At 34.8% G+C, this 72,089-nt stretch overlaps 4 protein-coding genes and 1 pseudogene across 6 annotated transcripts; 1 reads left to right on the top strand and 4 right to left on the bottom strand.

The window, feature by feature from the left end:
* The first annotated feature begins 16,451 nt into the window (after nt 1–16,451).
* LOC115985670 lies at nt 16,452–19,160 on the top strand (annotated as a pseudogene). Its single transcript, XR_004090596.1, has 2 exons — nt 16,452–17,392; nt 18,535–19,160. The product of XR_004090596.1 is annotated as a cytochrome P450 76A2-like (transcript).
* A 4,746-nt stretch (nt 19,161–23,906) lies between these two features.
* Nucleotides 23,907–26,353, bottom strand: LOC115983215 (heterogeneous nuclear ribonucleoprotein A2 homolog 1-like). Its single transcript, XM_031105857.1, has 6 exons — nt 26,196–26,353; nt 26,026–26,066; nt 25,666–25,829; nt 25,349–25,454; nt 25,070–25,239; nt 23,907–24,764 (listed from the first exon to the last, which is right to left on the bottom strand). Exons 1-6 carry the CDS (start codon nt 26,246–26,248, stop codon nt 24,264–24,266), a joined length of 1,035 nt encoding a protein of 344 aa, XP_030961717.1. The 5' UTR covers nt 26,249–26,353; the 3' UTR covers nt 23,907–24,263.
* A 4,894-nt stretch (nt 26,354–31,247) lies between these two features.
* On the bottom strand, nt 31,248–53,467 carry LOC115987403 (TMV resistance protein N-like). Of its 2 annotated transcripts, XM_031110936.1 has the most exons (13): nt 52,791–53,467; nt 51,053–51,191; nt 50,569–50,841; nt 49,646–50,476; nt 48,756–49,533; nt 48,543–48,573; nt 45,436–46,393; nt 45,003–45,250; nt 43,421–43,557; nt 41,720–41,885; nt 40,755–41,119; nt 38,303–38,373; nt 31,248–31,381 (listed from the first exon to the last, which is right to left on the bottom strand). In XM_031110936.1, exons 1-5 carry the CDS (start codon nt 53,288–53,290, stop codon nt 48,895–48,897), a joined length of 2,382 nt encoding a protein of 793 aa, XP_030966796.1. In that variant the 5' UTR covers nt 53,291–53,467; the 3' UTR covers nt 31,248–31,381; nt 38,303–38,373; nt 40,755–41,119; nt 41,720–41,885; nt 43,421–43,557; nt 45,003–45,250; nt 45,436–46,393; nt 48,543–48,573; nt 48,756–48,894. The 2 variants fall into 2 exon arrangements, with proteins under 2 accessions (XP_030966796.1, XP_030966794.1); XM_031110934.1 differs by lacking the exon at nt 38,303–38,373 and having other exon boundaries at nt 45,436–45,652.
* A 482-nt stretch (nt 53,468–53,949) lies between these two features.
* On the bottom strand, nt 53,950–54,441 carry LOC115985668. Its single transcript, XM_031108586.1, has one exon. The coding sequence runs from the start codon at nt 54,439–54,441 to the stop codon at nt 53,950–53,952; it is 492 nt and encodes a 163-aa protein (XP_030964446.1).
* A 3,545-nt stretch (nt 54,442–57,986) lies between these two features.
* On the bottom strand, nt 57,987–59,393 carry LOC115985667. The gene has a single exon (XM_031108585.1). The coding sequence runs from the start codon at nt 59,391–59,393 to the stop codon at nt 57,987–57,989; it is 1,407 nt and encodes a 468-aa protein (XP_030964445.1).
* Nucleotides 59,394–72,089: the final 12,696 nt, after the last annotated feature.

Genomic DNA, 72,089 nt, shown 5'->3' with positions numbered 1-72,089 from the left:
CTGGTTTTGGAAAATGTATGAATTATTTTTCAAAAAGCATTATAGTTTATATCCCAAATTATACTTTATACTTAAACTTTTCGAATGTTGGTTTTGCAATTTAAACTATAATCATTGTTACGCATTACACATTAATGTTAAGTTTGTTGTTAACTTGGACAGAAATCCAAAGTTTATCATTCAAAGTGTAATCGGGGGTATATTTTAGGGTGTTAAAGTGTAATTTCTCCTTTATTTTTGAGATTAAGGAGATGGGCAATTTGGTATTTTAGCGTGATGTCATACTTTTCCGTCCAAGTTAACAACAAGCTTGACGTCAGGATACAAAGTATAACAAGAGTTAGTTTAGGGTGCAAAACCTACATTTGAAAAGTTTAGAGTGTAAAGTGTAATTATGGGTATAGTTCAAGGTGGTAAAGTGTAATTTCCCTTAAAATGATCTCATTTTCCTATGTTTGGTAGAGACCTTAAAATGAGTTAGAAAAACACCTATTAACTTTCCTAGTTTAGCTTGGTGTGAGATTGAGTTGTTTTCCAAGAGGTAACTTGAGTCTCAAAGGCCCAAATTCTGTAGAGAAAAACTTTAAGTTGAGATTTTTTTTTTTCAAGTTTTTAGTAGAACTTGAGTTTCAAAGTGGAGTTCTTTAAATTGGAATTCGACTATCAAATACTTGAGTTCTAAATAAGGCTACTAAGGAAAATAGTTTAATTTGAGGCTACTTAACAAAATTATTGGTAAAAATCAAATAAATAGCAAAAAAAGTTCTTCAAATACACTTATACATCTTAGAGCATTCTCATCAGGTTTGTCAAATGCCAAATATTTGGCATTTGACACACCAAACACTAAAAAACCACTTTCATTAGGCGTTTTAAATGCCATAATATTTGGCATTGATGAACAGTGCAATCTCAAATTTGAGATCGCACTGTTCACGAATTGTAAAACGTAATTATTTTTTTATTCAGGTGGGGCCTGCTTTCTTTTCTTCTTATTTTTTCTATCTTTCTCATTTCCTTGTCTTTCTTCCTTGTCTCTCATTCTTGCTCTGAGCCTCTAACCATTTCTCTGCTCTCTCTCTCCCCTTCTACTCAACGTCTCTACCTCCTTCTCCGACGAAACCCAGGCTAAAGCATTAAGCCAGGCCAATCTTTATCATTTTTTTGTTTTTGTTTTTGTTTTTGTTTTTGTTTTTTGTGATTTGATGGTGGATTCGGCAATGGTTGTGTGGGTTGTGGATTTGGCATTTTGGGTCAGTGTTCAGCGGCGTTGTGTGGGTTATGGGTCGAGGTTTTGGGTCATTGATTGATTGGTTGGATTAGGGTTTCAAACCACTCTCTATTTTATTTTATTTTTATTTTTATTTTTTTAAAAAAAATTTGTGGGAGGATTCCAATGGTAGTAGCTGTGAGTTTGTGGCATTGGTGGCTATGGGTCTGTGCTGGTGGTGGTTATGGGTTTGTGGTGTTGATGGCAATGGGTTTGTGCCAATGGTGGTTGTGGGTTTGTTGTGGGTATGAGTTTGGTAATAGGTTTATGCTGGTGGTGGCTGTTGGTTTCTTAATAGGTTTGTGCCGGTGGTGGTATGGTTGTGGTAGTAGTATGGGTTTGCTGATGGTTGTATGGTTGCGGCTGTGGTTGTTGTTGGTGGCCACAACCCATTGGATGTGTACTTGTATTATGAATTGTGGAATTAGTATATTATTTTAATATATAGAATTGAAGAATAAAACACGTGATATATGGGATATTGTAAAATGATGTACTAAAATAATAAAGTAGGTTTTTTGGTATGTCAAAATGGAATTTTTATAAAACAGTTAATGGGAATGCTCTTAACATCCATTAACTCCATCTTCAGAGCAAATTCAACTTTTGTATCTGTTTTTTTGGAGAATCTGATCAAAGTAAAAAATTGACATAGAAATTTCTTTTAAAATAAATGACTTTTGGAATTTTGCGGATAAAATTTTCAACAAGCTCACTTTTCAAATTTGGCAACAACTTCGCACTCCATTATTTTGATACCCAATATAAAAATTGTTAGAGGATCAAGTTCCGCATGTCAAATGAAATTCAATCGTGTTTATCTCCAAGTTGCTTGTACGGTAAGCTGGATTGGCCAGGCTTTGACAATTGTTGATACCTAAAATTTCACACGTTTTGGGTCAAGAAGTAAACCCCCAGACCCAATTAATTCTGGTCTTAAGGAGTAGAGAATTTAAGCCAAATGTACATAATGGACACACATGGCCAAAGTGGCATACTTACCGTATTCTACTAGTTCTAACTTCTAAGCCTTGAAACCTTTGAAATGATGAAAAATACTCTAAAACCTTAAAAATGAAAAAAAAAAAAAAAAAAAAAAAAAAAAAAAAAAGAAGCAAATACCTCAAAACCTCTAAAATTACCAAAAATATTCTCAAAACCACTAGAATAACCAAAGTACCCCAATATCTATAAAATGACTAAAAATACCTCAAAACCACTAGAATGACCAGAATACATTTGAAACATCTAAAATGGAAAAAATAACTCTAAAACCTCTAAAATGATGAAAATAATCCTAAAACCACTATAATAACCAAAATACTCCTGAAAATCACTAGAATGTCCAAAATACTCCCGAAACCATTAAAATGACCAAAATACCTCAAAAATTTCAAACAACCAAAAATACACCTAAACCTCTTGAATGACCAAAATAACCCTGAAACCTCCAAAATGCCCAAAAATATCTTGAAACATGTAAAATGACCAAAAATACCTCAAAACCATCTGAATGACTAAACTACCTCGAAACTTTTAAACTGGCCTAAAATACTCGAAACCTTTGAAATAAACAAATGTTTCAGGTTATTTTATGTCATTTAATGTTTTCATTGGAATTTTGGTCATTTTTGGGGTTCTAGGATTTTTTTGGCCATTTTAAATATTTTAGGATATATTGGTGATTTTAGAGATTTCAAGGAAATTTTAGTTATTTTAGAGGTTTCAAGGTAGTTTTGGTCATTTTACAAGTTTTTGGGTATTTTGGTTAGTTTTAGGGGTTTTGTGGGCATTTTCGGTCATTTTGAGGTTTCAGGGATATTTTTTTCATTTTGAGGTTATAGGGACATTATGGTCATTTTTTATATTTTGTGGGTATTTGGGTCATTTTAGAGGTTTTAAGTTTTTTGCTCATTCTAGAAGATTTGAGGGCATTTTGGTCATTTTAGCAATTTTAGGGTGTATCATTAAGATGTTTTGGGGTATTTTGGTCATTTTTAAGGTTTCGGAGTTTTTTTGGCTCATTCTAGTGGTTTTAAGGGTATTTTGGTCATTTTAGAGATTTTGGATCTATCTTGGTCATTTTAGAGATTTTTGGGGCTATTTTGGTCATTTTAGAGATTTTAAGGATATTTTGGTTGTTTAGAGATTTCGAGGGTATTTTGGTCATTTTAGTGATTTCATGGGTATTTTGGTTATTCTAGTGATTTTTGAGGTATTTCGGTCATTTAAAGATTTCAGTACTATGTTGTCATTTTAAGTTTGCGAGGGTATTTTAGTCATTTTCATTAGATTTAGGGTATTTTTGATAATTTTAGAGGTTACATGAGTATTTTGGTTATTTTTTAGATTTCAAATGGTTCTTTTTTTCTTTTGAGGTTTTATGGGTAATTTGGTCATTTTGGGTCTTCCAATGGTTTTTTTTTTTGGTTCAAGGGTTATTTTGGCATTTTTTGTTGTTGAGGCTATTTTCAATCAATTTGTTATTATAATAATTATAATTATTTCTAAGAATTTTTATGAATAAATTATATGAATGTTACATTCTTGAATTATGATTGGAATGTGATTTAATAAACCAAATTCCTTAATGTGACATTATGGTAGTGTGATTACAAGAATCTAAGATTATAATAATTTAATTTAATCTACCTTTTTTAGTCAAAAAAATATTACAAAAATGTAACGTTACACTTTGATGTAACATGAAGTGAACCAAATGCCCCAAAATGGGATGTCTACAAGTGTGTTTGATGCATTCGATTAGGCAAACTTAATTGCATAATCCCTTCCAAGCTTGTCTATACCCTAACTCCAAACGTTAGACATGGATAAGTTGAACCTCTATGTAAGGGCCAATATTGGTTTTTGAACTTATGACCAAATGACAACTCCTCTCTCCACCCTAAACTCTAAGAGCATCTCCAACAAATGTTGTATCTCTATTTTTTGGAGATAAAATGCTACTGTTTACACTCCAACCAGTTCTCTAAATACAAAACTTTTCCAAATTTAGTTTGAAGTTGCTACAGTGCTTCTCTTAATTTAGAGAACACTGTAGCAACTTTATTTTCTTATTTTATCTTTAAAAATTGAACAGTGGTTTTAGTTTACTATTCTTTCTCTCTCATCCAAACCATCAGCTTCTTCCTCAAAATTGCCTAGCTTCTTCCTCAACGCCACACCCCACCACGGCCACACCATTAGATTCTTCCTCAAAATCTTCAGAAAACCACTTCTGGCAAGCTCTACTGGCCTCTTCAAACCCGAAACCCATCAGCACTTCCTTCCTCTCTCTCTCAAATCGGCAAGGAGACAACCCCATCAGATTGGCGTGGTTGTTGCGGCGTGGTTTTTGTGGAGAAGTGGTTGCTGCGGCGGCGAGATCGGCGAGGTCATGGGTGGTGATGGGTTTCTAATCGGTTTTTGATGATGAGTTTTGGCTGTGGGTTGTTTTGGTCATTTTTTTGGTTGAATTAATTTGGGTATGGGTGGTGTTTGTGTTGTTGATGGTGGAGATTGTGTGGTAGTGGCTGATGGGTTGTGGCTTTTGGAAGTTGAGTTATGGCGGTGGCTTTTTTTTTTCTTTTTTTTGGTGGTGGTGGGTTAGATGAGTGTGGGTGTGGGTGTGGGAGTGGTTGGGTTTTGTGATTGATGTGGTGGTAGTGGTGGGGGGTTGCCATGTTGGTTGTGGGGGGTAGGGTGATTGATGGTGGTGGTGGTTGATGTGGGTTTGCGGTGCAGTGGTAGTGGCATGGTGGTGGCAGCGGCAGTAGCATTGTTGTGATTGTGTGGGAGTGAATAAAGAAAGATTAAAGAAAGAATAAAAAAAGAATTAAGAAATAATATTTAAATGAGATAGAGAATCTGTTAGAAAGTAGATTTGAAAAAGTGGGTAGCTAAAATGGTGGTGGCAGCGGCAGTAGCATTGTTGTGATTGTGTGGGAGTGAATAAAGAAAGATTAAAGAAAGAATAAAAAAAGAATTAAGAAATAATATTTAAATGAGATAGAGAATCTGTTAGAAAGTGGATTTGAAAAAGTGGGTAGCTAAAAGGTAAAAGTCACTGTTCATCCTCCAAACAGTACAAAAATTTGGAGAAGCAGCTGGAGATGCCCTAATAAGTTGATGATAGTCTTCAAGGTCCAAGTTTAGGATGGACCCACACCAAAACTGTTGCTTTGAAATGGTGTTTGGCTTAGTCCATATATTTTAATAGAACTCAAGTCTCATTTGTTGGCTTACTACTTTTCCCCTTTTCTTCTGATCTTTATTCTTTTAAATTTCAAATAAATATATGGAGTCCCAAGCTTATGAGCTAATTTCGAAATAATCAAACTTTAAAACATCCTGATTAAAAATTTTTAAGAGTGATATTAGATATATTATAAATTTTACTATATATATACACACTGATGTGTCATTAAAAGTAAGGGAAATGCTAAAATGCTACAAGTTTTACTACAAAGAGTAGTATTACGGGTACTACAAGTTTTATTACATTTAACTTATCAACTGACATGTCACTAATCATAAAGAGACAACTCAACAATCATTAATGAGGTGATTGAAGCTCACCAATCACATCTATTGCCACACTAGTTTTCAAGCATTACGTACTAAAACTTGTAGTACCATTAACAATTTTTTTTTTTTTTCTAAGAAAAAACTTACAAACTAATGTGACAATAAATGTGATTGTAAGTTAATGTAAAAAAATTAGTAATATCTCCTGCACTAGTTAAGAGTAATTCAACTCTCATTTATTATTTTATTAAAGTGTGTTCACAATCATTTTCACATTAATATGTGAGTTTTTATAATAAAATTCATAATTGTTTTGACTTCTTTCTAGGAAGGACAAAGTTTAGTTACAAATCTAGTTGTAGTATAAGGTTATAATATTACTCAATAAAATAAACATTACTATATATTTTGAAAATCTAACTATTGAATTATATGTTCTTTATGCTTTTAATATACATGTCAAATTTTGTGTCAATCAAATATTATTTACTATATGATCTATAAGTTTATGTTTTATGCATAATTTTAAATTACAAAAATTTGTAATTTAAACAATTTATTAATGACATAGCTATTGATTTTTAATTTTCTAAAAATTTTGCAAGTATGAACGATATAAAAAGAAGTTGTAATCCAATTGTGAATTTGTCAAAATTAACTTTCAATAAAAAAAAAATTTGAATAAGGTTTTATATTTGGATGTACAATTTTAATTAAATGAATATATATTAGATATGAATCTTTCATTTATTTGCGATAAGATTGAATACCTTGGCTTTACATTTTAAAAAAAAAGTCTGAACTGTGACTGCAAGAGCCAACATATCTATTATCACCAAGTTTTTTTATTTTTTAATTAATTAATTAATTTTTTATAAATGGGTTATCAGCAAGTTTTATCTCTTTATTAAGGAGCCGTATTTAACGAGACAAGTTTGATGTCTTCCGTAATGAACGCATCATTACTTTCAGTATGAATATTGCACGAATAGTTACGTTTAATTGGGAATTGTTTGTGTGGAGAAGTCCATTTGTAAAACGACTTCTTTAGTGAGAGCAGCTTTACAATTCGGTCTTAGCATCAACTTCTTAAAAGTTGAAGAAGAGTGTAACCTTGCTGAACTTGTTGATCTTTTAAACTTTGATAGAATTTGCTTACTTGAGGTTGCTTGGATCCTTGAAGACATTAATTGGATTAGAGATAGTTTTGACTTTATTTTTAATTTTTCCTTTATGATGTAATTGTGCGGTTCTAGATTTAGTTAGTGTTGCAAAAGAGAGAGAAAGAGAAAATTATTCTTTGGTTAGAAGAATGCCCTTCTTTTCTCTTCCTCATTGTACAAAATGATTCTATATAAATTAATAAAGTCTACTATCATTTCTACTCAAAAAAAAATTGGGAATTGTTTGTATGACATGAGTAGTTTTTTTTTTTTTTCTTCTTCTTTTAGTTTTACGGACATACGCATACGTACTATTATTAAAATCATTTGAAAAAAAATTCTGAGCTTATAAAAGTGTTACATAATGACGAATAATGTACATGGTGTAAGTATACACTGTTATTTTAAATATCAAGATAGCCATACTAAGATACACATACAGTGGTGAAGTAATGACATTTGAAGCTGCTTCAAGGTAAGCCCTGATCGGTTATTTTATGCCCATGACTTGTATTAGAGAGTACTCCAATGAGATTCCCCATCAAAAGAAAATACTTCTACACATGGTGGTACTGTAGTACATATCATATAAGGTCTTGTAAGCCGAACAGGAAGCACAAAATCTCAAGTACGAAAATCAAACAAAATAAATAGTTTCACAAATGTATTTTGGCGGAAACAACATTTTGGTCCCTATATTTTTGAGATCACAGTCAATTTGGTCTCTACATTTTGGTAATAGTTAATTTGGTCCTTGTTATTTTCAACTTGTAGTCAAATTAGTTCCTACCATTAACTCATTGGTCACTGTTATTTGACTGTAAGTTGAAAATAACAATAACCAAATTGACTGTTACCAAAATATAAGACTAAATTGACTATGACCTCAAAATGTAGGAACTAAAATGGTATTTTCGCTATATATTTTTGTATTGATGAATTTGTTGGTACAATTCTTTGTATTTAAATTCTAATACAATAGAATAATCATCTAATTTGATCTCCCTAGAAAAGTCTTCAATTCAAGAATTGTCTTGATTTGAACACAAGTTGTTCTTCACTTTGATTAGAAAGTGAATTGAAAAATCCATGAAAATGAATTGTGATGTGTACTTGTTAGAAATTTTTCGTTTTTCAGTATTCTTTGTGTGTTTTTCGAATGTTCTTGATCTTTGAAGATTTGTGGTGAAAGTTCTTCGGGACTTTAGAGCTTAAATCCAATGGAACTTCGATGGATCAAAGTCTTTGAAGTTTCTAGAGGTTTTAAAGCTTGATTCTAGTAAAGATTTGAGACTTCGAAGAATAATTTAAACGAATGTTTTTCAAATGTTCTGTCTTCGAAGATTTGTAGTGGAAGTTCTTTGGAGTTTTAGAGGCTTGAATTTGTAGAGTTTCACTATTTTATAGTCTCTTGGAGTTTCTAGAGGTTTTTGAGCTTGGTTTAATGAACTTTGAGATCTAGAAGAATTATTTAAATGTGTATGATATTCGAAGGTTGAAGTTATTGAAATTCTTGGTGGCTCCAGAGCTTGATTTCGGCAAAATTTTGAGATTTCTGAATGTGCTTGAACTCCTCCATAAGACTGAGAAGAGTCTCTATTTATAGGAGATTTGAAGACACGTGATTGATTCTCATTGGTAACACGGGACATGATTTGAATGAAGAAACTTTATATCTTGTTTTCCAAGGGACATATGGCGTTATTTCATTTGCCAAAGTGTTTTACTACTTATGTCATTTTAAATCAAATATCAACATGTGTTAACGTGTGATTGACCCCTAAGTATTCTTTGTAATTTTTATTTAGAAACACTTCAAATATTTCTCTTGGTCTCTAAATAATAATAGTGAGACCAACCACTTAATAGCATGTGGCACTTCGTGATTTGTTGCAAAAAATTTCCACTTCTACGGATCGATGAGTTTCATAAACATAGACACTACTTTTTGTAAATTCAAGACCGAAGGATTTGTATTTCACCCGACAACGACAACCCTAAGGCCTATATGGTGCTGAACCAGAACGACTGTAATGGGAAATGAATCTAATTTCCCCTACTGACAATGTTATATGTTATTAATTCTTAATTTAATGTACAGACGTAGGATTCAAATGGCAAAAGTTAGGATTTGAACCATGTCACTATTTTATTGGATAAAACTATAGGTGCAGTACATGATTTTAAACTATATTTACATCAATGTCATTACCTCATTACCTGCTCGTTGTCCACATATAAAAGCGAATAACCTCTTCCAAATGCTTATGCTTTCAAAAAAAACTTAAATTGTCTCGGAGGGCCAGAGCATCTCACGTAGAGAGCAGGCTCACATGTGGGACCCACTATGAGATCTGCATCTTATGTGTGAGTTTGGAATACTACTCTAAGAGCATCTCCAACAGGAGAGATAAACACAAAATCATCTCTACTATAGAGAGTAAACACACAAAATAGGTCTCCGATGGACTCTATACCCGGAATTTTTTTTGGCTTATAAACAGTAGCTCATCAAGTCTGATGGGCTATTATTCATTCTTCAAATGTTTTTTTTTTTTTTAATTATAATAATCAGGTATTGAATAAAAAAATCTTGGAAGATGTGTAGTTGTTAAAAAAAGAATAAATAATGAATGAAGAAATAATATTTAAATGAGATAGAGAATGAGATAAATAATTTGTTGGAAAGTGTATTTGAAAAAGTGGAAAACTAAAAGGTAAAAGTCACCACTGTTCATTCTCCAAATAATACAAAATATTATCTAATCTGCTGGAGATGCTCTAAGACTATGTAAAGATTTCCTCTTTGTTTTATATAAAGGAAAAAATTAACAATTAAGAAATATTTTTAAAAACTTTTTATGAAAAAAAAATAGTTGACTTTTTTATTATTATTTATATTTCCTATATAGTTATATTAAAACTTTTTAAAAATAATTAATTAACAAATGTTTTAAGGGCATCCCATTAACAAAACCCTTACACAAACTAACCAAGAGTTTGTATAAGAACGAAAACAAAAAATCACAACCTAACAAGAATTGTATATATTCACACTCTAGAGGCAGTGCTTTAATTTTTATTTTTATTTAACTAATAATGTGAGCCATACGATCCTTTTAAATCGCTACCCAAGTCCATACTACAAAAATATAAGGAGCAGCTATGCAGCCACTTTAGGGCCAGGGGCCCTAAAAAATTTCTAAATAGATATTGATTAAATAAGTGGGTAGTCCAATTTTTTTTTTAAATATTATATAAATATATATAATATTTATGGCCTACAAAATTTAAAATGCCAATTAATATTGTAATATATCTATAAATAAAATTATTGTGTTAAATTTAATTTTTAGAAGAAGGTCTTAGATTTCTTATATTCATTTGTATAGAGTCAAAATTCTACTAATTATAAGTTATATATAATAATTACTTAAAATAATTGAGTGTTCATAAAATTTGTAATGAATACATAGTTATCTTAACAATTATGTTGATGTTAAAAGTTGAAGGAAAAAAAGGGCTTTTTTTTTTTTTCTTTTTTTCTTCCCCTCAAAAAAAGATAGCATACTTAATCTGTATCTTAGAGTTATGTTTGTTGTACTATTTTACTAATTTTACTATAGTAGTAGGAGGAATATATATATATACACACACCTATTAGGTAGGTCGGATGCTGGCATGCTTCCATCCATGACACCTTACTCTTATTTTAATAGCAACACTTCAAATTTTCCAGCTGAAAGGGATCTCGCATATCAGTTCCTGATGGTGAAGGAGGCTTTTGACTGTCTTGACTAGTGCTGTCTTCTTCTTGATCAGTTACTGAGTCTTGCTTGGCTGTGTAACAAAGGGTACTAACCTGGGAATGGGTTTTTACACCTTGGAATTCTGGTCTTAGGTCTCTTCTAGATCTGGGAAAGGGAGCTAGGTTTCTAGATGAACTACAATGGGATGAAGGTCTATCTTTAAGAAAGATAGTTGGCTGCTTAAAAGGTTGGCGTAGATCTAATGAGGATCTAGACCTGGGATCTTGGTATAGATCTATCGAGGATCTGGGCCTGGGTTCAACATATTCTAAGGGTGTCCTAAACCTAGACTGGTCAAAACTGAGTCTAACCATTCCATCAGCTAACTGCTGGACGAGATCTAGATCTGGGTTCCTATCTCGGTTTTGGATCTGTAGATGATAATTCTCATTCTCTAAAGTCCATCTTTCTAGGAAGGTTATTTCCGACCATTTCAGGGTTCTAGGTACCTGAACTGTAGATCTAACGTCTGAGGTTTGGATGAGAGTGGTTTCTCCAAACTTTCTTTTGTCTATGGATTGGATAGACATGTTTGTTCTAATGCACTTATAATATATTCTATATATAAGGGCTAGCTATCTGGTTCCATTCAACATAAGAGTTCCATGTGTCTTAATGTTGAAGGTGAAGACCTTCAAGATGTGAGGGTCATCAAGGGCTACATTAAAATTGGGGAAACAGTTGAAATGAACTGGTCCACCGCTTAAGCTGGATTCCATGGTTCCTAAGAGGCTGTCATTAAACCTAAGATGACATAAATATTTATATATTTTATGTCATAGGAGATATAAATATTTGTTCGGTGGACGATGAAAAAAAAAAGTCAGGTGAAATGAATAGTAGTATGATAGTATTAACTATGAAGGGTCCGTTTGAGAACAATTTGTTTAGTTTAAATTGAAAACTTTGTACTGAAAGTACCGTAGAAAAAAGTTAAATAGTACAATAGGATCTATGAAAGAAATTTCCAAAAAGTGTAATAGGACCCATGAATAGTAGTAAAAATAAACTAAAAACTCTAATAAACTACAACTTTCATTACTTCCCAAAGGCACTCTAAGTATACAACCAATTATCATTTATGAAATGTGGAATAGAAAATATAGTTATCATTTATAAAGGCAATTATTTTCTCTCCATAATCACATTTGGTTAAAAAATAAATATTGAATATGGAAAGTCTCAAAATTTTCATAATTCTATTTTTTTTTTTTCAAAATTTTCATAATTGGATGACTTCAAGGTATCTTCAGTTACCAAAACATTGAATTGGATGACTTACAAATACATTTTTAAATTACCAAAACATTCAAGGTATCTTCCTCTTCCCCAACCTTTTCCCAACCTTTCCCCTCCCTCAATACTTCTGAATCATAAATACAATTTTCTATTTCCCTACATATTTTCATATTTATATATATGTTCTCTTTGTTTTTCTCTTAAAATTAACAAGCTTTGTATTTGTGATGGAATTTCTTTTTTATCACTACATGTTTGTTTTTGATATCTACTATCAAGGGTACCTCTCTCTCTCTCTCTCTCTCTCTCTCTCTCTCTCTCTCTCTCACTTTGATTTCTCTATAATCTTAATCTTTGATTTGTTTTAATACATGTGTTTCATAGATTGCTTTATATATATATATATATATATGATAACTAACATTGATCGATCATTTTACTATTAAAGATTGATTATTATTTTCTAATGTTCTTAAATTTTGGTGTTTTTATTGTTGTACTTTAGATTAATCTTTTTGGGCATGGTGCAAGTGTTCTATCACCTCAATCTACATGCTACAAGGAGCAAGAGCCGTAATTTTCTTGATTTTTATGCTTAGTGATTAACCCACAACTAAGCATAATGGCCCAAAGTTCACATGAGAGAAATAAGAAAAGATTTTGACATTGAAAAACTTTTATTTCTTTCTCTTTAAATTTATTTGTTTTTACTTAGCTAAATGGGGGATGGTGGATATATAATTATAAAATATTACCTCTTTTTTTAGAAAAATACAGAATAGTACCTTTATTTTGATTAATAGTTGAAATATTCTTTTTAGTTTTTATTTAACTTGATTCATACATAGTGGATAACTCTCACTATATTTTTTTTAAGAAATTCATATTAAAAAAAAGGAAATAGTTATTTAAAGATTAATAATTACAAATTTACAAATAAAATAAAAATTATGCAAAGCACACGTTAACAACTAGTACTAAAAAAATAAAATAAAATTAAACAATCTAATGTTTTGGCAGTAATAATTCCTATGTTTTCATATTACCACTTTTCTAAATCGGTCTATTAATAAATGCTTTATGGGCATCCTATTAACAGAAACCTTATATAAAAAAGAATAGCTATGGGTTTCTCCAAAAAAAAAAAAAAAAGCTATGGAAGGTAAACAAGAGTTTGTATAGGAAGGAAAACAAAAAATCGCAATCTAACCAAGAATTTTATATTTACACTCTAGAGGCAGTGCTTTAATTTTTATTTATTTTTAACTGATAATGTGAGCCACATGATCCTTTTAAATCACTACTCAAGTCCATACTACATAAAATATAAGGACTAGATATGGAGCCACTTTAGGGCCAGGGGCCTTAAAAGATTTCTAAATAGATATTGATTAAATAAATGGGTAGTCCAATTTTTTTTTAAAATAATATAAATATATATATAATATTTATGGCCTAAAAAATTACAAATGCCAACTAATTTTATAATATAATATTTATAAATAAAATTATTTTGTTAAATTTAATTTTTAGAAGGTCTTAGGTTTCTTATATTCATTTGTATAGAGTCACAATTCTACTAATTATAAGTAATATATATATATATATATATACACTAATTACTTAAAATAATTGAGTATTCATAGAATTTGTAATGAATGTAAAGTTATCCTAACAATTGTGTTGATGTTAAAAGTTGAAGGAAAAAAAAGGCTTTTTTTCTTTTTCTTTTTTTTTTTCTTCCTCCTAAAAAAAAGATAGCTGATTAAATATGAGTTGAATTGAATAATTTTGTCCATCTTGACTCAAGTTTATTGAACTTAAAGAGAAATATTTTTATGTAATACATATTAGATGATAACATACTTATCTGTAATATATATAGAAGGTCTAATTAACTCTACACTCTGGACTTTGTGTTCCAGTCACAACAAGCAGGACTCCAAATTTTTTATATATAATGAAGAATTGCAATTAAAATAAGAATAAGGTGGCATGGATGGAATCATATCAGCAGCTGACCTACCCAATACTTCAAAAAATTCCATCATATTGCATACAAATTAATGCAATTCAATCGCCATTGTTTTAGAGCAAAATTTTTGTTACATAATAAAATCCCAATTCCTAAATTTATTATTAATTTAATTGTTACAATTTCATTCCTGAAAAAATTATTTTAATAAATTAGTAAACTTTATTCACAAAGAAAAAGGAATTTAAAATCAATTCAAAGAGAACCAAAAATATGAAGCAGCATGCAAGCTACAAACACCAAAACAAAGGCAAAAACTCTGGTGTGTAACAAACAACACTAAAACCAACACTACAAACAGCAAGGATAGGCTCAGGGAAAGTCCTAGCCTTAAAAAAATCTACAAACTGTAAACCAAACTAAGACATCCGGCAACTAACAACGACAATTATATTACTACATATTGATATACCTAATCTTCTTATTTATGACATAATGTTTAAAGCCCCAATTACTGCACAAAACTTTATTCAAGAACAAATTTATGAAGCTGCCCTAATTCCCCACTTGAGCCTTGACCTACCATTTAATGATCTTGATAATGCCCTTATCAGCCTTGATCACCAAAAAAATCCTAACATTTCTGTTCCCATATGCAATACATAGTAATCCTCCAAAAAACTTACAAGGCAAGGGTTTTAAGATCGAGAGAGTTCATATCACGGTTAAGATTTTATTTCCTAAATCTAACCGTGTACAAACTGATATATCATATAAAATTTTAAATGAAACGAAAATATGTACATCTTTTTATAAATTTGTAATATTTTAATCTGAATCGATCATGGATTCCTTTCAATTAAAGAGGGTCATTTTCTCAATATTACATAGCATACCTTCATTAGAACAGTACTGTTGTTTCCCTATGCCAGGGTATAATCAATATTAAAAAAAGAAACACTCTATGAGGGTTTGGTGTTAATAAATAGTTCATGAGATTTGAAATAAACAAACAGTTTATGAATTGATGGGAGCTTTAGGAAGGACCAAGAGGGAGAGAAATGCATCAAAATTTTTAAAAATTAATCTGTTTAACACTTTAGAATTAATATATATTTTATGTCATAGAAGACATAAATATTGTTTGGTGAACGATGACAAAAAAAAGAAGTCAGGAGAAATGAATAGTAATATGACAGTATTAACTATTAAGTGTACAAGCAATTATCATTTATAAATTTTGGAATAGAAAATATAGTTATCATTTATAAAGGTAATTATTTTCTCTCTGTAAACATTTTCGGTTAAAAAATAAATAATGAATATGGAAAGTCTCAAATTTTCCATAATTCTATATGATAGCCCAAAAGTTCTCTATTCAATTTCAAGCTTGTTATTATGCTACCACATTTAATTGGATGAGTTACAAATACATTTTTCAACTGCCAAAACGTTCAAGGTATCTTCCTCTTCCCCAATCTTTCCCTTCCCTCAATACTTCTGAATCATAAATACATATTTCTCTTTCCCTACATATTTTAATATTTATATATGTTCTCTTTGTATCTATCTTAAAATTAACAAGCTTAGTATTTGTGATGGAAATATTTTTTATAACTAAATGTTTGTTTTTGATATCTACTATCAAAGGTACCTCGATCTCTCTATGTCATTTCGATTTCTCTATAATCTTAATCTTTGATTTGTTTTAATACATGTGTTTCATAGATTGCTTTTTCTGTATATGATTACTATGGTTGAATGATCATTTTGCTATTAAAGATTGATTATTATTTTCCAATGTTCTTAAATTTTGGTATTTTCATTATAGAACTTTAGATTAATCTTTTTGGGCGTGGTGCATGTGTGCAATCAACTCAATCTACATGCAATGGGGAGCAAGAGCCGTAATTTTCTTGATCTTTATGCTTAATGATTGACCCACCACTAAGTATAATGGCCTAAAGTTCAGATGAGAGAAATAAGAAAAGATTTTGACATTGAATTTTTTTTTTCTCTTTATATATATTTTTTAATTTGTTAAATGGGAGATGGTGGATATATAATTATAGAATATTACCTTTTTTTTTTTTAGTAAAAGATAGAATATTACCTTTATGTTGATTAACCATTGAAATCTTTTTTATTGTTTTTATTTAACTTGATTCATACATAAAAATTTAATATAAACTTCTATTAAGCAATACATTTCTTGAAATAGACACCATAAGATTTTATAATCGTTATCAATAAAACTCATCATAGTTTTTAAGAAATTCACATTAAAAATGTAATATTTATTTAAAGACTAATAATTACAAATTTATAAATAAAATAAAAAAATTTGTGAAGTATGGGTTAACAATTAGTATTAAACAATAATAATAACAATTAAACAGTCTAATGTTTTGGTAGTAACTAGTAATAATTAGTCTATATATTGATGAGCTTTAGAAGAGACCAACAAGGACTTGGGAAAAATCTTATTCTTGAAGTTATGGAGTTTTCTTCAAATTTCTTCCTTCTTTCCTTGATATTCTTCTTCTCATCAGCTCTACTCCTCTTTCTCCACCGTCGAATTAAGCCCAGCCTTAACTGCCGCCTTCCTCCAGGACCGCTAGGATGGCCAATACTTGGCAACATGCTCGATCTTGGAACAATGCCACACCGTACCCTATTTGGTCTAAGACCCAAATATGGTGATGTTATATGGTTAAGACTGGGCTCAATGAACTCTATGGCAATCCTCTCAGCCAAAGCAGCCACAGAGTTCTTCAAGAACCATGACCTCTCTTTTGCTGAACGCACCATCACTGAAACCATGCGTGTCCATGACTACCACAAGGGCTCTTTAGCCTTAGCCCCTTATGGTTCCTATTGGCGTGTTCTTAGGCGCTTGGTCACAGTCGACATGTTAGTGCACAAGCGCATCAACGACACCGCAATTATACGTAGAAAATGTTTGGACAACATGTTGTTATGGATTGAGGAAGAGGCATGTAAACTGGAAGCTAAATGTGGTCTTCATGTGGCAAGGTTTGTGTTCCTCATGACCTTCAATTTACTTGGAAACCTTATGTTATCACAAGACTTGCTTGATCCTCAGTCGAAGGACGGGTCGGAGTTTTTCACGGCGATGATGGGACTAATGGAGTGGTCCGGGTATGCTAACATGTCAGACTATTTTCCATGGCTAAGGTGGTTGGACTTGCAGGGCCTTAGGAAGAACATGGAGAGGGATCTTGGGAAAGCTTTGGAGATTGCATCCAAGTTTGTGAAGAAGCGCTTGATGGATAGGCAACAAGGGGAAGAGAAGAAGGATTTCTTGGATTTGTTGCTAGAATTTGAAGGCAATGGAATTGAGGAGCCTGCCAAAATTTCTGATAGGGACCTAAATATTTTCATTTTGGTAAAACTTTTACTAACTCTTCGTAATTATCTCATATATTTGATATGCTTCTCTTTTTCAATGTGTCAAACTCACATGACGAATTTGATGTGCCTCTCTCTCTCTCTCAATATGTCAAACTCACATGACGAATGAGAGAGATAAGATATATACTGAATGTGTGACATGCCTTCTCGTATTCGGTAAGATAAGCATATGTTGAATCTAATTGCTTGCATTAGAATACATTATAAAAAAAAAAAAATATAGTACTATTATATATATATATATAAGAGCAATTTTTTAAGTTATATTTTTTCTAATATAGTAATAAGGATTTGTTGATTTATCTTCACCTGAGGATACTGACAAGATTTGAGAATTTAATATTGGAATAATTTATATATTAATAATATAGTACATTTTTCCATAACCGATTGAGGAATTTTATAAGTTAATGCCTTTCATTTATCTTTACCTTGGGATACTGTCAAGATTTAAGAATTTGATACATTTAATAAATAAATAAATCAAGCAATTGCAAAGTGTAATAAAAGTTTAGCAATATTTATTTGTTGAGCTCTATCTCCAAGGGTAGGTCATTGGAACCATCGTTGCAAGAAAAAATAGCTTAGAATTTACTTATTAGAGCATCCACAATGGCTTATGCAATCCGATCATATTTTATCATCCCAAAATATTACTTTATCAATTATACAATACCATTTTATAATTCACTAGCATTCTAATTTTTATTTTACAATACTATGCATTAAAATAATATAAAAATATTTTTCACTTCTCTCTCTAATCTCTGTTTCTCTCTCTCAACCACTTACCAGCATTCCTAATTTTTTGTCTTGTTCCTATTTCCTTTTCTAGTCAACCCCAATAGAATTCAGATTAAAGTTTCCTTTAGCTAAATTGATTTGTTGATCTGAATTATTACTATTTTCTTTTGTACTTCTTTAAGATTTTGGTCGCACGCTTTTGGATGGAAAAAACAATTAGTGGCGTAATGTCTTAGTTTAATGGAGGCCCTGGATTTTGTAAAATCATAGGCAGTGGGTTTATACTATAGAGGGTTTCTTTAGCCACCAAAGGCTAACGTTCTTTAGCAAATTTTATTTCACTAATCAACAATAATTGCAAATATGATGCAGGAACTATTTATGGCTGGTTCAGAAACAACAAGCAGCACTACTGAGTGGGCACTAACTGAGCTCCTACGCAATCCTAATTCCATGATTAAGGCTAAAGCTGAGCTTATGCAAGTAGTAGGAGCAAACCACAAGGTTGAGGAAAGTGACATTGACAACCTTCCATACCTACAAGCTATAATAAAGGAAACACTCCGATTACATCCTCCAATTCCATTCCTAGTTCCTCGAAAAGCAATTAGAGATACCAACTTTATGGGGTTTGAGTCTTTGACATACCCAAAAATACACAAGTTCTTGTAAATGCTTGGGCTATTGGAAGAGACTCAGATGTGTGGGATGACCCTTTGTCTTTCAAGCCCGAGAGGTTTATAGGCACAAAAATAGATTACAAGGGTCAACATTATGAGCTAATCCCATTTGGAGCTGGGAGGAGAATGTGTGCAGGTGTGCCTTTGGCTCATAGAGTCCTTCACCTTATTTTGGGCTCATTGCTTCACAAATTTGATTGGGAGCTTGATGGCAATGTGACTCGAGAGACGATGGACATGAAGGACCGGTTGGGCATAACAATGAGAAAGAGTGAACCATTACTGGTAGTGCCTAAAAAATGTATTGTTATAGACTAAAAATGAGAGAGAACCACTTTATTTAGGAGTCAAGTTCTTGCAATTCATTATTTGAATTCTCTCACTCCTGTCACCAACAATCCCCCCCCTCCCCCAAAAATAAATGCACATGTTTGGGGAAATTGAAGCACTACTTAGTTCAAGGTTTATCCGTTTAGTGCAACCATGTCTTTCTTTATCTGGTGTAAAAAAAAAAAAAAAAAAAAAAACTTCGCAGTGAGACATTGTGTCTATGTGGTGATTAAATGAAAATTCTCAACTATGGCTCATTTACTTCAAAATTGAAATTTATTATCACCGCACACCCTTAGTGCGATGGTCACTCCACAAGTATAAGTGCTTGTGAGATGTGGGGGCAAGGGTCGGGGTTCAAGTCTCCAAGAGGGAACTTCACACACATATACACTTAGATTAGACTAGAGTAGAATTCTATCATGTATAAAAAAATATATATATATATATATATTATTGAACACAAAATTGTTTTATGAAGGAATCTAATTGGATTAAAAAAAAAGACAATTGATATATTGGTATAATGATTAAAACTAATTATCATAGAGCAAACATTATAAGTTCAAATCTTATGGTATTTATAAAAAAAAAAAAAAAAAAAAAAAAAAAAAAAAAAAAAAAAAAGAAGAAGAAGAAGAAGAAGAAGAAGAAAAAGAGAATCATGTCCAACAAATATTTAGAAACTATTCTTTATGGATAAAACCAAAATTTTATATTTGGATTAAAGTATGAACAATTTTTTTTTTTCATTTAAGAATAAGAAATATTCCAAAATTTCATACTAGTTTAATTCATGAAAAATAAAACTTGTGTTAATAAGATATAAAGAAATGAATGTTATCGAAAATTGCTAATTTAAATATAATTAACACCTTAAGTCTTGAGGGCTATATGTAAAGCATCAGGACAACACTTAACCCAAAGTTTAACCCTATAAATTTAAGCCTAATTAGTTATTTTTAATTACTCTTGAATAACCACATTACCTACTCATGAATGTTCCATCAAATATCAAATATAATATATTCTTCCTCCAAAATCTCCATCTTCCTTTAAAATGAACAAATTATGTCTAGAATTATGACTGCCATAAATTATGTCTAAGAACAAATTATAGAGAACTGGTTTTCCATATTTGATGAAACTTTCAGCGATTGAAACTTCATCTTGTTCAGAAATGGTTGATAAGTGTTCTTGTCCAACACCTTTGACTCCGATGTACAACTCTAGCCCTGGATACCAATACTCTGCATTCTATGATCTGAGATTCTACATTCCTTAACTATTCAATTTTACCAATATTGTCGTCTATTCAAATGGATATACCTGCGAATTATCACAATCAAATCAACTAAGACGTAAGAACATTATTCAAAATTGTTATGCATTAGTCACATAATTACATCATGTTAGTCAACAAACCTAGATTGTGGAGCGAGAAGCAGCATCGACCAAGTTATAGTTTGCCATTTTTCCGTCATCCCATGTTCCAAATTCCATGTCGCAATTTAGATAAACTGAGTTTCACTTTAATAGTAGTGAAATTTTTTTCTTTTCTTATAAAACAGCCAAAGTTTAAAATGGGGGAAAAAATCAGACACATGACACAGTGCAACTAATTGAGCATAAAATAAAATGCTAAAGTGTGGAAAATGATTTTATCCATTAAAAATCATAGTTTCAAAAATAATAATCCTGGAAGTTTTAAAAAATAACAAATTAAATCCTATAAGTTCAAAAGTGATAAATTTAACCTCAAGTCCTGAAAATGAACAAATTAAACTTCATAGTTTTAAAAGAGAATTTTTTTAATCAATCTAGCAAATTAAATATTAAGATTTCAATAATTTATAACCTTAAACCCTATACCTTTCTGGTTTAATTTATGTGGCATATATACTGTGACAATATGTACCAATGGATTGTGCTAGTAACATGGAGTTGGTTCAAGTAAAATAGGATCCAAAAGATCTCCTATTGAGCCAGGATAGTGAATGACACCAAGACCAACAAATTATTTCTTTAAAGATGCAATCATATACCGAGTAAGATTGGTCGACATAGATGTCAAAACTATCGTATTCTAATCTTCTTGAGTGGTATAAGATCCTTCTGTCTCAAACAGTTGACCAGTCGTATGAAATGGTTCTGAATTCGTAAGTTCAATGATGTTTTCTAGCCAGCCTTTGAAATCCTAAGCTTATATGTAGTCCTGCACTTTCAGTTTAGGAATGTTTAGAGATATTCAAAAAATACTGGAAAAACTTTCATTGAACTAAAACTTAATTATTCCGTTTAATTCAACACCCTTGAATACTAGCTTTAAATTATCAATTTAAAAAGAAATATAGTCCACTCTTTTATAATCCTACGAATTTATAATTTTTTTAAAGATTAATTTTCTCAAATATCTCAACAAGTTTTGATAAAACATTGAATCATAATGATTTTGGAATCATAATATTTTGAGTTATTAGTTAAAATTTCAAACTTCATTTTGATTATATGTATCAAATCATTTTAAGGGAATGATCCATAACTTCGATCAAGATATATTGTATACAATTTTTTTTTTTTTTTTTTTTTTTTTTTTTTTTTTTGTGAATGAAATATAGGTGATAGAGCATTTATTATGCTTTTTGTGAATGAAAAATTAGTTCCATGCAATGATGGTAGGAGTTGAAGAAAAATGGTTCATTTTTCATGCAATGATGGTAGAGGAATAGTTGATGATGCGCATGTAACAAAGGTAATACAATGCATTTTTATGTTATCACGAGTCTTTAGGAGACAAAGGGCGAGGAGAAAATATTGTAATATCATGTTTAGAAGTCCCTACTAAAAGTGGGAAAATATTGTAATATCATGTTTTAGAGAGGAAATTCCATTTTTCTTGTTTGTTCCCCAATCAAAAAGAAAAATACCTCTCTCTCTCTCAACATATGTGAAATATTTTGAATCCTACAAGATTACATCAATGCCATCCTTATGAGACTTCATTCATTATTTATCATGATTCAAGGATCTCTTGAAATTACGAGGCCAATGAATATGTTAAGTTAAAATCTTTTTTCCTTCACCAACATGCCTTGGGACTATTATTTTAAGTTAGCTTGTTTTGATGTGGAATTGACCCGAGTTATCAACAAAGAAAATAAGGAATATATAACCAATCACGTCAGGGAATGGGTTGATATAATTTCCATCACTATGCAATAGAAAAGAAAACGAAATTAAAAAGAATATCAACTTGACATAGCCTATACTAATTCAAAAGCTACCTTTTTTTTTCTTCTTTTGAACAAGACTCAAAATAGATTATATATCACGAAAATGATATTAAAACAAACATTCTGCACAAATGCTTTCTTCATAGATTTTGAAATTACAATACAAAACAAAACAAAACAAATTTTCATACATCTAACTCCAGGGCCTTATCTTCTTCTTCTTTTCTTTTTTTTTTTCTTTTGATAAGTATCATAAAAATTTTATTAAAAACACACAGCCCAGTACATAGGATATGTACAAAAAGGCAAAAACATCAAGAAACCAAATTACAGTGATCTAGCAACGCAGGAAGGGAAATACAAGAAAAAGATGGTAAAACAAGACACCATTCGAGAAGAGTAAAAAGGATGAAAGACTTAAGCTCAATAATGACTTCAAATCCAATTGCTCACTTACAATCATGACTTCACAGGCATTGAACAAGAGATATAAACATTAACTCTAGTAATCGTGCAACACAAGTACCAACTCAAATCCACTTCTTTCAAGTCACTTCTTCACATTAAACAAATTATCCCACTCCAATTCATAGTTTTCTTGACATATATCAAACCATTGTTCAACATTCAGTCTTTCAAAGTTCCACAATTTTACCCACCCAAGATATTAACATAGCATTTTATAATAGGTACAACGTACACAAGAACATTTTTGTTGACATCATGCAGTTTATGTCATTAAATCCCTCTGTTCAGAGGGTAACAAGCCAAAGAAAGGTATTATTGTTAGGCACCCTAGTGAACTTGATAAAAGATCTTTGAAAGAAAGTGACTTATTGAAATCAAAGGTAACAAAGAAGAAAATACCTGAGTCTAAAGTGCTCAGCTAGGCATCAAAGCCTACATTCAACTAACACATTTTCTTAGCAGAGGGGCCCATTGGCACCAACCTTCAAGAAGCTGAGTGATTTTAGAGACTTAAAACCCCTCGAAGTTTGTCATTTTCACTGTAGCCCCTTGAAATATTCAGGCTAAAAGAACACCCAAAAGTTTCAAAGAGTAGCACTTCACCTCTCTTTGTCAATTAACCACTACGAAAATTAACAGTTAATAGTTACAAGTCACACAACTATTCAATGTTTTTTGGACATATAGTGTCCCTAATATCTACTAATGGACAAGTTTGCCCTCCCAGATGTACTGTAGAAACTAGAAAGATGATTCTATACACTTCCTAAAAGAGTTTTAGGCCCTCCAATAGAAGTTTGATCCCACCAACCCCACCTGGAGGCTTTCCATAATTATCCATGATTCTTGTTAGATGGGTAGAATTTTTTTTTTTTTTTTTTTGGGGGGGGGGGGGGGGGGGGGGGGGGGGGAGGTTAACAGTGTTACTAAAAGAATAGAACTAAATATAAACTGTAAAGGGTAACTACATCTTAGTAATTACAGTGCCAAACTTAATAAATAGTAAGTTAAGAATAGTGAGCAGTCTCTCACATAAGCATTTAGTATATTACCTATATTGAATGGAAAACTCCAAATTGATTCTAACCAAATAATATCTCATAACAAGATGAAAGTCTAACTTAACAAATAGACAACCATAAATATAAAGTATTAAAAGAGATGCCTAACTAAAATCACAGTGCCAATCAGTGACAAAAGGCTCTATATATATGCTGATCTAACTTTTGTTGTCTAAGCCGAAGCCTGAACACAAACAAACTAACAGTTGATCTGCTCTTCTAGAGAGTGGGTCTTGCAGTAAGTGCCTTGTGTCTATAGAATCACAAAATGCATACACTGACAATAAGGCAACCTGCCAGCAACTTCTATTGGAAAGCTTAAGCACAATCTACCGTGCATAGGGATGGTAACGACTACTGCCACCATAACCTGCCCTACTACCATACAATCCTCCTGGCCCTCCATAACTAGCACCAGGGGAGCCTGAACCACCATAACTTCCATAGCCCCCACTTCCACGTCCATATCCACTTAATCCACTCCCACCATATCCCCCACCAAGGCCTCCCATATAGGAATCATAGCGACTAGAATAGCCAAATGATGACTCTCCCTGATAACCACCGAAACCAGCACCACCAAAATCTCCATAACCACCACCAAAATCATTACCACCACCATACCCTCCATAATTGCCAAGCCTACCACCAAAACCGCCAAGTGATCTATAAGAAGTAGGGCCATAACCACCACTTCCAAAGCTACTATAAGAGTCGCCAAATCCACCAAAATCTTCATTGTATGAACGTGCCCTAGAGTCTCTACCAAATGCAGGAGGAACATGTGCTGGGTTTGAGGCTTTCTTTGGTTCAGCCTTCTTGATCTCAACCTACAACAAAGAAGTGAGTTAACCTATCTTTTGCCAACATTAAATGAATTTTGAGAGCCTGGCTTGAGAAAAGAAGAAAGCTGTACTGAACTGCATTTAAATTGAAAACCCAAAAAAAAAAAAAAAACCATAAAACCCCACAGGATCTCTAAAAAATGCATTATATCAGAAATTGGTAAACAACAATCATAGTAATTTCCACTAAGAAAACTTTTTGAATTACAACATTTTGTGGCTGCTTTATAGATAGCCGAAATATGACCGTATGCATCCCTTAACACGTAGAACCATTGCACAAAACTCACCTGTGTACCTTCCATATCAATCATATTGCCGTTTGACAGAATATTATCAACAACTTTTTCACTGTCAAATATAATAAATCCAAATCCACGAGAGCGTTTAGTCACATGATCGCATATAATCTCATGTTCCACCACCTTTCCATACTTTGAGAAGAAACTCTTGAACTCATCTAATGTCAAAAAAATATGAAATAAAAGGAATGAGAGAAGAACAAACCCATCAGTCTAGTTACAACAACAAAAAATTTTAATCAAATGCTAAAAGTTCAATCATCAGACCTTCACTGACTGTAGTTGGAATCCCACCAACAAAAATTTTCTTTGTTTTGATATCATTAGCTTGTGCAGAACCAGAACCTTTAGGAATGGTTCTTTTGATCTCAACCTGGTCCAAAATTCAAATTCATTACATATATCACAATCAAACACCTCAACAATTATCCACCCAAAAAACAAAATTATCACTGCAATAGAGAAACTACAATGCAGCAAACTTTTAAGAGGATCTCAAACACACACATACATATAAAATTTAATTATTTGTTATAGACAAGAAAACAAGTGGAATCGAGCTATTTAAGAGAACATAGAATAACCTGCTTGCCATTGATGACATGGGTCTCTTGGATCATCTGGTCAACAACAGAAGGATCCTCATAGGTTATGAAACCGAAACCCCTTGGTCGATGTGTGTGCCGGTCTTTCATGATAACAGAATCTGTTATCTTTCCATACTTCTCAAAGTAACTCACAAAGGTTTCTGAACTCAATCAAATACCAACAAGAGCTACATCATATATATAATATATCAAGTATTCAAATAATACCCATCAACAGAAACAAACACGCAAAAAACAGTAACTTTTCACACACAACAACAATAGCAAACCCCCCATTACAGATTCAAAAACACCCATCAAGAGAATCATAGGAAAGAATAGAATGCTCTCTCTTACCGTAGGTGGTGTCCTTGGCTAAGCCTCCAATGAAGATTTTACTGCACCAAAATAAAACAAAAAAGAGAAAGAAAAAAAAAATCAAAACCCAGAAAAACCCATTAACCATTGGCCTAGCTCATAGACATTTATAGCACAAAGAGAGAGAGAGAGAGAGAGAGAGAACGAACCCAGGACTGGCACCATCGCCGTAGTGTGGGTTGTCGTTCCTCCTGGAACCCATGGGGGTGGTGGTGTTAAGGTTCGAGATTGGATGTGCGTGTGCGTGTGCGTGTGCGTGTGCGTGAGAGAGAGAGAGAGAGAGAGAGAGAGAGAAGTATGAGATCGAGATTTGAGAAATCGGAAAGAGGGTCTTAAACCATGGTCTTGAATGAACTGGGCCTAATTTAGAAGAATCTCTAGTTCAGTTAGAAAAAGCAGAAAAGGGGGGCCCAACTACCACTAGGCCTTTTTCATCATTCCATATGTGAAGGAATAGTTACATTTTCATGTGGGCTTGGGTCACATACCCATCAAGGCCCACAATATTACAACCAAAGATTGTGATTTGACCAATCTCAATCAACCCATGTCAACACAAAGTTAAGGATTGGGTTCAGTGTTTAGTTGCATTAAATTTATCCAGATGATGATATGTATTCATTTCTATACTTGATGATCATACAACCATAAATCTTCATCAATTGCTTATATAAGATAGACCAATTCTTTGAATGAGTTGGTTATTAAATGAAAAAAGGGCTAGGTTTAATAAGATGAAACCCATAGACAATGGTGACTCAACCCTTAGTCATTTAGCATCAAGCCCATTGCTCAATCTAATAAAAGAATGGAGGTTAGTGGTACATTGTGGAAAAAAAAAAATGCTTACAGTCCATTTGGTTGAGTCAAAAACTAAGAGAGGGAAAAAATGGGAGAGAGGAGTGTTTAGATGAGAAGGGAAAAAGGGGGAGAAAATGGTGAGGCTTAGCAATTTTCTCTTTTGGCCCACCAAATTTCAACCCCCAGAAAATAGGAGAGAAAATTGAGGGCACATGGTAAATGCTAAATACCATTCTGCCCTACATTCCTTACCCCACTGTTTTCCACATTTTTTTTTTCTTTTTTTCCCCACTTTTAAGTTAACATTTGGCATGCATTTTTTTATACATAAACTCCAATTTTTTTCCTAGTAATATATATATATATATATATATATATATATATATTCAATAGAGGCATGACAATATTTTCTATCCTCTCATTTTTCTTTTCAACCAAATAAAAAAGTTTAACATCCCTTCACTTTTCCACCCCAAATCAAACATCACAGGATAAAACTAAAATCCCTTCTATCCCTTCACTTTTCTATCATTTCTCTATTTTCAATACTCTCACTTTTCCATCTCCCCAATCAAACGGACCCTTAAAGACACTAACTCACAAAAAGAAAATATTAACACAGATTATCTTTGTCCCATTATACTTAAAATATAGCAGAATGAGGAAAAAGTTGGAATTGGAGAGAGAGAGCTGTTTGCACTACCACATCCACGAGCTCCTTTTGGATCTGTTGTTTCTTAAATCAAAAGTTTGGACTCAAGGATAAGTGTAGTTATGTGAGGTAAGTGGTCTGATTAATGCACGGCTTAAAACCATACTTTATATAGGTTTAGGACAAGCCTAATGTCCATCCTTGAACAAGGATTCAAGCTTTTGGTTGTTGTATATTTCAAAAAATGGCAACCTTGAGTTCTGTTCTTATTTGAATATTAGAACCATTTTTTTTTTTTTTGTAACTATTTTGGCTAATATGTTGACCAAACCAGCTTTGTTGTGCTCTCTTAAGAAAAAATGACCCCTAAAAAGGGGGATTTGGTCAATTAGCATTAAGCGAGGTCATATTACTTTTTCATAGTGGAGGAAATTAGTTCAAGATTTTGAGCAAATATATAAGAGATCAGTCAAGGTGTGTTTTTCTGTTTTTATGGCCAGCACAAGGGCTTGCTCATGGACACATAGATTATGCAAGGACTTCCAGCTTACTTGGCAATCTCTATCTGTTTATCAAAAAAAAAAAAAAAAAAATCTCAGTCTTTTGGGTCCATGACTACTACTAGTTCTCTCAAGACATTCACATCTTAAATTGCAACACTCAACTAGGAATCTTCACAAGTTTCTAAAACAATACCATGTTTATGTCTTTCCACAATTGGTAAAAAGTCAACATGTAAATACATAAGTAATTAGTACTATAGAACTCAAGGGGAATTTGTATTTGCCCGTCTAACCAAAATAATAATGTAAAGTCTAAACTCAAGGGGAATTTGTATTTGGATGTCAAGGGGATGTTTGTCAATTTATTGATTGATTAGTTTGATTTTGACTAGAAAATTTTCTCTCACATAAGGTAATACTGGGAAAAATAAATTGCTAGTATAGGTCGTTGATTAAGTGTCATTTATCTCATAAGTAGGCACCAATCATGAGCAACCATGTTGTTACCTTTGACTTCTCTTTCTTGGTTGCTATAATACTATTCTATGAAATTCATAAGTCATCTAGAAGATGCAAGATGTCTCCATATATAGTTCACAATCAAAAACTTTCTAGAAGAGGATAGCAGGTGTTCATTAATTAGACTGAAATTGTGCATTTGATTGTTTTGTATATGTTGCTGCATCACTGTTGACAATCAAGCAGTCTAAGAAATTGCAATCATGCAGGATCATGATGCAATAGCACTTTATGCAAATAAGATCAAAATGCTTTTTTGCATGAAATTGCATGCAAATACAGAGAGATGGGCAGTAGTCTTTCTCAAGAGAGTATTATATTATTAGTTTAAATCCTCTAATCATAGTAAAGTTTTTCAATACTATAGAAAAAGAAAACATAATAAGAAATAAGAACAAATGTGCATTGAATCTAGTTGAGATGGGTAGCACATGTATAATATGTAAGAAACATGGCTGGTGATGTTTATGATCTTTGTTTGAGGAATCATGACTGCCAACCCAATGCCTGCATCCAAACAGAACAAGAAGAGATAATTATAGATTTATCCATATTAGCTAGAATCCAATAATAAATTCAAATACTAACTCAATGATTAATCATGATAAATTATCAGTTGTCCCAAGAAGAATGTAAACATACCTCATTAGTCATCTGGAAAATTTATTAACCATTTCATGACATCACTTCTCCCCATAGTAGACTTATTTTTGCATATCATATTGATTGGAAAAACAGTAAGCTCTTCAAACTAGCCTTCAATTTAACATGCATGTTTTCTCACATGAGAGAGTAAAGTAAAAAAATGACATGAGGTTCTAATTATGCAGATTGAAGCCTTCAGGATACCAGTCAAAATAAGGTTACAAAGGAATTATTTTACAATGTTGCACACCAAAATAATAATAATATATGATATATCAGTAATGATAATTAGATGTGCCACAAATCAGGAACCATATTGATAATGACAAAAGCTATTATCAAAAGAAATTAGTGATCTAATATTGTATGACCTAGGAATTTTCCATTTAGACAAGGACCACAAAAAGTCGAAGGAAAGAAAACCACTTGTATCTAGACATAATTTAAAGTCCTGTATAAGGATTTCTTCCTATACCAACATGAGCATTTTTTGGTCACATTATTGATGACTTGCATAATTGAGTGTAATTTATCACTTTTCAACTTTAAACTTTAGTCTAATTTTATTTATTTTGTTGATTTTAGACCTGATTTTTGTTATTTAAATTTTATTCCAGATTTGAAGAAAATAAAGATTTATTCAAATAAAAGAAATGTGAAGCATCTAAAGAGAATATTTTTGGCCTTGGAAGTTGGCAAGAAAAAGAGAACGAGGCGCTGAAAAAGAAAGAAGAAAAGTAGGCGCTGAACAAAAAGAAAAGGTGCGCTGAAAACAGAACCAACAAAAAAATAAAAGGCTGAAACAGTGGTGTGGGCTGAAGAGAGAATTGTTTTGGGCTGAAAAAAAGGGCACACGTGAACTGAAAAGAAAAGAAAGGTAGGAAGGAAAGAAACAAAAGGGGAGGCTGAAAAGAAACAAAAAGGGGGCGCTGAAAAGAGAAGCAGAAAAAAAAAAAAAAAGAATAGACGCTAAAATAAGAAGAAAAGAAGGAGAAAAGAAGAAGAAAAGAAGAAGGGGTGCTGAATTGAACAGAGGCTGAACGAGATCTATTGAGCATTCTTTTTCTTTCCAATCTTCTCAGAAAAAATTATGGTGAACTCGTTTGTGTTGAATTTAATTTTTAGCATGAACTAAATTTTCTTTATTCTAGGAAAACGATATAATCTAATTCCGAACTATGCTTGCTTTTCTATGGTAATTTGAATTAATTCTCTTTATGTTTTTCTGATTTATTCTGAGCTTATTGCTTCTAATTAACTGGCCATTAATTAGATGATTTTAATCTTGTAATTTGCTATCGAAAGAGGGAATTATAGGATAGATCTTGAATATTTCAGCATAAGTAAATATAGAGATCGAAAGACTTGTATGAACCTATGTAGTATTAAAATCGTTGGTCTAAATGCTTTTTTGCTTTATTAAATTGCATACTCTTGTGTAAATTGATGAACAAGAATATTTCCAATTGACTGTCGAAAGAGGCTTTTGGAAGAGTTTGGAGATTGTTAACAAACAGAGAGAATTAAATTCAATTAGCTAGATGAGTAAAGCATAGTGAGGGATTAGGTGAAATCGATTTCCTAGAAATTTCTTTCTCATTAAGTTGATTTTCAAGCAACATCTTTCTTTTCCTCTGCGTATCTTTTATTTAAATTGATTTTATTTTGAATTCCAATTACAAAAACCTTAGTGACTTCTCTAGATAAAATCGAGATTAGCATAATTTTGGTATTTGTCAAAAATAAGTTACCAATCCCTGAGGACGATACTCTGTTCATCACTTTACTATAAAACTACGATACTGTGCACTTGCAATTTTGCACCGATCAATTATGTCCAGTATCAGGATTTCAACAAGTAGCAGTGCTAGTTGGCCTAAAGTATAACAAAAGTTACTGTCGATGTTTTTAACTGACACCTTACTCCAACAACATGGTAACTCCCATTCAACAATGTAATGCATACTTAAAATTGAATAAAAACTGCTCTACACTCACTATTTAAATTTGTTTAAGCTATTCTAAAGTAAGAAAAATTGACTAATAAAATAATTGCTGAAAATTTGAACTTGTTACTTACCTAAAAGTTGTAGATGATGATTCTGAATCATCCCTCAGACTGAGTGAAGCCAATGGTTCTGATAGTGATTGCACAGGATCAGCTTCAGTACAACTATTTGAGCCTATTGGCCATCTCATTGGAACCACCAAAGACCTATAGCAAATAAAACTTTGAGTTAGGTTTCCACAACACACATTCTTCCCAAATTTGAGAAATCCAACATAAAAGTTTAAATTTTCTTCTTTCCCACTGTAGGAGGCAAAAATTTGTCAATCCAATTACAAAATGCCACATCAAAAATTTAGTGACAAATTCCAAATTAATATGTCATTAAATTAATTAAGTCAAATGATGACATGTGTCATCCAAATTGACATCACATTGGCATATTAAAATTTGCCAAATATCATTCGGCCCATAAGATAAAGATAAATTTTCTATTCAAAATTTATGGATAATTATCTTTATAAATAAAAAAAATAAAGAAAAATTTTCTATTCAAAATTGATAGATAATTATCTTTATTAAAATAAATTAAATAAAGATAATTATTTATTTTTATTGATTATTATCTTTATCAAAATATGATATTTGTCAAAATAGATAAATAGAGATAATTATTTCTAAGAAGAATTTGGACCAATCAAAAGTCTGCTACATACTTTCATATCAATTCATAATGGAGCTTATTCTCTGAAATCACTATAAATAGAGGACATCCCCTCTCATTTTCGACACCAAGTATTCAAGAGGCCTAAGTTTTGGAGAAATTCCGTCTTAAGAAACTTTGAAGAACTTTGAAGAATCTTTGAAGAACTTGAAGAACATTCGAAGGGCTTGAAGAACTTGAAGGACAATACATCTCTAATAAGCTCGAAGCTAGAGATTTATTGTGAAGACCGATCAATCCATCTTCCAATCAAAATCAAGAAGATTCTTGTTCGAGTCAAATTTAATGAAGATAGAATCAGAGGGTATTTTTTTGTAAAAGAATCGAAATAGAGATTGTACTCATTATACATCAATACAAATTTATATTTGCAAAACTATTTCTTTTCAATTGTTTGATTTTCTACAATTGAGAAAAATTTGTGTTTACAAATTTTTGGCACGCCCGGTGGGACAATCTCTACTTCTCATCTCTTCTTCATCAATTTGTCATATCTTTTAAAGTCTTATGGCTCCAAAGAAGATTCAAATCAACAACCCTCTTTTTGGAACAAGTGAAGTTGATCCTACACTTGATTCAAACTCTGATATTCCTTATACTGGACCTATGACAAGGGGAAGGATAAAAGCCCTTGCAGAAGTCTATACTCAAACAACACCCATACCCCAATCTTCGTCTATTTTCAACAATTCTGAAACCGAGAAGTCACAAACAGCCTCATCTACTCAGGGGGCAAGCAAAGATGTAGCTAGCCTCGTCAAAGAAATGTTGTCTCAACCAGCTTTGTCACCAGAACCAACACAAGAAGCTCCGATTGTTAACGAAGAGGATGAATCACTTGATGGCTCTAAATTCTCTTTTCCAGATGATATTCTTGCTTCCAAGCTTAGGGATTCTTCTCTCTCTGTTAGCCCATTTGTCATGCCAGTCATGATGACTAACACAACATCTCTGGAGGAACAAGTCTCGACTATAGCCCAGACTTTAGAAGAATTAATGAAGTCTATGAAAAAAAGGGAAGCAATGAGAGACGCACAAATAACTCTCCTAATGGATAAGATGGGGAATACATCTGGACCGAATCGTGAAGATGAAAGCTCTAGGTCAAAACAAACCCATAATGACAAACCTGAGAGTTCAACAAAGGATCTCAATTTCTCTACAAAGGGGTCTATCTCTCCTAACCAGCTTAAGGAGTTAATCAAGAAAGCTATCAAAGACCAAGTTGGGGGTGGAAGTCAAGCATCCATTGCCTACTCTAAACCATACACTCAAAGGATAGATCTCTTGAGGATGCCTCAAAACTATCAGCCACCAAAGTTCCAACAATTTGAGGGTAAAGGCAATCCAAGGTAACATGTTGCTCATTTCGTGGAAACCTGTAACAATGCTGGTACTTATGGGGATCTCATGGTCAAGCAATTTGTTCGATCATTGAAAGGAAATGCGTCTGATTGGTATACTGATCTAGCACCTGGCTTTATTGATAGTTGGAATCAAATGGAAAGAGAATTCCTAAACCGTTTTTATAGTACTCGACGTACTGTTAGCATGATAGAGCTCACCAATTCAAAGTAGTGGAAAGAAGAGCCGATCATTGATTACATTCAACGATGGAGAAACCTTAGTCTTAATTGCAAGGATCAATTATCTGAGTCATCTGCAATTGAGATGTGTATTCAAGGAATGAATTGGGCTATAAGTTACATCCTTCAAGGAATAAAGCCCAAAATATTTGAAGAATTAGCAACACGTGCGCATGACATGGAGCTTAGTAGTGCTTCCAATGGTTACCAAGGCCCGCCTGTTCAAGAACCTTGCAATGGGAGAGAAAGACAAGATACTCGCAAAAAGGGCAAATTCCCTCCTAAACTGGAAAACAAGCAGTCTTTGATTGTAACTACTACTCCTCTTAAAGTTCCAATTAAACCCAAGATAAAAGAACAGACATATGCTCTCACACAAGAAAGAAGAAGAAGACCAACATTACAAGAAATGCAAGAAAAGCAATATCTATTCCCTGATTCCGATATCTCCAACATGTTGGATCATCTACTTGAGTTGAAGTTAATTAAGCTACTATAGATGAAACGTCCTGAAGAGGCTGACCAAACAAATGATCCCAAGTATTGCAAGTATCATCGCCTCATAGGCCACCCTATAGAACAATGCTTTGTGTTGAAAGATAAAATCATGGAGCTAACCTATCAAGGAAAGATCACGTTTGATGATGAAGTTGCAACTGCCAATCTAGCCATGGTAGCCTCAACAACCACTTCTACTTATTTCTCCATTCAATTTGGCTCATTTGAACCTATTGAGGTGAAAATAGCTTTCTCCCCAGTGCCAATTCCTGAGGATTATATCTTTTCATCTCTTACATGTTATCAAGTAAGTGGTGAAGAAGACTCTTCAGATAGTGAGGAAGAAACAGAGCAAGTTATTGTGTATAGAGCATATTGGTCTTCAATCATTTTCACTGATGATGATCATTTGTTGGGATCCAAGATTCATAATCGTCCCTTATTTGTGACTGGCTACATTCGAGAACAAGAAGTCAATCGTATCCTTATTGATGGTGGATCTGCAGTCAATATCCTCCCACTCAAAATATTGAAAGAACTTGGAATCTCCTTGGATGAACTACTTCCCAGTAAATTGATGATTCAAGGCTTTAATCAAGGTGGACAAAGAGCTATTGGAAAGATTAGACTTCATATGCTCATTGGTGAAATGGAATCAAGTGTGCTCTTTCATGTCATTGATGCCAAGACCACTTACAAAGTGCTTATTGGAAAACCATGGTTGCATGAGTATGGAATTTGTGCCATCTACGTATCACCAATGCTTTAAATATTTTCAAGATGGACAAGTTAAGAAGATAGTAGCTGATCACAAGCCCTTTACTGTAGCTGAATCACATTTTGCTGATGCAAAATTTTACTTGGAAGATGATACGCAAGAAGAAGCACAAGTCATTATTTCACCATCTAGCAAAGACGTAAACCTCCACTACAAAACTTCAAGGATTGACTCTCCAATTGAGGAGAAGGAAGCCAAGCCAATTGAGGAGAAGGAAACCAAGCAAACAAAGACTTCCACAGAAGAGAAGAAACATCAAGTTTCTAAAGCGACTAAGGTAGCTCCTGTGTTACATTATGTCCCAGTCACCAAAAGAAAAGAAGGCCAATCACCCTTTTTCAAGAGATGGAGAGTCAGTATTGGAAGATCTGCAGAGATTAACTCTCCCAGTTGCTAAAATCACAAAATCAAGAATCTCAAGCCAACCATTGAAAGGGTTCACAAGACCGTCCTAAGGGCCGATTGTTGAACATGGGACTTTGCCCACCAAACGAACCAAAAAGGGTTTTGACCCTAATGCATATAGACTCATGGCTAAAGCTGGTTATAACCATGAGAAGCCGAGTGGTTTGGGTAAGCTCATCCCTGAAGCCTCTGGAAAAGAAGAACATAAGGTGTCAAAGGCTAAAAGTTTCAGTTTAACAAGTTCTAAAGCTGGAATTGGATACACCCCACCAACTCATGATCATATTCCCATCCGAAAAGCTAGTGTTTCTATAATTTCGGCAAATTATAAGGAAGAAGAACAATCTTCGAATCTATCAAAGAAATCATCTATTTTTGATCGCATTGGGCGACCCACTTCACATATCTCAGTCTTTGATAGGTTGGGGACTCAAGATGATAACTCTGTTGTTGACACTCAAGGCTCTATTTTCACAAGACTTAGTCACTTAACTCCTTCTCAAGTTGGCACTCGAGGTTCAGTTCTCACAAGGCTCAGTCATTCAATCCCGTTTTGACTCTCAAAAAATTTAAAGGCAAAACGAAAGCAGAATAAGAGGACAAATTCCCTTCCTAGAGGTGCTAACGACACACTTATTGTTGATTATGATTCAAATGAGATTCGAAGCTCCATTCCATCTCGTATGAAACGTAGAACCATTTGGGAAGTGAATACTGGAGAAGCCTTGACTGTAAAAAGGCATACAATGGTGACCATAAACCAAGAAGTTGAAGATGATGTTAAGGATGCTCCACTCATATTTGAAGAAGGCATACAAGTCACAGTTGATGAATTGAAGGAAATTAACACTAATACAACCGAAGATGTTTTGAGAATTGGCCTTATCAATGGCAAGTTCTTGAAGCATTACTATGATTGAAGTTTGAAACACTCCTTGGCAAGAGCCTAAACTGCCTACCTCAACACTCAAAGGGTATATGATGTTTTCCCATTACTCTTGAAAGTGTTCTAAAATAAAAAAAAAAAAATGCCGTTAGGTTGAAAACCTTTTTATAAGGCGGCCTAGGCAAAAGTTAAGGCACAAAAAAAAAAAAAAAAAAAAAAAAAAGGCCCGCTAGGTTGAAAACCTTTTTGTAAGGCGGCCTAGGCAAAAGTTAGGGTATTAAAAGCTCGCTAGGTTGAAAACCTTTAAAAAGGCGGCCTAGGAAAAAGTTAGAGCACAAAAAAAAAATCCCCTCCTAAACTACGTGTTGACTTGATCCCCCTTTTGGGTACGTAGGCAGCTTGGTATCATTTACTGAGTTCAGTCACATCCTTAAAAAAAAATCTCCTGAACTACGTGTTGACTTGATCCCTCTTTTGGGTACGTAGGCAGCTTGGTATCATTTACTGAGTTCAGTCACATCCTCAAAAAAAAATCTCCTTTTGAACTACGTGTTGACTTGATCCCCTTTTGGGTACGTAGGCAATTTGGTATCATTTACTGAATTCAGTCACATCCTAAAAAAAAAAAAAAAAAAAAAAAAAACTCCTCCTGAACTACTTGATAAAAAACCTTCTTGAACCATGTGATGAATCGATCTCTCTCAAGTGCAACATGGGCAAAACTTGGTATGTCACACTAAGTGCAATCATAGTTTTGGGTGAACATCACTATGAGATAGTCGCTACAAGAAGACAATGCTACCGTATGAAGGCTAACATCATTGTAAGACATTGCAACCAAAAGGAATACAGAGTCACCATGAAAGCAAACATCATTGTAAGAATGTCTCTTGGCATCTCTAAAATGTGCTTTCTCTCTCATCTTTAAAGTCTAAGTAGTTCTACCTTTCACGTATAAAGTCTTGGTGGTATGTATCTCCTAACATCTTCAAAGACTTGGTGGTATTTCCTTGCATTTTTGAAGTCTGGATTGCAACCCTTCAAAGTCATGTCGTCTTGCATTGTCAAAGTTAGCATTGCATCGCCTCTCTTTTGAAATTCATTGCTTTCCTTCTAAGTTGTGTTGCCTTATATCTCTAAAGTTTGCATAGCACTGCCTCTCATCTTCAAAGACTTGGTGGTATCTCCTTGCATCTTCAAAGACTTGGTGGCACCTCTTTGTATCTCTAAAGTTTGGACTGAGTTGCCTTTCTATTGAGTTGGATCACCTCAAATCCTCGAAGTTTTGATGTCATCTTCTCACATATTTAAACTTTGAATGGTGTCATCCCATATCTCTAAAGTCTGGTACTCATCATTTTATACCTTTAAAAAGTATCATAGCAAGAAGCCAATGCACATCCATTGCAAAGATGCCAAAGCACGTCCTTAGATTGTTGCATCAACAGTTGCTCCATTGCAAAGATACCAATGCACATCCTTGCATGGACAAACCCTATCTTCAAGATCATTTTCATCTTCAAGATTGTCTTTGTCTTCAAGGCAATCTTCATCTTCAAGGCCTTGTATCGACAATCTTCACATTCAAGGTGAGCCTTTGTCCTCAAGACTGTCTTCATTTTCAAGATAGTCTTTATCTTCGAGGCAATCTTCATCTTCAAGGAAGTCTTCGTATCATAGATAGACTTTGTTGTCAAGATTGTCTTTGTCTTCAAGAAAGTCTTTGTATCACAGATAGACTTCATTGTCAAGGAAGTCTTTGTATCACAGATAGACTTCATTGTCAAGATTGTCTTTGTCTTCAAGGAAGTCTTCGTATCATAGATAGACTTTGTCGTCAAGATTGTCTTCGTCTTCAAGGAAGTCTTCGTATCACAGATAGACTTCATTGTCAAGGAAGTCTCATATCACAGATACACTTCGTTGTCAAGATTGTCTTCGTCTTCATCTTCAAGGAAGTCTTCGTATCACAGATAGACTTCGTTGACAAGATTGTCTTCGTCTTCAAGGAAGTCTTCGTATCACAGATAGACTTCGTTGTCAAGATTGTCTTCATCTTCAAGATTGTCTTCGAGATTGTTGTCTTGGTAGCTACTTGGCTTGAGGAATAAAATAAACTCTTGCAAGTTCTTCGTAGTGCCACTAAGTCATCATATTACCTATTCTAAATGGAGGTGGAACAATACAAAACAAAAATAGACATGCAGGAAGAGAAATTCACAAGTAAGAAAAGTTTTGTACAAGAATGTACCTCCAAAGATTAATTTGCGTATGATCGAACTCCTGCAAAACTTGAAGCCAAATTCTTCAACGACGGACCAGCTTATGCATGCAAAAGAAATTGTCAAAGGAAGAGTTATTTTCATACCCAAAAAAGAAATATATATATATATATATATATATATATGAAAAAGGGGCAAGGTCATCCAATCATATAAGCCGACTTATTTGGCATACTGCTGGTGAGCAAGCTATACCAAGAGAAGGGTCAGTTCATATCTTACTCACAAAAAAACATGATCATGATCAATAATACGATTGCATCTTTGAGGCAACCATGCATGGACGTAAGTCAAGAGTAGGATAAAATTCGCATAGCATGCAAGAAGAACTTTGTTTATAGAAAACAAAATAAATTTAAAGAAGGTTGTTATACCCAAGGGAGAGATGCTGGTAATCAATACTAGTGGTGTTAATTATTGTGAAGTTGAGATCAAATCTGCACCAGCAAATATAAGTCAATATATTTGAAAGCATACAAAGAAAAGAGACGGTTTACAAAGATATAAACATGAAGCTGAGGCTACCCTTTTATAGTGCTAGTCACAGAGAGTTTAATTGCAACTAAAACTCATCTAGTCAAGACTAGATTGGCCAAGAAAAGAAGTCAAAATAAAGAAGGATTCTTGGAAGGAATAAGACATTGCGAGTTCCTTCGTTCTAATTTGAATTAAACTCATAAGGACTTTAAATAGGATAGAGTTTCAATTCTTATAGGACGTTGGCTGTTGATATCAGGTGTACTGTGGCCAATATTACTTTAAGTAGGATACGAATTCTCCTTATTACTTTAAGTAGGATACCACTTTGACTAGGAAACAAACTTCCTTCTTAAAAGTGGAAGCCCTTATGGCCGCCGACTTGAAGCAAATATGGAATCCTAAATTGTCAAGATTAGGCTCGGAAGAATTGCAATCCCATCTTAAGAGCAATTGTGATAGCCATTAGCCAAATTGTAATAGGAACTTTCCTATCACGTGGCCTATTTTAACTACACTTTGATTAGGAGTAAATCTCTTCTCATAGTGGGGGTATTTGTTTAATTCCTACTAGGAGTCTAACTAAGACCACTTTGACTAGAAAACAAATTTATCTAGTCAAAGACTTGTGTACATGTCCAAGTCTCGAGGGGGCATTTGTAGGAGGCAAAAATTTGTCAATCCAATTACAAAATGCCACATCAAAATTTAGTGACAAATTCCAAATTAATATGTCATTAAATTAATTAAGTCAAATGATGACATGTGTCATCCAAATTGACATCACATTGGCATATTAAAATTTGCCAAATGTCATTCGGCCCACAAGATAAAGATAAATTTTCTATTCAAAATTTATGGATAATTATCTTTATAAATAAATAAAATAATTTTCTATTCAAAATTGATAGATAATTATCTTTATTAAAATAAATTAAATAGAGATAATTATTTATCTTTATTGATTATTATCTTTATCAAAATATGATATTTGTCAAAATAGATAAATAGAGATAATTATCTCTAAGAAGAATTTGGACCAATCAAAAGCTTGCTACATACTTTCAAGCATATCAATTCATAGTGGAGCTTATCCTCTGAAATCACTATAAATAGAGGACATCCCCTCTCATTTTTGACACCAAGTTTTCAAGAGGCCTAAGCTCTGGAGAAATTCCGTCTCAAGAGACTTTGAAGAACTTTGAAGAATCTTTGAAGAACTTGAAGAACATTCGAAGGGCTTGAAGAGCTTGAAGGACAATAAATCTCTAATAAGCTCGAAGCTAGAGATTTATTGTGAAGACCGATCAATCCATCTTCCAATCAAAATCAAGAAGATTCTTGTTCAAGTCAAATTTAATGAAGATAGAATCAGAGGGTATTCTTTTGTAAAAGAATCGAAATAGAGATTGTACTCATTATACATCAATACAAATTTATATTTGCAAACCTATTTCTTTTCAATTGTTTGATTTTCTACAATTGAGAAAATTTTGTGTTTACACCCACACCCTTCAGGCCTAAAGCACATATTCCGGAACAATGCCCTTGTTTAAGTAGTAATTATAAAAATATATTGAGATCTTCTTTCTCCCTTTCTAGTTATATTTATGTGTCTACAATATATATATACTTATATTAATAGATGAAGAATCTTGAACTGCCTTCTAAAACTCTATTTGACAGATTTCTTTGGTTAAGGCCAACTTGATTATACCATATTGCCTCCAACCAGGAAATCTAACTAGAATAGGTGGTTAGCTGAATTTGTGGCTATACCCAATGTCAAAGGTTCAAAGATTGTAGAGTAGAAAAAAAAAAAAAAAAAAAAAAAAAACAAAGTTCACCAATCACCATTTTGACTTCAGAAATCACATCTTCCACAATCATGGGAAAAAATTATTAAAAGCTAATTGACAAGTATGAATACAGACAAATGCATACCTGTTGAGACTTTTGTGTTTGCAGCGATTCATCTTATCCACTGTGTAATTCTCAAATAAGACACCAAGACGATTTGCTAGTCTTGGCATTTCAGATAATGGCAAAATGTTCCAGACCTTCAAAATCTGAATGTACTATGAATCCTCCTCAAGTATGTCAACCGTCCAAACAAGATTTAGCAACCCATTGACCTTGTACTGCTCTAATAACTAGGAAGAAGTTCCATGATGGTAAAAGAGTTTTTTCATTTCGAGAGGTTGACACCAACCATTTGCAAGTTTTTCCAATAAAGTAAGCACTTCTTTACAAGTCTCAGCATTTTCAACTTTCGACATGGATTTCAAAAAGTCATTGCTGAAAGAGACCTATATTAATAAATAATAAATAAATGAATTAGTGAGGGTCAATTGATTATTTTTTTTAACCTAATGAATTGAGGGATATGGAATTCAAACTCCAAAAGCCTCAGCCTCTTATATTGAATATTATCTATGCTTTGGTTCCTAGCATAAAATTGTAATTAAGAAGTAAATGGAAATTGATTTAAATGAACTCACTTGGATATGTAAAATCAATTTTAATATGTTGTTACCCTGATAATATCTGTTCAAGGGGAAGAACAAAACTGAGACACAATGATTAAATCTATTCCCCTTCATTTTTTGAGCAGTTTTATTATATTATGAACAAACCATACTAACTTTTTGGACAAAATAGAAACTGATGTCAATGAATTCTTCATATTGTCAAAAAGAAAACTACCAGATATGAAATATTAGAATTTTTCAGCTCATACTTTTTGATTAAAGAAGCATAGAAACTGGAAACAATAGTTGATGTATCATTAAAAATAGTAAAAGGAAAAAAATAATTTAATCAGCATATCTTCCATCTGGCCTTTTTAGCAAATTTTAAGGATACATAAAATCTATTAATAATTCATAAAGACAGATAAAACTTTAAACCTTGCTTTTAACCATCGCAGGGAGTTGCTGCTCATCCCCAATGAGAGTAGTGAGGCAGTGGCCGGGAAGTTGTAAAGGAATGGTGGATTCACATTCCTCAAGTTGAGCAGCTTCATCTATAACCAGTACTTCCCATTGAGACTTTACTTCATGCAATTTAGCAGAGCTTGATAAAATGCAGAAATATAGACATGAGTTTTGTAGGCAGAATTTTTTAAAAAATAATAAATAAATAAAACTACAGTGAAATTTTGATATTACAACTGAAATTTTTGACACAGAATTTAGCATAAAGGAGTGCCAAGGGAATTCTCTATGTCATATGCATGGTTGGAACGAATCATATCTTAGTTTTCTGGTACCTATATCACATGGATTACCTACTACTAGTCAATATGATTTTTGTTGCTGTTTTTCCCCGAGAATTATGATCTTCCACTGGGTGGTTTCTTCTAAGATGTTAACAGTGACTCCCAAATGTTTCAAGTAAAAATTATGAAAAACTTGTTATATTTGCTATCAGAAATTTGAGTATTTACTTGTTTCAAAGTTAAATTTCATTTCCTCTTTGATAAAGGATGACATTTGTTCGATTTCAATGTTCAGAGAGTGAGAGAATGCCCTTGTTGCTGCTGCATAAATGGGAACATCTATTCACCCTGCATGGGATTATTTAATTTGCTTTCCCATTATTTGATGGAATTGGTTATACATTTTTCTCATTTATGATAGTTCAGGATTATGTAAGGGAGTTGTAGCTATTTCAGAATATGTCCCTTGTGCATCATTATGACAATGGTGAATTATGAATTATCTATAGGAGTTAGAACTATCTCAGGAGATGTCCCTTTTGCACCAATATTACAAACAGTCTCCGGCCAAAGCAATGTGGCTTGTTCTTAAAGAATAAAAGAGTTGGATTTTAATGAACTTAAATAAAATCTAACTTTAATTCATTTGTCGGGTTAAGCATTGAAAGTAATTTTATTTACATATTTACATGGGGCCTTTGATAGTTTTGTTCTCTAGTTGTAAAATTCAAGTAATTCAGGTTGAACCTGAAGAAAAAATGGCAGAGGACAGTGGTACTACCTAGTGAAATACTTTCTAATGCTTACAATATTTATAATATAGAATTCCACATAAGGAAGAGATCATTGCACACAATTTTGGCCAGTATTATATCAGCCTCATAACTTGTTAGGATTATGCAGAAGATAATCTTGAAAGCTGTTCCAGAATTTGCATTTCTTGTGTCCCATTTCTTAGAGTTTTTCATTACTTCGGAAAAATGATGACAATAAGAAATAAGAACAAATGTGCAGAGACTGTAGTTAAGATGTGCACATGTATAACTTGTAAGAAGCATATCGGGCTGGTGATGGTCATAACCTTCCTCTGAGGCATCACTGCCACAAAAAGCCAGCATCCAAATAGAACAAGAAGTGAGAATTAAAGATGTCTCCAAGAAAACTAGAATCTAAGATATTAAAAGTTAAAGATCGAAGGCTCTCAACATTTTTAAATTCCAATATTGACGGAATGATTGATTAGTAAATATCTGTTTAAAGTTAAAGATAGAAGGCTCTTAACATTTTCAAACTTCTTTTTTAATTCCAATAGTGACAGAATGATTGATTAGTAAATATATGTTAAAAATAAAGAATCGATATTCTATTCCCATGAAGAATGTAAACCTACCTCATTACTCATTAGGCAACTTTCTCAGCCATTTCCTAACAACACCTCTCCCCATAGTGGAGTTATTTCTGAATATCATTGATAGGAGAAACCGTTAGTCCTTCAAACTATCCTTCAATTAAACATGCATGTCTTGTCTGCATAGGAAGAAAAGTATCAAAAAAATGACACATAAAGTTCTGATTATGCACATTGAAACCTCAAAATGAGGTTATAAAGGGAAAAAATTATAATGTTGCACACCAAAGTAGGTAGTAGTAGTAGTAGTAGTAATAATACTAATAATAATAATAATCACTGATGATATTTAGATTTGTCACAAATTTGGAATTATATTGATAATGACAAAGCTATTATGAAAAGTATTTAGTGAATCTAATACAGTACAACCTAGGGAATTTCCACTTGGCCAAGTTACATAAAACAAGTTAAAGGAAAGAAAACCCCTAGTATTTAAACATATGTAAGTCCTCTATAGGGATATCTTCAAACACTAGCATATATACAGTATTGGGAGATTATGGGACAAAAAATAAATCTACAAGCAATTGTTGGTCACAATATTTTTAGTATCAAGATTTTGGCAAGTAGCAGAGCTAGTTCACCTAAAGCAAAACAGAACTTTCTGACTCTGCTTCTAATTGACACCTTACTCCAACAGCATGGTAACTCCCATTTGATAATCTAATGAATACTCTTTGTTTAAATTTGTTTAAGCTATTCTTAAGAAAAAATGACTAATAAATAATAGTTGAAAATTTGAAATTGTTACCTACCTATAAGTTGTAGATGATGATTCTAAATCATCCCTCAGACTGAGTGAAGCCAATGGTTTTGATAGTGACATCAAAGGATCAGCTTTAGGACAACTATGCAAGTAAATTGACCATCTCATTGTAACAACTAAACTCCTATAGCAAATAAAGTGTTGAGTAAGGGTTCCACGATGAACATATTAATATTTAGCTACTTCTTTTTTTCCTAGTTTGACTAAGTCCACAAAAAAGTTTTCATTTTCTTCTTTCCCACACCCTGCAGGCCCAAGGCACATATTTTGTAACAATACCTTTGCTTAGATAGTAATTATAAAAATCTCTCTCTCTCTCTCTCTCATTATATTTGTATGTGCCTATACATATATAAATAGATGATGACTCTTGAACTGCCTTTTAAAAGTATAATTGATAGATTCCTTTAGTTTGGCAAACTTGATTATACCATGTTGCCTCCAACCAGAAAATCTAACTAGAATGGCATATAAGTGAATGCTTCCACTTTTTACAAGTCTTCTATGTCGCCTTGGTGGTGAGTTGGATGTGTTGCTTTCCCAAAGGTCAAAAATCCAATGGATTATAGATAAGGGGGAAGAAGTTCACCATTTATATTTAGAAACAACATTTAATATAAAATAAAATAAAGTTGACTAAAAGCTAATTGACAAATCATGAATTCAGATAAATTCATACGCATTGAGAGATTTGTATTTGCATTGATTCATCTTATCCACTGTATAATTCTCAAATAAGACATCAAAATGATTTGTTACTCTTGGTATTTCAGATAATGGCAAAATATTCCAGACCTTCAAAATTTGAATGTAACATGAATTTTCCTTGAGGATGTCTATAGTCCAAACAAGATTCAGCAACCCATTGACCTTGTACTGTTCTAATAATTGGGAAGAAGTTCCCCAATAAAAAAAGAGGTTTTCCTTCCTATGTTATTGATGCCAACCATTTGCTAGATTTTCCAATAAAGTAAGCACTTTTTTACAAGTCTTAGTATTTTTCACTCTTGACATGGATTTCAAAAATCATTGCTGAAAGAGACCTACAAAAAACAAAAACAAAAATGAAGTCTGTGTCAATTGATTAATGTTTGAACCTAATCATAACACTAACATTAATAATCTAGGAATATGGATTCAAATCCTAATATTAAAGAAGCAGATAATAACAAAGACAGTGGTTGATGTATCATTAGAAATATGAGGAGAAAACTTTGAATCAGCATACCTTCCATTTGGCCTCTCTGAACAGAAAGGAATCCATGTAAAGTAAAATGTGTATTTGGTTATGCTCAACCAAGGCAACCGTAATAGCCTGAGCCAAGCTCTTGTCCACATCAGCATTGTAGAAACACACCCTTTTTTTGGCATCAATGACTAATTCCTTCCAAATAGTGCAACTTTTAGTTAAAGTTACTTCATTTCCCAGTATCCAAAGGCAATGCCTGCACAGTAAACCATGCCTATGAATTGCAAAAACTATCAAAGCCCCAAAATATGTTTGAGCTGCCCATAGTCAAGTCTATAATGTGTTACCTTGCATGGGTTAGTGCCACATTTGCTCTTGAAAATATTCAAGAAAACCAACTACTCCATTCATATTACATCTGACAGTTGAAATAAGAAATTACCAAAAATTTTACCATAGAACTAGATTGCAGCACATTCTAAATGATGTTTAAGTTCCCACCTTCCAACTTAGAGTTCAAGGCCCTCCATATACGAATATTTGTGGTCATGTTTATCAAGGGAACTGCATAAATATTCTGTCTCTTCTTGTTCTTGCCATGTTCTAACAAGATAGGTTTTGAGGATAGTATTGTCAAAAATCTTTCATATCTTACGCTTAGAACAAAAGCAACAAGATCGGACTTGTTTGGTCTTTCTAAATCATCAATGCATTTTGGTCTTACACTTGTTATGGCAATGATGTCTCTAACTTCAGGTTCATATATCACACCATGATTCTCAAATTTTTTCACGCTTTCAAGTGTAACATGGTAAAAGAGGCCTTTGGGTGGTTTACATTTCACAGTTTGCCTGACAGAAAATATTGCACGCGTTGGTGCTTGGGATACTGTTGACATGCTTGACATCAAGTCAGCATGAGTTCCTTCAACAAGTGGATCACAGAATGAGGTCAAGTACTCTATGGTTGAGGAGAATGTCTCTGGGATCTTTCTCACCTAAGTGAATAATTTTAATCAGAGGAAAGATAAGCACATGTAGAAGTGTGATAAACATTACATGATATGAAAATAATTGCAGCCCTATATCTCTTTATGAAAATTTACATACAAAATAAATAGGTAACCACATCCAATAGTTTCAATCAATTTTGTATCATATTAGTTAAACCAAATCATAATAATTCAACTATTTGGTATGGCTAACAGCTAGATGTTATACTATTTAGTCATAGCACGCTCTCCTTCCCTATCATGATTTGACAAGATATATGGAACTAAATACAAACTTTGAATAAAAATGACCTATCTCACTCTTAGACTTTAGTCCTTCAGCTCCTCAACACCCCCCCTCCCCCCACATACACACACAAAACAAAAAAGAGAAATAAAAAGCTTTCAACAGTTACTTTTCATCTATTAAATCAATTCTTAATATATCATGATTAAACATGATCTGAATACAATATCAAATGTGTCCTAAACCCACATTGTTTATCTACATGATTGTGAAACTTCCCATTTCTCTAGCATGGGATTTGGGGATGGGGGTTGGTATTGGAGTATTTATGTTAGAATACCACACATTTTATGAATCTTGAACAAAATTTTTATTGCTAAGACAATCAATCTTTCATTTTTTCCCAACTTAATTAGAGTATTGGGATGGGTAATAGCAGTTTTCTTATAATCAATATTTGTTTCTCTAAGTTGTGAAGAGTGTTTATGGCCATGTATTTTGTGGCTTGAGAAGTTAAGTGACATATAGTGCCAACCTGAATCACAGCTAAAATTCTTAACAAAAACCTAGCTATAGGTAAATTGGAACTTTTGCATTGGATTACAGAAGGTGTACATCTTTTTCACATCAAATATGTTGTTTATGCAGAAAGTTGAATTGAGGCAAGTTCTTAAAATGTCTATGGATATTATTTACTTGAGGACAAGCATGGCAAGAGACAGTTCGTTGAGTACTTGAAAGGTTTGTCATTTCCTCCAACTTGAAGGAGACACGGTGTCTCATCCTGTATTGCTCCACTTAAGTGCTATTTGTAATGCAGGTTAAGCCGAGTCTAGGTCTAAGTGACTTCATCATCATGCAGAGAAGGAGCTTCAAGTTTCCCTCAGTGTAGAGGGCCCATCATAGGATTTTTTTTTGAAGGTTTCACAAGAGATTTGCTAGACTGCCCTTGTCTTCAGTTCATAGTATGCCATGAAGTTTAAGATGCTTATAGCTCATAACCTTCTGCAGAATTCAGAAGTGGGTTGACCAATTAAATGCTGATTTTCATTTTCCAACTATCCTTTCTACTTGCATAAGACTCAACTTGAAATTGGAGCTTTCCAGTTAATGCTTGTCTTATATTCTAATGGCAATATCGTGACTCGGAACTACCTTGAAAATTTAGTTTGACCCTTAGAGAATTGGCTATAAAATACGGACAGAGATCCTAAAGGATAGAAAGATCATTTTAACGCAAAAACTTAAGGAAGAACAGAGTTATAACAGCTGCTACAGTTGCTATGCCAACAATAATGAAATCATGGCTCTGCGATCCTCACTATATCAAATATTCCTAATTAACAGAGAAAGAACAAAAAATAATAAAGACCAGTGCTTTTAGATTATATCTTTGAAAATCATCTCTTCAACCAATCAAATACGAACTATATTCTTCCAGAGATCCAACCAAAGACAATAAAATGCACAGCCATTTCAATTTTTGGTTGGCATGTCTTAAATGATTAACTAACCTAGCAAATTATTATAGACCATTTAAGTGTGCTGCTGTAACGCAAGTCATTTATGATTTATCTCAAACAATCTTGTACACAGCCAAACAAATTTGATGTAGCTTCTAAAATTCAAAATGATACACATTTTCTACAAAAGTCAAGATTCTATGCGATTGGTGTACATAATTTTTTTTTTTTTTAAAAAAAAAAATTAAGAAACCAATTAAGTCTAAACGAATAAATAAAACTAGGAAACAATTGCAAGATTTTTCCTCACCCTGATAAGACCATACGGTAAGCTGAGCAGAAATTATGCATATCAATTTGACAAATCAGATACAATAAAACAAAATCATACAAAAGAAAACAAGACTGAGATCACATCCAAGGCAGAAGGAAATCCGGGGCCTACCAGTGACTTCAACTGCAACCATCCCAGTCAACTGCATTAACCAAAAAAAAGATCAATTAGCAGAAATAAAATAATAATTTTTAAGTTCTGAAACTTATTTAGTTCCTAATTGTTTTTATAGAAACACAATAAATACTTATAAGTTGATATGATATCCATTGTCGTTGGGTAAAAGATGCAAATGAAACAGTGCTACCAAAAAGGGAAACGTACCTTGTCATCAAATGCAAGAAGAAAATAGACAGAAACGACGATGAATAGAGAGTGAAGTTAACAGAGTCTTGGGCCATTGAAGTTGAAAAAAAACAAAACCCAACCAAGGCTAAGTCGTATTCATTTGTTGTAATCAACATCACCACCAATCATCATCATGTCCAGCAGTAAGAAGGGGCAAGTTAGGTATAGCAGATTCTTGAGAAGGACAAGTGCATTCTACGTGGGACCCCCACCTTTCTATACGATTCCTACTGTCACAGTTTCTATATGTAAGGTCAAAAAAATATGGGGAATGGATTATATATGTAACCTTAACATGATTCTGGTCAGTTGGATTTGACTTATTCAAATGCTCCTGCAGAGACCGTTGAGGTGGAGAAAATAAATGTAGATTACAATTATTTCCATAGTGTCTAATATACTCATATTCACATTTTTGATAACTATTGATGGAAATGTAAACACAGACATCAAAGACCTGTCGTCCAAGAACAATACCGACAGCCAATTTTGGAAATTTGCGACCAACCCAGAAAAATATGGAATTTTCAACACTTTGATGATTAAACCATTTTGGCATCTCAGTTTCCCAAAAAGTAATAGTACGATTGGACAACTGATTTTCATATTCAACGCCCTCAGTTTCAAATGAGAAATGATTGGAGAACTGCCAATCCATTGATATGTCCCCATCTTCAGATTCAGATGGGAAGTAATTGGTGCTTCTTGCACTACCACATACTCTATTTGGTAAAATCCCAATCGATTCTATTACCTGCATGCAATTAGAAAATTCAACATATATTTCATTTAGCAAATCTTGTAATGTGTTTAGAGAAAGTAACAAAAATTGTTTCTTTTTATATATCTTAAAAAAAGAGAGAGACCTGATTCAATAGCCCGCTTGCTGATTGAGAATTCAACAACATGCAATTCTCTGCAGGAACAATTTTTACCAATGGGGAAAGTCCTAGAATTTCACGAAGAAGCTTGCAATTCGTAATAGAAAGGCGTCTTAATTTGGGAAATCTGCAAATGCTTTCAGGGATGGTAACAATATTTGTTTCAAATAGTTCTAATATTTCCAATGCGGGGAAGTAATCAGGCTTCGTCAAAAGATCTAATTCAATTATGGCTTCATAGCCCTCGGAAGAGCTATCAAAAGAATTGCACGTTGGTCTCAATTTGGTAGTAGAAGTCCACAATTCCCAAAGCCGTCGCAATTTATAAATGCTATTTGGAAGATCCCGAAGGTTTTTGCAATTATGAAGGATTAATGTTCTAAGCTTGGTGAGATGCTCGATTGATGAAGGCACCTCTCTAATACCACTCCCACTTAAATATAAACCCTCTAAACATTCCATTTCTTGATGAAAATCAGGGAGCTTCTCAAGCCTTGAACAGCCAGTAAGATAAAAAGAATTAAGAGATTTCAACCTGAGTTGGCTCGGAAGAAATTGAAGTTTTATGCAACCACTGAGATACCATATTCTAAGCTTTTCAAGATATCCAAAGCATTCATCAATCTCAACTAAATTTTCACAATAACGGAGGTTCAAATCCTCTAAATTTGGGGCCCATAATTTAGGTAATTTAACTAAATTTTTACAATAAGAGAGGTTCAAGTTCCCTAAATTTGGGACCCATAATTTAGGTAAAATCCTAATAAGTTCACAATCTTCAAAATTGACGTCTTTCAAATTTTCTAACCGGCACTCCTGTAAGGGGGGAAAAATCAAAAGTTAACTAAAACAAAATTTGAAATAAAAATTTAACAAAAATCCCAATTGAAAAATACACATAATCATACCTGCTTGATTAGCTTTGACAATCTGATGCGACTATGTGGCATCTCAATAGCAACAAGTTGTTCAGGAAAATATTCTAATGGCCAGTGAAAAGGATAATAGGGCCACTTAAGAAGTATTAAATTGTTGGGAAGAAATTCAAGTGGTTTACAAATATGTACATTCTCAACTATTAGAAATTTGAGATTTTCCATCCTTCTGAAAGCTTTAGTGTGTAGTTGCACCTTTGCTAGTTGAGGCGAATGCAACATTATGCCTCGAATGTGTTCTGAACCCTAATTGGAGAAGCATCAAGTCAACCATGGAAAATGATAGAATTTTCAAATTGTATAATGATTTTGAAATTTTAAGCAAAAAAAAAAAATACTGATGAACTAATATTTTATAAAATGTTAAAAAAATTTAAAGAAAAAATACAATACTTGTAGCTAGTGAAAAAGAAAAAAAAATTAAAAAGCAAAACAATTGAAGAAAAAGAACTTATACCTTATTTGTAGTTAGTACTTTAAGTGAATCCTCATAACGACATAACCTACTACGTTTTCTAAGAATGTTTGGTGCTTGTTGTCGAACAACTTCCTTGCCCATTTGTTGTATCAAGTCATGCATTGACAATTTACCAAATCTGTCAACAGTTATGAGACACTTATTAACAAGTCTCGGAATACCAAAGTCAAGACACAATCCACAAGCATTTAATATCTTTACAACATAATCTTCATTCCATCCTTTGAAGAAGCATGCAATATCGAGAAAAATATCTTTCTCTGTGTCATGCAATCTATCATAACTTACTCTAAGTATTTTTTGAATGTCTTTATTGGGGATTTTGTTATACATATCTAATGCACTTTCCCATTCACCTTTAGCTTTTACACACAAATCACGAGCTATTATTTCTAGAGCTAGTGGAAGGCCTTTGGCAAAATCTATGAATTTAGTTGCAAGTTTAGAATAATCTTCATCATGAGGTTTGTTTCCCGAAAAGGCATGGTCTTTGAAGAGTTGAAGAGCTTCATGTTTGTTTAATTGCTCGACCTTGAATTCCTTGACCTTGTAAGTTGTACAAAGCTTTTCTTTAAGGGCAGCTAACAAGCATCTATCTCTTAATGTTAAAATGACTCTACTTCCGGGAGCAAACCAATTACATTTTTGAAGCAAATTATCTATTCTTGTCGAATCATCGACATCATCAAGAATTAAAAAAACCTTTTTATAGCGAAGTCTCTTCTCTATTAAACTTATTCCTCTAAATTTGTTGTCCACTCTCCAATTTTCACCCACTAAGATGTCATTAAGAAGTTGCTCTTGTAGTGTGATTATGCCAGCATCTGTCCCCAAATTTTCTCTAACATTCATTAAAAAGCTGCTCCCATCAAAATGTTTAGCAATTTTATTATAAACAGCTTTTGCGATTGTAGTCTTTCCTACTCCGGGAAGGCCATGAATCCCTACCATGCAAAATTCATCTAACCCAATCTCTAAAAGTGACTCTATGGCCTCTGCACGAGAATTTATTCCAACTGGGTATTCGACAACATATAATGGCGTCCAATTTAATTTAGCACTTGATATCTCTTCAACAATGTTTTGAATGAAGTGAGATTCAGATTTATATGTAGAGCAGCTGACAATCACATAGCATAAGAAAACGTATAATTAGTTAAACTAGAAGATAAATTATGAATTCAAGATATCTAGTTGTAAGTTATAACACACAACTGGCACATTTTTAAATAAAGTAAATGGAATATAATTCATATCTTTGATAACTGTCATTGATATATATATATATATATATATATATATTTTTTTTTTTTTTTTGGTAAACGAAAATGGGGAGTGTTTATGGTTATATTAAACCTCCGGACAAGGCGCCAGGTGGGTGACCATACTGTGTGAGGGGGCCAACCCTCACTAAGGATGCCCACCAACGAAAGCCTGCTGGCAGCGGAATTCGATCCTAGGTGGGTTAGACGAAATGACCGAACCTTACCAACTGAGCCAAGCCCCCGTTGGCAACTTTCATTGATATTAACATCATATTAGAAGTATAAAAATACACGAGAGAAACTCGTAATTGGACCTTTGTAGACTAACTAACTTTGTACTAGATGATATGATCAAAATAGAATATCTTTGCATGCAGTGGTTATGACAAACCAGAATAGCCGTATAAAATTAGTAAACTCATGAATCATGATATCAACAATTAGATACATACCCTTTCTTGTAATGCCATCCAGATGCATTAGCTGCTTTTCTTAGAGCATCCCTCCACCTCTGCACCTTATCCTTGTTATTCTTGAACTTCATTTCATGATTAGCCAGTGCTATTCCAAAGTTTCCCTTTTGATTTCGAATTTCTGATGGATCAACATTGTAAAAAATTGGACGAATTTGAACCTCCTGGTCCTTTTCTCTACAGTCAACAATCTCAGCAAGTTCATCCAAGCACCATTTGGACTTTGCATAGTTTTCAGAAAAGACAATAACCAAAATCGATGAATTTTTTATGGCTTGGATAATTTCTTCTGAAATTTCTTCTCCCCTCCGAAGTTTATCATCGATGAAGGTGTAAAAGCCTTTGTCGGATAAAGACTTATATAAATGACTGGTAAAACCTTCGCGGGTATCTTCACCTCTAAAGCTCAAGAAGACATCATAGTTTCGAGTGGAAGAAAAAGAAGAAGAAGCTCCTTTATCGTTCAAGAAAGACATCATGGGATCTATAAACAGAAGATTAAGAAAGGAGTGAATTGAATCAGAGAAAGAAAAAGGAATCAGACCGCCTCTCGCTTGCCTCTGTTCTGGATCGGAATAGCCTGAGAGGAATTTTTTTCTCTTGGTCTTTTCGCCTTCCCTTCTCTGAGTTCTCTCTGTTTTGCTTTCATTGTTTTGTTGGCTCGTCTCTCACAAAAAAAAAAAAAAATGTTTTGTTGGCTGACTTGGCTCGGGGCTCGTTGTGGGTCTCAGACCACTAGAGTGTATAAAATAAATATTTTAGGAGTATTTTTTATTTTTGCTGAGATGGGTCTGTTTATTTTGTTGTGGTGTGGCCGGGTGGCTTAATTGTCGTGGTCTGAGACTGTGACTCAGAGTATATATATATATATATATATATATATATATATATATATTTTTTTTTTTTTTTTTTTTTTTTTTTGCTGAGAATGGGGTTGTGAGTCCGTGATAAACATCAAACATTGGATATATCATTAGAGTGTTTGTTTATTTGAACTCTTGGTTTGTATTTGAGACAACATTTTATACTGTTATTGTACTTTTTTTTTTTTTTTTTTTGGTTGAGAAAGAGGTAAGTAAGTTTATTGAACTAAATCAAAGCGAAATACATCATCCAAGTCATTGGGTAGCTCTTCTACCTATACATCAGTGTCTGCAGATAAAACTGCTCTTCTAACTAGGGCATGTGCCAATTTATTACCCTCTCTACGTACATGAACAAAGGAACAACTTGCTAAAGATGAGCTGAAATTGCAAATCTCTTCAATAATATGGCCAAACAGAGTACGGTTGGGACCACCTACATTGATGGCTTGAATGACCCATTGGCAATCACCTTCAAAACACGCTTGGGAGAGCAATAATTCTTTCACCAAGATCACAGCTCTACAGGCGGCAAGGGCTTCAGCATGCTCCACGGACTGGGGTCTAGAAATTTTTTGACTCAACGCTCCCATGACATTACCAGAACTGTCCCGAACCACCACCCCAATTCCAGCAAGCTCACTACTCTCAAAAAAAGCCGCATCAAAATTAGCTTTGTATCCACCCTCTGCTAGTGGTGACCACTTGACACGAGGAACATGGTGCACTGCGTTCGGAGGTCGCTGGTGAACCTCAAAGAACTCCATAACCAGCTCATTTGCTCTTCAACATATCTCCTGAATGGGCCACGTGGGTTGGCGTTCACGCAGCTTGTTTCTACGCTGCCAAAGACTCCAGGTAATTGTTGAGAAGAGAGCAACAGAGAAAGTAGAGCCTTGCTGAAAAACAGAGTCTAGCAAGTCCATGAAACTCCTGTGGGCTTTCCGATACAACTCAGAAAATCTAGAATCTGATTTCCAGACCGACTTGGCTTGATCACACAGCCATAATACATGCAAGAGTGTTTCTGGATAATCCTCGCACAGGGAGCAAGTCACGTCCACCGGAATATTCCGTCGTACAAGATTTTGTTTTGTGGGAAGGGAGTCCGTTGCCGCACGCCAGATAAAGTGTTTGATCCTTTGTGGCGCATGAATTTTCCAAATGCGCTTCCACAGTGAGGAACACTCCCCACCTGACGAAGAAGGAAGTCCATTGATAGCCTCTGCAGCAAGAACTCTGTATGCAGACTTAACCGAATATTCGCCATTCGGGGTTAGAGGCCAAACCAGCGAGTCTTCTGTATTCACGGCACTGACATGTATCCTCATGATCTTCTCTGCTTCCCAAGGGTAAAATATGTGCTGAATCAAACCAGGGTCCCATGTTTTGGAATTAGGATAAAATAAATCACACACCTTCTCAACCCTTGCATCATTCCTAGGCGAGATCACTCTGCTCTGTCCCACATCCGGCAACCAACTATGACTCCAAATATCTATCTTCCGGCCATCACCGACCCTCCACACAGCCCCCTTATGAATGACATCCCTGGATTGTAGGATACTTCTCCATGCATAGGAGCATTTTGAAGGTATTGGGACTTCCAAAATGTTTCCATTTGGGAAATATTTAGAGCTAAACACTTTAAAAAGAAGTGAGTCCTTATTATTCAAGAATCTCCATACCTGCTTAGCAAGCATTGCCTTGTTAAAATTTTGAATATCTCTAAAACCCATACCCCCAATAGATTTGGAAGAACACAATGTACTCCACTTCACTCGATGCACCTTTTTGGTCTCACCATTCCCCCACCAAAACTTACGAATCATCATTTCAATATCTTTACATAAGCTAACCGGCAATTTGAAGACACTCATAGAATATGCCGGAATTGATTGAATTACTGCCTTAATCATTACCTCTTTCCCAGCTTGAGAGAGTAACTTTTCCTTCCACCCTTGCATTTTTGACCACACTCGTTCTTTGATTTTAGTAAAACTTGCTTTCTTCCCCCTCCCTATAAAGGAAGGTAGACCCAGATATTTCTCATAATGTTGAATTGCCGGAAGACCAAGTGACCCCTTAATTGCTTCCCGAGTTACTTCATCAGTGTTTCTACTGAAGAAGAGAGTGGTTTTATCCTGATTCACCATCTGGCCTGAAGCTGCTTCATACAATGCCAATAACTCCTTTATTTTATCACATTCTGCTAGTGTAGACCTGCAGAAAAGTAAACAATCATCTGCAAAAAATAGGTGAGTAAGCTTTGGGCCTCGCCTACTAATAGAGAAACCATGAATTTGTCCATCATCAGCTGCCCCCCTTAGAAGCGTATTTAGACCTTCTGCACAAAAAAGAAAGAGGTAAGGGGATAGAGGATCCCCTTGTCTTAGCCCTCTTGTTGGGACAATCATTCCGTGTGGCTCACCATTTATCAAAATAGAATATGACACTATGGTAATGCATTCCATGATCAGAGATACCCAGGAATTCTGAAAACCCATCTTCAGTAAAATTTTCTCCAGGAAAGCCCACTCCACCCGATCATAGGCTTTGCTCATATCTAACTTCAAAGCCATAAAACCTGTCTTCCCTGAGCAGCAAGTTTTCATGTGATGGAGAGATTCAAAGGCAATCAATACATTATCAGTAATCAATCTGTCAACAATAAAAGCACTCTGGGTTTCAGATATGATACTGTTAAGGAGTGGTTTGAGCCTATTTGCAATGACCTTACTGACAATTTTATAAATCACATTACACAAGCTAATTGGTCTAAATTCAGAAACTCTCTCCGGGTTTTTTACTTTTGGAATTAAAGTAATAAACGTATGATTTATGGATTTTAAGATAGAGCCAGAATTAAGACAAGATAAAACAGCTTGAGTAATATCCATACTAACGTCCGTCCAGTAAGTCTGATAAAATAAAGGGGGCATACCATCCGGCCCAGGAGCTTTCAAAGGGGCCATTTCTTTTATTGCTAACTCAACCTCCTCAGCCTTGTAGGGATCTGTAAGTTTTAAATTCATATCCCTGGAAACAACTTCCTGGACTCCCTCCAAAACAACCTCCAAATTTTGCGGGTTAGATGTTGTGAAAAGATCAGCATAGAAATCAACCAAAACTTTTGTAAAGGCAGCTTCCTCAGATAACCAAACACCCTCTGCATCCCGTAATCCTTTGATAAAATTCCTTCTCTTCCTATTGGTGGCTGTCCCATGAAAGAAACTAGTGTTCTTATCACCACTTTTAATCCATTGAACCCGAGATCTTTGATGCCACATTTGTTCTTCCCTATCAATCAAGACATTCAATTCTGACTTCAACCTCAACACCTCGTCATAATTATTCTCCCTGACCATTCTTTCCTCAGCTTTCCATAACAAATCCTTTTTCTGCTGGATTTGTTGTTTAACATTACCAAAATGTGCCTTGCTCCACTTCTTTAAATGTTTCTTGCATCTCTTCAACTTACTGGCCACTGTGAACATAGGAGTACCATTTGGGCACTGGTGTGACCAAGCTCTAGAAACAGTATTCCCACAATCCGGGTCCGTAACCCACATAGCTTCAAATCGGAATGGTTTTCACTTCCACTTCTGTGCTTCCCCGTTTGGATCAAGAGCTAAGAATATTGGTCTATGATCTGATGTATAGCAGTTCAAATGAGTGATTCTACCCGTCGGTAAGCGAGCTAACCAATCATAGTTTGCCACCCCTCGGTCTAGACGTTCCCAAATCCATTCACCATGCCGACGACCATGCCAAGTGAACTCAGGTCCAGAATAACCCAAATCTACAAACCCGCAATCATCAAGAACGTCTCGAAAAGACTGCATGAGATTATGGGACCGTTGTGCACCACCTCTTTTTTCCGTAACCTCCAATAACTCATTGAAATCTCCTAGGCAGCACCATGGGAGCTTTGGTTTAGAATTCAACATACGAAGCATATTCCATCCCTCAGCTCTTCTGCTTGTTTCCGGTTCACTGTAGAAACCAGTCAAGCGCCATCTGTTATCCGAACCACCATGTACTATCCCGTCGATATGATACTGTGAGAAACTATCAACCCAAACCATATCATCCTCTTTCCACAAGAGTGCTAACCCACCGCCCCTCCCTTCACTTAGGACAGTAAAACACCCAGCAAACTTCAACTGACATCGAACCCATTCCATCCAATCTTTATCCAACCATGTTTCCCACAAAAACACGATCTCGGGACCTTGCGCTTGTACAATGTCTACAAGCTCTTGAACTGCACGGCGGTTCCCAAGCTCCCGGCAGTTCCATGCTAAAAGATTCATTGGTTCCGGCGGGGCTGGGAACCAGCCTCCACCGATAATGTTAAATCAGACTTTGCTACCTTCTTCTTGTGCCCCTCTGTTTCCTCTGTTTCTGCATTCACGTCTCTGGAATTTCTTTTGGATAAAATGGAAGAATGATGTTCAGTGGGCCGAACTTGACTTCTTTCTCTACGTACCCAGCCCTTTTCCTTATTTTTCCCTTTATCTTGCACTACACCCGGACTAGAGGAGCGGCCCAACAGCCCAGGCCCATTGCTTAACTTTTTCTCAGCTTCCTGTTGGTGGAGCGTGACCTCATTATGGTCATCATTGACTTCGTTGACTTTTACGATATCAAATTTGGAAATTTCGTAATCAATCTCCTCCAATTGCTCCTGAAATAAAGATTTCTGCACCGTTACTTCTTTACTACGAAGCGACACCGACTCCGCAATATTTGGACTTTCCAAACTGGTCTCCCGTGGATCGGAGCTGTCTAATTCTGCTTCCCGGTCGGCCACCTGACCAACTTGATTACCAGTCTCCTCCCTACTCTGTTCTGCTTCTTGACTGGAACCACTTCCGCCAACTTCCTTTGAACTGCTTTCTGCCGTATCCTTCTCTCCATGCATCTCAAAATCGTTCCAACCATCTTCCTCGTCCAAACCCGGCACACAGATCACTGTTTTTTTAAAAGGATTTGGCGTGGTTGCACGAAGCCATGCACAGACCTGCTGATCACCAGCCTTGAGAGTACCTCTACTTCTAATCCATAGTGGGCATTCTCTATCTCCATGGGTAAGCTTTCCGCACCAATAACAGATATTGGGCAGTCGTTCGTATCGGAAGTTAACCCAACCCTCCTTTCCTCTAGCCGTAATAATAGTACGTCCACAGCATAACGGTTTTTGGATATCGACCGCTACCCTTAACCGAAAGAAATTAACTCCATACTGATCTCCCTCATCTATCATTTGGTTCTCGACCTTGCCAGCTACCGACCCAATCTTCTTAGCCAATTCCAAAGAGAAACTTCCAACCGGCAAGTCATGGACCTGAATCCAGAAGCGGGTCACACTAAAATCCAGGGATCGGATTGCAGCATCTCTGTCAACTCTTTGCAGCACCACGAGATGCCGATCAAAAGACCAGGGCTCCCCTTCCAAAACCCTATCAATATCTGCCTCCTCAGGAAACACGAAGAGAATCTTATGATCCCCCATGTCTCTAATCTCGAACCCTTTCCTGGTATTCCACAAGAGTGTAAAAGTCCTGGCTATGGCCTCCATATTCAGCACTCGACGAGTCAAAAACTTCGCTGCCAATATATGCTCCTCCACCGTATTCTCCTCTTGGACAGCAAACTTATCGCCTTCGCACTCTGAGAGAGAAAACCTCTTCCACGAACCCATCAACTTCTCCATCTCAACGAAAAAAAAAACTACTCGCTCTCTCCCTCAGGTCAAAAAAACGTGGGAAGAGGACTGTAGAACTATAGAAGACTGTAGAAACCCCACTTTGACGTAGGTACTAAATTATTCTCCTGACGGCTAGGGTTACCCTAGGTCAAGTTATTGTACTTGTTTGTTGTTTAGTATTGTCTTTTAATTAATTTTAGATATGTTTTCAAGCGTTTTATTGTTATTTTTACTTAATTTTAAACTTAACAGTAAATATTAATTAATTAATTGACATATCTTTGATGTATCATAGCTTAGGTTTTTCAAAAAATATTGTATTCTCGCACTTGTACCTATCCTGGTACAATACCATTCCGATACTTGAATTTGTATCGATGCATTATAGGTAGTGGGTTGAAATCATGTTACATTCTAAAATCAAAACACAATCTAAAATCATGTTACATTCTCTTTGCCATCTAACACAATTTAAAATAAAAACAAATTTAATTAGAACAACAAATCTAAAATCAAAAGAGAAATAACAAATCAATAATAGGGAAAAAGGAAATTTTAATTAGAACAACAAATATAAAATGTAGAAAGCAGATTAGAAGTGGGGAGGAGGAAGGGCGGTGATGGAATGGACCAAGCGGCGTGCATGAACGCCGATTTAAAAGGCCAACCCTCTCTAGCCTTTGTTCTCTACCGGTGATCTATGTGTGTATGAGAGAGAGAATTTGTTTGTGTGTGAGAGAGAGAGAGAAAGAAAGAGAAAGAGGGAGAGTTGGAGGTTGTTCTGGAGATCAAGAACTAGAAAAACAAAAAGTAAAACAAAAGTGAAGATAGAGATAGATGTGGGTGTACTTGTGTGGAGGAGAAAAAACAAGAGAAAAAAAGAAGAAGAAGAGACATATGGATGAAAAAAAAAAAAAAAAAAAACTAAAGAAAGAAAGGAAAAATAATATAATGAATAAAAAATCAAAATTGAGAAATGCTACTACAATATTTTCACAATACTTTCACAATAAATCTTAAGTGGTAGATTGTTATTAGTTAATATTGGTGAGTAAAAAAATAATATTAGTGGTGAGTTCAAATTAGAATTAGTAACAACTTATCACATAAGATTTTGTTGTGAAAGTATTGCGAAAAAATATTGTAAATATTACCGTTGGAAGATTAAAAAATATAGTTCTTGAGAATTTGAAAAATATAGCCATTATGAATGAAAGAAGAAATATTAAAAAAAAGAATAAAGAAATAGTGAAGAAATAATATATGAATGGGATAAAGAAAAAGATAGAGAGTCTGTTGGAAATTTTTTTTGAAAAAGTAAGTATAAAAATGGTAGGAGTCACTGTTCATTCTCCAAATAGTACAAAAATTTGGAGTGACTGTTGGAGATGCTCTTAATTAATTTTTGATTATTATATATGCCTCCATGTCTATGAGTTTTTGTAAGGCCAAATTATCATTAAGATAGGTGTAGACATTGCATTTCATTTTGGCCTATTCCCAAACCCTTGGTACCAATGACAAGAAATCAATTTGTTACAAAAGCTGCATATGTTGTACACCCCCTAATCTATAGCGTACGCACCTTCTGTAATATTTATGGTCTAACAGAAAATATCTCTTATATCAAAATTACCAAAACAACCATGTTTTTCACTGCCAATTCTTGTAGTCTTGCCTACAATACTAGTAACAATTCTTAAAGGGAATACTTTTACTTTCTATGTTTTCTTTCTGTGGTTCATAGCATGGGACTTGAAAGTATATTTTATTTTTTTCCCTTTTGAAAAAGTAATTTCTTTCTTAAATAATTGAATTGTTACCAAAATTGGAAAATGGGAATTTGAATTTCGATTCTTTTCATAAGGAAATCAGCAAATAACACTAAACTATAAAGCTCTTGAAGTGGAAACTAAAAAGTAGATTATTAATGTGACATAAATCAGTATAATTTATGCCAATGATTACATTCCTACATAATAAAAATCACTTGCAATGAGTGGTGACTTTGTTTTACATCAATAGTTATCAACCAAGTGAATCTTTAAATTCTAATTGAGGTTTTTTTTTTTTTTTTTTTCTAAGTTCAAGCAGCTCTTATGATCTACTTACCAACAAATAGTCAAATTTATACTTATTTTTTTTTAATTTCATATTGAAATTAACAAGTGCATATCTAAACTAAATAATTAAAACCTCAATAAGTTGGTATAATGGTGTTGAAAATGTCACGAAATCCATGAGGTGTTGGGTTCAAAACCCCTAACCCCATCTTCTAAGGGGTTCTTCCAATTAATTAACCTAATTTATTCTAATTTAGATTGGTATAAGAATAAGATCCCCTCTTATTTAAATATTCAACTTTCTTTCAATTTTTATCAATCATACAAAATTAAATAAATATCAAATGTCTTGCATTTGACTAAAAATTTGAGGAAATTGAAGGATTTAATGGGAGAGAATCTTATCCCAACATAATTTTTTAAAAAGAGTTTCTAAACTTATTATCATTCATTCAAAATACAAATTTCATTGAAAAAACTTAATAATAATACAATATTTTGTTGTAACTTTTCAATGGATTTTTATAAAGGAATCAATTTTAGTGACTTTTTAAAACATATATATATATATATATATTTATATATATAATCAAAATCAATTGTATCATAATAACAAAATTTAAATTGTGAAGTAAAAACTAAGCATATTAATGGAGTAGTTCAATAAGCAACTTCTACTTTCTTTCCTAATCAAAAGGGAATAATAGATGATGAGCAATTCGCATACTCATTTAACTAGTATCCTTACAAGTAGTTTTTCATGAATTATAAAAAATTTATAGCAAATTCTAAGATAATGCCTAAAGTTTTTCATGGAAAACGTTAAACTATAAAGCTCTTGAAGTGGCGACTAAAAAGTAAATTATTAATGTAACATAAATTGATATATTTTATGCCAATGATTACATTGTTACATAATAAATCAATTTTGATGAGTGATGGCTTTGTTTTAAATCAATAGTTATCAACCAAGCAAATCTTTAAAATTCTAATTGAGTATTTTTTAAAGTTCAAGCAGCTCTCATGATCTACCTACCAATAAATAGTCAAATTTATACTTCTCCATTTGTTGATTTCATATTGAAATTAACAAGCTCATATCTAAACTAAATAATTAAAACCTCAGTGAGTTAGTATAACAGTTTTGGCTTCTAAAAACATCATGAAATCCATGTAGAGTTGGGTTCAAAACCCCTAACCCCATCTTCTATGCGATTCCTCCAATTAATTAAGCTAATTTTTTCTAATTTTGATTGAGACAAGAATAAAATCCCCTCCTATTTAAATATTTGATTTTCAACGATCACAAAAAATTAAATAAATGTCAAGTGTCTTGCATTTTACTAAAAATTGGAGGAAATTGAAAGATTTAATGGGAGGGAATCTTATCCTACATATTTTTTTTTTAAAGAATTTCTAAAAACTAAGAATGTTAATGGAGTAGTTCAATAAGCTACTTCTACCTTCTTTTTCTTATCAAAAGGGAATTGATGAGCCAAAAAATCACCAGTGAGCCACACAGTCCTTGCACACTCGAAACAATACCTACATAACAAAAAGAGAAGACCTAATAGAGAGCATCGGTGTGGTGCCGGCCAAATACCCTCTAAAGGTCAAGTTAGAACTTCTCACAACTTTAGAGTGCCAGAGCTAGGGTGAATTATGCGTACCTATTTTCTGAGGGTCTTTGGGCTTTTATAATGGTGTAGAATTGAACTATTATACTTGTGTAGCAAGTCTTTTCCATATAGGGAAGATCCTCACTAGTGAGCGTATCTTCTGGAATCTACTTTGTATTAGAATTCTATTCGTATTGGGATTCTATGGACTAGGGTTAACCATGGGGCGCAAGTCGTTTTCATCTAGGATTTCTTGAGGCCCACATAATGAACAACTAAGTGCCACATGGCCTTTTGGTCCGTCCTCCCCCTTTGTTCGTCCATGTAGGATCCGTCTATTACTGGCTCATTTGCTTAGCAGGCCGTCCATACAATCTGATCCGTCATCTCCAATATTCTTCCTTTTCAGTTACCCCCTCACCCCGTGAGTCTGTGCACTCTAAGTGGACGGGCCCGCGGGTGATGGTTTAATTTGGACTTTCGACGAATGCCCCCTAGCCTGGACAGGCTGGCCTAGGATCATTAATGATGGACATGTGGCGTTTGTTGAATGGTTGCTCATTTGGATCGAAGTGCCCATTCGTCTTCCGTGTCGTTCTCCTTATATAAACTGAGACTTCTTCCGCTCATTACTTTACTTTCTACTGAAAATCACGATCAGAACGCACCCGTCACCCTTGTCAGACGCCTGTACCGTTCAACTGTTGCATTCGTCACCATTACCTCTTCATCGTTTAACTCTGTTCTAGTAAGCATCCTCTTCCTTTTACTTCAAATTTTTATGCATTTTTACTTTTCTAGACTCTTACATTTCCGTCAACCATTATAGTACTGTCAGACTTAGGATTTACCGTTACGTGTAGGTCATGTCTAGTGCATCAAGTAACCAGTCGTTTGTCCGTGATAGAGTGGGCTACGATGAAGTCTACCCGTCAGGTCATAAAGACCCTGACAGTCCCAGTGAGGAGAGGAGTCCATCAGCTTCCTCTTCAATGGATGAGGATTTAGGGACGGAGAAATCAAATGGTGACTTTAGTGACGGTCTAATGGATGTTGATCCCCCAATCCAATCCGTCATAGGACTTGATGGGCTTAGGGAGTTCATCCTTCTTCCCTTATGGACGGTCAATGATTTTATTTCCAAAATCAAAGAAACACACTTCAAAACACTTCGGGATAAGTATCAAATACCCGACAATATACCCATGAGTCTACCCTACAAATCAGAGAAGTGTTACTACGAAGGTCTTGAAGACATAGGAATCTATGAGCAAATGCTGAAGGCAGGGCTCAGGTTTCCCTTAAACACCCTTCACCGTCGTCTCCTCCAATACCTTGGATTGTCCGTCAACCAGATCTCCCCAAATGTTTGGAGGGTCTTTCCTTAGTGTGGAGGTCCTATATGACGCTATGTCGGATGGAGCATGGAGGTTGACGGTGGAAGAGTTTTTCCACTGTTACCATCCTGTCGAGGTTTCTCAGTCCAAGGGCATGTACAACTTCACACCCAAGGGCCCGTTACTAAGGTTCATTTGTGAGAATCCTGACTCCAACAGGGATATGAAGAGTCGTTATTTCTTTTTTGAGGGTGATAAATGGATGTGTCACCCCAGAGACAACGAATTTATGCCTGTTGACAAAACATGGGGCATAATGCCACCGTCGGGTATGCGTTCGTCAAAAATTTGTTTATATTTCAACTATTCTTCAACGCATAATTGTCTTCTTTTTTTTTATTTTTTTATATGTAGCTCGGGACCATCCTCCAGTCACACTTGAACAGTTTAGTTTTTTAGAGAAGATTTTCAACAAAACCAAGCTTGAAGAGAAGACGTGAGCTAAATTGGTCAATCTAAACACACTACATTAGTATTATGACGGACCAGAACTGACCAGAGCCACCCTTCAATATGAAGCCCAAGTTCGTCAACGTAAGTCCTTCACTTTGAGTTTTTGTTATGCTTACTCAGTTTTCAATGTCTGTCCTCTATTTTGCAGAAATGGATGCTGCTAAGAAAAGGGCTTACATCAAGCAACAAGCCGCGATGAAAAAACAAGTGGACGGTACCTCCAAAGGGACGGGTTCATCCAATTCATCCACTAAGAGGAAACCACAAGAGAAGACGGACCATCCTCAAAAGAAACCCAAGATTGCTCCTGAGACTGTCATGGGGTTGGAAACCAAAACAAAGAAAATGGTTACCCCAATTGGAATGGGGCGGGGGAAGGGCTTCATGAAGGGTCCAAATACCGTCTCTGAGAAGCCACCCATTCTCCTTCGTGAGGATTCCAAGAACGCTTTAGAGAAGCTCGCTTCCATAATCTCTGTTGACGATTATGAGGATTTGAGCAACCATTCTACTAAAGCAATGGGAGAGACAGGGCTTTTATGCATTGCTCAGGTAATTACGTCCATCCATCTTCTATTTATATTTCTTGTATTGCCATTTTTCTCATTTTGGTTTGCTTCCAAGCAATGTTGATGATGAAAGGGCTGATGAGTCTTTGCCTGAGCCATGAGACGGCTTTGGAATGTGTCAGGGCAAAAGCCACTTCGACGGAGGATGAGCTGAACGGTCTAAAGGCTTGTAGGATGGGCATGGAGAAGAAACTTGCTTGTTCGGAGCAAGGCAGAGCGGAACTTGAAAAGCAGGTGGAGACATTGAGGAAGGTTCTGGAGGACAAAGAGAAAGAAATTACCGACGCCAAGAACCAACTCCGTCAAGTGAAGGAGGAAGTGGTTTGCGAGTATCGGGACTCCAACGCCCTCCTTTTAGAACTTGGAGAATCATTTGCTGAAGGCTTTGACGATGCCCTCCGTCAGGTAAAGAGTTCGTATCCAGACTTGGACGTGTCCCATGTCTCCATTGATACTCAAGCCCAATTGACAACTCAGCCTGTCCTTTCAGAGAGTACAGAGGACCTTTTTGCTGAAGATGTAGACGATGCTACCGTCACCCTTCAAGGTGACAGGGATGCTGCTGTTGGAGGCCAGGAGAAAGTAGTGGAAAAAGGTACCTGTCATCCTAAGGATGCAAACGTGGATGATACCCCGACTATCCAGAAATAGATTTTTGTTTTATGTAAAGACTAATTTTTTTTTTTTGAACGTCTTCCTTCTATTGACTCTTTTAGTATATAACTTATCTGTCGTGTGTTTAAAGTAAATGTGATAAACTTGTTTAATCTCAATGTGGTTTTGACCCTGTTCACTGGTTATTATTTAGTGAATGAGTCATTTACTGAGGGACGAAATGTTAATATTGTCCATTTAACAGGTCCGTTTACCCGTCATGTAGATTTTTATTTGTTTTGGACGGATTCTGTCGGGATAAGCCGTCATTTTATTTGACTTCGTAATACATCCGTCCATATATTGGACAGTTATTTTTGCCGTTTTGGATGATCCTTCATAAAAAAATTCATCCACTTTATGGACTGTAAAAACTTGTCCTCTTTATGGACTTCAGGACACCTTTTCCTGGATGAATCGTCCATTTTGCGGATTTATCCGTCCACTTTATGGACATTTGTCCACTATTGGACTTATCAAAATATCCGTCCTACTGGGACGATCTGTCCACATTATTGACTAAATAATATCTCTATCCTTTTGGGATGTACCATCCATTTTATGGACTATATAAAATTTTCATCCTCCTAGGATGAAACGTCCACTTTATGGACTAAAATTTTCATCCTCCTGGGATTAACTGTCCACTTTATGGACTATAAAATTTTCATCCTCCTAGGATGAACCATCCTATTCATGGACTAAGTAGAATTTTCATCCTACATGGATGAACCGTCCACTTCATAGACTATGTAAAATTTTCATCCTACAAGGATGAACCGTCCACTTCGTGGACTAAGTAAAATCTTCATCCTCCTGGGATGAACCATCCATTTTGTGGACTAAGTAAAATTTTCATCCTACAAGGATGAATCGTCCACTTCATGGACTAAGTAAAATCTTCATCCTCTTGGGATGAACTGTCCATTTTGTGGACTACGTAGAATTTCGTTGAAAAATACATCAGTCATATATGAAAATTCCTCTTATTATTAAACCAAAAATTGTTCTTAAAGGAAAAGAAGCTTAAAAGGAAAACTTAAATATTGTAGCAAAAATAAACTGTCTAGATAGTAAACTAGAAAACTGAAGAGTGTTGCAATAATTAACTTAAACTAGCAAAATTTGAATAAATTGAAAGTTTGTCGGATGTTGCTTTCTACTGGTAATACTTTCTTAGGTGTTCGGTATTCCATGGATGGTGCAGTTTCTGCTCGTTTGGTGTCCCGAGGTGATAGGTGTCTTCCTTTGCCATGATGTAATTCTGTAGGGTCCTTCCCAGTTGAGGCCGAGCTTTCCTTGGGTCAGATCTCTAGTGGCACCCATTACCTTCCTTAGGACAAGATCTCCGACCTGGAAGTCCCTGTGTCTGACTTTGGAATTGTAGTGCTTGGACATGAGGTCCTGATAACGTGCTAGTATCTGTTCAGCTATTGTTCTGATCTCATCTAGTAGGTCCAACTCCAAGCACATAGCCTCGTCATTCTTCCGTTCATCATGGTGGTCCACCCTGTAGCTTATGAGTCTGACTTCGGCTGGGATGATTGCTTCACCCCTGTACGCTAGTCGAAACGGTGTTTCCCCAATGGGTGTTCTTGCTGTTGTCTGGTATGCCCATAAAACGCTCGGAAGTTCCTCTGGCCAAATGCCCTTCACCCCTTCGAGCTAAGTTTTGATGATCTTGAGCAAGGATCGGTTCGTAACCTCAACCTGTCCATTGGCCTACGGGTAGGCGGGTGACGAGTAGTGGTTCTTGATCCTTAGCTGCGAACAGGAGTCCCTGAATGCGTTGTTGTTGAACTGCTTTCCGTTGTCAGAGACAAGTACTCTTGGTATTCCATACCTGCAGATGATGTTCTTCCAAACAAAACTCTAAATATTCTTTTTTGTGATAGTGGCTAGGGCTTTTGCTTCTATCCACTTGGTGAAGTAGTCGATTCCAACCACAAGGAATTTCAGCTACTTCACTGTTGTCGGGAAAGGGCCTATGATATCTAATCCCCATTGGGCAAATGGCCATGGGGCCGTCATAGGGGTAAATTCCTCTGAGGGTTGTCTGATGGCATTGTTGAACCTCTAACACTTGTCGCAGGTTTTGACATAAGCTTGCGCGTCTTTCTGCATGGGGGGCCAATAATATTTTGCTCTGATTAGCTTGTGTATTAACGATCGTGCCCTCGAGTGGTTTCCGCAGATCCCCTCGTGAACTTCTCTCATGATGTACTCTGCCTCCTCGGGGACTAAGCATCTTAGGTAAGAGCGGGAGAAACCTCTTTTGTACAAAATATCCTTCATGAGAACAAATCGCGATGCTTGAACCTTCAGCTTCCTTGCTTCGTCCTTCACATCCGGCAACATACCATTCTTCAGGTAGGAAATTGTTTTAGAACCTATCTCTTGCACATTCGTACTATTGTCTATAAGCAACGAGGTTTGGACGAAGGATAATACCTGATTTAGGGCAGCCATGCGTTCTGCTGAGGCAGCCTTAGCAAGTCAATCAGCACATTCGTTCTTCTCCCTTGGGATTTGGATGAACTTGATTTGGAAACTGCTAATTCGGCCCTTCACCTTATCGAGATAATTTTTTCATCCTTTCATTCTTGCATTCGTAGTTGTCGTTGACTTGACTGGTTATGACTTGGGAGTTGTAGTGAATGGTCATGTTCTCAGCCCTTGCTGCTCTTGCGAGGTCCAGCCCTGCTATTAAAGCTTCATATTCCACTTAATTGTTGGTCGTTGAAAACTCGAGTCGGATCATGCACTCGATCCTATCTTCCTCTTTAGAGATGAGTACTACACCGGCTCCTCCTGCCTACTTATTGAAAGACCCATCCGTGTAAATGTTCTAATGCGGAATCTTTTCTGCCCCTTGGCCATCCATTTGAGTGAATTCGACGATAAAGTCAGCCACGACTTGTCTCTTTATAGCTATTCGCGGTTGGTACTGTACGTCAAATTCACTTAACTCAACTGCCCATAACTGCAGCCTCAGGGTTGCTCATAGCTTTTCTCAAAGGCTTATCCATCAAGACAATGATGGTATGTACTTGGAAATACGACTTGAGTTTTCGTGCCGCGGTTACTAGTGTAAATACTAGTTTCTCTATCTGGGGGTACCTTTCTTCTACTCCTCGGAACACTCGGCTTGTAAAGTAAATGGGTCTCTATGATCCATTTTCCTCTCTCACTAAAGCTGCGCTGACAGCAGCTTGTGAGACAGCTAAATATAGGTAGAGTTCTTCCCCTAGCCTTGATGGGTTGAGCAATAGGGGAGATGAAAGATACACTTTTAGGTTTTCAAATGCCTGTTGGCATTCATCCGTCCACTCAAACGATTTCTTCAATATGCGAAAGAAGGGCAAGCAGTTGTCCGTTGCCCTTGAGAAGAACCTGTTTAGCGCTGCTATCTTGCCATTCAAGCTTTGCACCTCCTTGACCGTCTTTGGTGGGGCTATCTCCATTATAGCCCGTACTTTCTCCGGATTGACCTCTATACCTCTTTGGGACATCATGAATCCCAGGAATTTTCCCACGGTAACCCCGCATGCACACTTACTCGGATTCAACTTCATGTTGTACGTTCGAAGGGTGTCGAAAGTCTCTCGGAGGTTGCTTAAGTGATTGTCTTCTCGTACGCTTTTTACCTTCATGTCGTCTACATAGACTTGCACATTCCTTCTAATCTGGTGTGCAAACATCTTATTCATCAGTCTCTGGTACGTCGCCCCTGCGTTTTTGAGTTCGAATGGCATTATTTTGTAGCAGAAGAGTCCCTGGCTGTTGACAAAGGAAGTTTTTTCTTGATTAGCTTCCGACATTTTGATCTGGTTGTAGCCTGAGAAAGCGTCCATGAAACTTAGAAGTTGGTGCCTTGCGGTCGAGTCTACTAAGGTATCTATTCGTGGGAGTGGATAACTGTCCTTAGGGCAGGCCCTATTGAGATTCGTGAAATCAACGTACATCCTCCTCTTTCCATTGGCCTAAACAAGATCATAAAAACTAAGAGCCTCAACTAGCTAAGCATGGACAGAGAACAATACCGAAACACTAACCCAACACAAATCAAAAAATCAACACATATAATGAAGAGGGAAAAGCTCAAAATCAAGAAATACAGAGTGTGAGAATGAAAACCCATACCTTTTACTTGAAGATTTTGAGTTGGGATGAAGCAAAAATGGAGTTCGAAATGGGTGACACAGAGTGTTTAGGAAAGAGACAGTTGAGAGAGAAAGTGAATAGTCACATAAAGTTCGAGGGAAAACTGAAAAAGATTTTAAAAACTGCCCTCACTGTGCAAAACACGCACTTTTCGCGGCTGAGGTAAGTCGCCAAATACACCCGCCAAAACACTTTAAGCCAAAAGTTTTGAAAAAATTTCTAAGTGTTTTTTGTGACTGGAAGTCTCACTCACTCGCGAGGGAGTTGCGAGTTGAGCCGCGAAAATCTCTGTGTACCCTTCGCGACTGGACCTTCCACTCGCGAACAGGTCGCCAAAACTGACCTGTGAGTTCACGACTGTGGCATGTGACTTGACTTACCCGCGACTGAGTCGCCAAAACAGGGCAACACCGTTTTTGAAATTTTCAGTTTTTGAAGAACAAAATACTTTCCAAAAACACCTAAAAAACTCAAAAATCTTTTTGTGTTTGAATCAACAAAGATTGAGCATGTGAAAACACATTTTATCAAGTACAATCACACAAATGAATATGACATTCATTTAACATAAACTTGTGTGTTGTGTGTGGATATCAACAATGAGATAGTCCATAGTTTAATGTGAAGTTTCAATGATCAATTCAATCAAGGCATACACAATTAGCACTAGATCATGTAACCCATCTCAATTATAGAAGTATACATATATGACCTCCCACGAGACTTGATCACACAATTTGGAGTTTTACATTTGACTCCACTTTCAACCATAACATTTGATCTTTTTGATCCTTTTGAGACAATCACCTCTCATTGTGAGAGTGATATTTGATATTTCACCTTGATGAGATAGCCTTTGGCTTTTTGAATAATCATTCACTTTAATTTTTGGTCGCTTTCCCTTTTTCCTAGTTGAATACTAGTATGTGCGACAGGCTTTTGCAGCTCAATATCTCTTTTCATTTGGAGATTTACATTTTGTGAGCTCTTTTTAGCAAAAACAAAAATAAAGAGTGGGAAGATATATAGGCACAAGTCTATGCATGTCTCAAGATCAACATAACCATTCACCAATCATTCATGACAAGTTTGAAGATCTATTTACAACAGTCACATAGATTTCAAGATTTCTTCCACAATGATAAGAGTGCAAAGGAACAAGCTACGCTCGTAAATGCACAAAGCCATTAGCACAAAGGTACAAGGCAAAACAAGTTTTGAGACAAAACTCAACAATGTCGATCAAACTTTTTGATTTTCTACTTTTTATGTGGTTTTTGGATTTTTGACACATAAGAAGAAAAAGACTAATCAAAAACAACAAAAAGGAATAAACGAAAGAATGCAAAAATAAACAAACACATTTCAACCAACACAATTAATAAGCAAACAACCAAACAAAGTCACAAAACATAGGAACTATTGATGCTTGGACATGTTGTAATGCTTATGCATGAGTACCCTTTTTTACCCACACATCACTTGCGTTTGGGGTGATTTCCTTATAGGATTGGGTACGAGAGTTAGGGCTTTCAAATCTTCGTGTGAAGCTTTCCAAGCGGTTGGTGAAAGCACCAATCATCTTCATCACGTCCATCATTCCGGGATCACCACTTTGATCTCTTGATGGTTCACCAGCCCAATTTCTCCTGTCATTTCTAGGTCCTCCTGACCTTGGAGCAGTTGCATTATTCATTGCTCTCAGCTTTTAACAACTTGGCCGAGTATGCCCTTGAAGTCCGCAATGATGACACACATAGTTCGATCTAGGACCTCTTTGTGA

The sequence above is a fragment of the Quercus lobata genome, chromosome 4 (assembly GCF_001633185.2).
Source record: "Quercus lobata isolate SW786 chromosome 4, ValleyOak3.0 Primary Assembly, whole genome shotgun sequence".
NCBI lineage: Eukaryota > Viridiplantae > Streptophyta > Magnoliopsida > Fagales > Fagaceae > Quercus > Quercus lobata.
The sequence above is the reverse complement of the archived record's forward strand: the minus strand, read 5'-3'. Positions and strand labels throughout refer to the sequence as shown.

Coding starts and splice junctions, on each gene's coding strand:
- LOC115987403 (XM_031110936.1), bottom strand. CDS start 53,290: ATGATGTCTTTCTTGAACGATAAAGGAGCTTCTTCTTCTTTTTCTTCC. Junction 51,192..52,790: donor GGATGGCATTACAAGAAAGG/GTATGTATCTAA, acceptor AACTGTTGACAG/ATTTGGTAAATTGTCAATGC. Junction 50,477..50,568: donor TGTCAAAGCTAATCAAGCAG/GTATGATTATGT, acceptor CCCCCCTTACAG/GAGTGCCGGTTAGAAAATTT.
- LOC115983215 (XM_031105857.1), bottom strand. CDS start 26,248: ATGGGTTCCAGGAGGAACGACAACCCACACTACGGCGATGGTGCCAGT. Junction 25,830..26,025: donor AGCCAAGGACACCACCTACG/GTAAGAGAGAGC, acceptor GATTGAGTTCAG/AAACCTTTGTGAGTTACTTT. Junction 24,765..25,069: donor TTGATATGGAAGGTACACAG/GTGAGTTTTGTG, acceptor TCTTTGTTGTAG/GTTGAGATCAAGAAGGCTGA.
- LOC115985668 (XM_031108586.1), bottom strand. CDS start 54,441: ATGGAGTTCTTTGAGGTTCACCAGCGACCTCCGAACGCAGTGCACCAT.
- LOC115985667 (XM_031108585.1), bottom strand. CDS start 59,393: ATGGAGAAGTTGATGGGTTCGTGGAAGAGGTTTTCTCTCTCAGAGTGC.